The sequence below is a fragment of the Centrocercus urophasianus genome, unplaced genomic scaffold, assembly GCF_019232065.1.
Source record: "Centrocercus urophasianus isolate 14NV4802_14NV808 unplaced genomic scaffold, USGS_Curo_1.0 seq_24, whole genome shotgun sequence".
Classification (NCBI taxonomy): Eukaryota; Metazoa; Chordata; class Aves; order Galliformes; family Phasianidae; genus Centrocercus; species Centrocercus urophasianus.
This window is the reverse complement of record NW_024884800.1, coordinates 9,798,663-9,870,751: the sequence shown is the minus strand read 5'-3', so window position 1 is coordinate 9,870,751 and position 72,089 is coordinate 9,798,663.

Sequence of the window (72,089 nt, the reverse complement as noted above, 5' to 3'; positions counted from 1 at the left end):
GAAACTAGGTTGTGATCCACCAGAATGAGCACTGTTAGAGCTAATGCGATTGTTTGCAACCATTCATCTTGCTTGGCAAACTGAGGAAAACTGTACTGGATTGGTAATGCTTGGTTCACATTTGGAAGGTTCTCCTTTTAACTGAGATGCCTTCGAAATGATGATTTCCTCTGCCACCCATTTTCAAAAGAAATAGAAGTATAAGGTTCTGTGTAATCTCGAACACCTGTGTAACTGCATCAAGCAGTCTGCTGTTTAACCATGAGTTGTTCGAGATGCCAAATTTAGATTAATTGTTATTACAGGAGTGTTGTTTATGATAATCTAAGGGTACAAATGGGGTGCAAATATAGGTATTAATTAACATGCAATGTTGATGAAAAAGATGCTGTATTTGGCACATTAGCCCTTCATCAGTTTGGATTGCTGTTTCTATTTCAGACTTACTAACAATTCATGTGCCTAAAACATACCTATATTTCTGTGTGTCAACTGGCCCAAGATTGAATCACAGTATCCTTTAGTATTTTCAAATCCCAGCATCAGGATTTGATGAATAGCCTCCATCTCTTGCCTTAGTATCTGAATGCCAGTGTGCAGCATGTGTAAATGTATCTGTATTTTACAGAAGTTTTCAAAAACAAGTTAAACTTAAGCTCCTACATTTGCACCCACTCTGGATAGAGATATAGTGCATCCCTTATATGAACTGAGTCTACATGCTTGTTTTCTTCTGCGCCCACTTCTGACATTAGTTTTGATGGCAAGAGTGAAGCTTACTAATGACAGCCAGTGATCGTACGTCACTATATGACTTTCTGTGGATGGAAAGATGTGTAATGAGACAGAACTGATAGGGTAATATTCTCTATGGTGCCACTTACCTATTGGATTAGTGTAAGCTAAACCATCTGTCAAAAAGCAATGTCCCCAATGTTTAGTTGATCTAGATTTCACTGGGATAAGTTCAACCCTATTTAAGTCCACTGATTTATATGATGTTTTCAACAAATATGAACACTGTAAGATCTGAGCCATAGTTACTTGCGTCTGTGATTTGAATCACAGGATGCTTAAGTCATATTATTTTTTTTCTTAATACATGGCTGTTAGAAAGTATGCATGTCTCTCACAAGTCCTCCTCACACAGAATATATGTGGGTGAACTATTTTGCGAACATAGATCGCCATTAAAAGTATGGATAGAAAAAGAGACTGTTGATCTGTAAGAAATTACCATGGAGATGTTTTCTCAGGGCATTCCATTTTTCATGGGAAGAATGCATTATTATGGTCACACTGCCAGGAGTCTGATTGTTACAGAGTTTTCATGTGGAACATGAAACCTCCAATATATCTGTAAAGTGCCTATAATTTGAGTTTACAAGGAATAATTGATGACTTCAGTTCTGGAGCAGAATGCTTACCTTCATAGCATGGCTGTAATGTAAAGCCTTTGTTGAATAAGGGATGCTGCGGCATTCGAAAATGTACCAACAGGGGCTGCCACACACCCCATGGAATGAACACATTATGAAAGCAATGAATGAAATGCCTCACAGAAAATATCATGTGGTGGAAACCCAAGGGACCTAAATATAGTGTTCTACCAGATGGACTGCAGGAGAAACACCATCTGACTAGAACAATGTAGGCTTTTCTGTGTCATTGTTGCTGTGCATGGACTTGTCTATGGTGGGATTTTTTTACATGTTTCTCACTAACTTGTTTAGGTGAAGCCTTCCTTATGCCTTGCTTTTTCTCCTGTTTGTTTCATCAAAGCTCATGTTTGAAAAGCTCAGGAAGAACTTCACTGAATATAATAGAGTAGTTGCAACAGAGAGGAAAACAAAAATTAACCACTGAAGCTAGCTACGTTTGTTGTGTTTTGTTCTTTCTTTATCATTTATGTATCTGTCAGATAAAATTGAATTTCTCAGATACAAGCACTGGCAACCTTCAGGCTTTACTCTCTCTTCCAAATCTCACTGGACAAACAGGTTGGCTATAGTTTTCTTCAAGGCAGTCCGAAAACTTACTCTGCCCACAAACAGATTGTCTGTACTATCCACAGTACCTTTTGAGGTGCTTCATTTTAGGGGCATTACAGCAAATAAGTTTTAATTGAAGAGTTTTCAACGTGCTCATATTGAATTCATTCATCACTACACAAAATAAGTGTAGAAAATTACCCACCTATTCTTATAATTTAATTCTACTCTTCCTAAGTTACTGGACTAAATGAGTTGGATTTAATCTAATCTTCCAAGTTTCCAGAACTTCAACTCAAAACATGAGAGTGTTTATCATGCATAATTGTTTCTCCTTTCTAGTGCTCTTCATTACATATATTTGCATTCTGCTTTTTAAGTGATCTGAATTCTCTTTTAAATTACAAAAGTCATTTCAACAAGGCAAGAAAATACCGTTATGAAATTGTGATCTCTGTTTATAGAAATTTAAATTCTTCATAAAAATTTATCAGTGAAATTGATGGAAGCCCTTGATGTACGAAAGATTATACCCCCAAATCACTGCAGCTTTTGAAACCTTTTCTGTTGGAGGGACTGGAAGTTGGTTACCTTTGCCTGGATATCCTTGGGCATTGAGACCTCTCAATGTATTGTCTGGTTCAGCAATCATCCATCCACCTCTGAACCTTCAGTTACGTGCATTTGGCTTCAGTCAGATCAGTTGCCTAAAGTGTTTGCTCCCCATGAAACATGAGACTGCTTATGCACAGACTCAGACAGTCCCTCTAGGTACTTTCTCATACAAACCTCGTAAGGATCCTACAGGCATTGTGGTTACAAGAAATAATTTCTGTGGTAATTCTGATCATACTTCCCATTTGTTTCACAAAAACTGTTCATAATTGGAAGAAAAAAAAAAAAATAAGAAAGGGAAGAACTATTATCTGAGTTTGGACCAAAGTTTTGTTTAGATATGTCCTAACTAGTCACTTGCATACACATAATCCCTGGAGCAAGACGAAACTGTGAACTTTATTTAACCCAGTACTGTTCAGCCTTCTAATTGTGATTTATTTATTGTAACTCATGAGATTATTGATCCAAATTAGAAATGCTCTTGTTGATTTTCAATGCCTCTTGACCCAAGCAGTCACCTGAGGTGAAAGGCTCCTTATCTAATTAAAATTACATATTGAAAACAATGAATTGAGCTAAGGACCTTTTACCAGGTCACAGAATTAAATTATTAGATTAGGTGAGTAATTTTCTACACTCAAAAATTAATGAATTGAATTTTCTTGCGTACTACTATAAACCTAACCCTGAAAAATTCAAGTGAGAAGACTTTTCAACAAGTTGCTTTTGAATGCATCATCCACCATTTTTAGATCAACATTACACTGATCACAATTCATTTCTGTTCTCTGCCATATATCCCAAAGTCTCCAGTTACAATTACTTACCAATAGGCTGGACTCCTGCAATAAATAGTTTTTCCTTTTCTTTTTTTTTTTTTTTTTCCAGTTATGAACAGTTTTTGTGTACTAAGCATCCATAGGATTTCCACTGAAAGAGACACTTCAAGTAACCTGATGGAATTTAATTTACTTTTTCATTTTCAGGATGTTGTTATATGGCAAAGCTGTGGCATGATCTGGCTTGCAAGGACTTCCATTTTTCATAATAAATGAAGGCTGATGGCTTTATGGGAGGGGTTTTTTCTTTATCAAAGAGAATGAATACAGCAGTTTACTTAAGTGACAAACAACTGGAAGGGATTTCTCAGAGTAAAACTTCCAAGACATCTGGAACTTAGCAGATGATAATTATGTCTGTGATGCTATTTATAAGCTCCTGTTACTTGGTGAATAGAATGACCGTTTTTTTTCTCCACCACCCTCATTGCTTCCCTCAATATGATACAAGCGTAATTAATGGCAGCTTCCTACAAGGCTGCAGCCCAGCCATGGAGGGACAGCTTGGTGCTTGGCCATGGAAATGTCTCAGTAACAAGATCAGTGCCACATATTGTGACATTTTCCTGCGAGAGGTGATGGCAGGCAGAGAGATTGAGTGTAGTGTTTGCCTCACTATCCCAGACTGGCTAGGTTTAAAGCACAGGTCCAGTTTCTATCTTTCTCCCTCACAGGAGGAGGTAATAATCCCAACACAAAAGCAGTAAGCATCAAATGGGAGAAAGTCTAAAAGCCATATTGGCATTTGGCTTGTGGGAACCTTTTTTGGGAGCTTTTTTTTTTTTTTTTTTTTTTTACCCTGAAGCAAGGCTGAAGCTGCATTAGGAAAATGATCAATTTTTTATTTTTATATGCTGCTATGGGAGATGTGGACACCAGGGGGTGCAACGACCACTGTCTGGAGAGCTGAGGACTCCAAGGGTGCAATCCTCCATACGTGGGTTAAAGAGAGGAGATATTATCCTGGGGGATGTATTGTAACAAAACACTCTCTGTAATGACTGTGTTGCCAACAATACACTTAGAAAGCTTAATTTTTTATTATACAACTTCAAGTGTACTCCTCTGCATATATGGCAATGTGGGACTGAAAAGCCAGGGGAGGCACTGAGACATAGGAGCTGATTCCCACACCCAAGTCTGCTGCAGCCTTGCAGTTGTTCATGGCAGAACAGAGCTTTGTGGTGGAACTGCTGAAAAGATGTGTGTTGATAAAATAAAATGATTTTTAAAAGGTTCTCAAGTATACATTCATATTAAATTTAAAAGGATTATTATTCTTATTTATATTCTCCCCTCTTGTGCTAATTTTGCTGAAGTAAAAATCCCTTCACGTTATTGTCAGGATGCAGCTTTTCATGCAAAATTAATTCTGATGATAACACTAGCATTTAGCTGATCTCAGAAGGCTGTTCCATTATGTTTGTGAAGTCAGTTCCTTATTGCTTGTCTATAGAAATTCATATACAGTGTGTTGAAAAGCCTGCAGATAAATAGCTACGTGTACAGTATTGCATCTCTTACTATAGAAATTGCTGTCATCAGTTAGATATAATAGATTTGGGATTTCTTAGTTAGCAACGGAGTTTCTGCAGAATAAATGAAAGAAAAATATTGATAGGTAAACTTGGCTCAGTGAAATGAGAGAAGCAGTAAAGCTTTCATAATAAAGCACAGCAGTTCAATTAAAAAGCTAATAGTAAGGGATGTATCTGTTTGTGGGAAAAAAAAAAACAACCAATACAAAACAAACTGAACACAATTTCAACAGTAAATGCTGACAGATAAATTAAGTAATAAATGGTTTGAAAGGACTCGTGTTACTTATCTTGATCTAAAGGAGAAAGTATGTAATTGTAATTGACCACAGTTTAACCCATTTGTAGTTCACTGTTCAGTGAACGTTTTTAAGATAAGTAATTTGTGTTGCAAAAGTGAAATGAGATGAATGCAATACAGCTTGCCTCAGTGATATCTGAAGCATAAAATGTCTGTCTTCACCCTTTAACCTCTTAAAAATAGAGCTAATGTAAGTGAACATGGTGCCATTCATTAGCATGTCAATGATGATTCTCTAACACAGTACCATTAAATTACTGTGGTGATAATTGAGACATTAAAAAAACACAGATGCTAGGTCTGTTTCTAGGCTCTTATAACCCTTTAGCTATTAAATTTCAATGAGATAACATAACACAGCTATAGCAAAAATTAACAACTGGGAATATTTTTCTGTAAAATTACCTTTCTCTAACCAAATTAATACTTTTACAGGTCCAGTTTTTCAGTTCAGACTCTGCTTGGCTGATATGATTTCAGCATTTCTGGACAAGGGAGTGGTGGGGCTAAAAAGGAGCTGACCTGGATTCTCGTAATGGGGAGGGATGGGACATGGGTGTGTTGTCAGATTCTATAGATTCAGTGTATTCTATGCCTAAAAATCGTTCAAACTGGGAGAATGTGCCAAGGTTTCAGTGAAACATAAGGTTCAACTAGCAGCAAACAAGAGCAGTGAGGTAGAGATAGAAGCAGGGGAGAGCGAATAGAGATTTTCAGTTCACGTCACCACAGAGCAGAAGCAAAGGAGAGGTGTTGTGGAACACTGCCCTCTAGTCCTGCTCTCAGGCAGCAATGATAATCTGGACATCCTGGTAGTATGCTGAAGTCTGTCAAACCAGAGCTGTTTGAGGAGGGCCTTGCTTAGGAAAAGCTGCTCCCTCATTTTCCCAAGTATCAAACATAAGCCTGATCAACTGTGAGTAGGAGGCAGGACTGGTGAGCAAATTGCTGCAGCAAAAGCAGATGTGAATTCCACTGACCATAAGGAAATGGAATGCTTTGAGTAATTTCATAAACTCATTATACATTTTAAGAATAGTTTTGCTTTCCCACTACTGGCCTTCTACACTGCGATGGAATCAAAAAATTTAGCAACAACAAGAACGGGACTGCTAAGTGAAATACATGAAACACCTTGTCTTCTCAGCTAGACCAGTGTCTCCCCTCTGCATTGTAATGAGCTGGTTTGATGCATTGGCACAGAGCCACTGCAAGCTGTGGTGCAGGCACAATAGAGTGAGATGCACTGGCTCCTAGCTAAACCACCTGCTGTCATTGCTGCTAGCCCCGGGCACCTCTCTTGGTTTCCACATTCTTCCCTAAATGATGCTGGGAATCTGCATGCTGAATATGCTGTTTAGGAAACTAAAACCGTGCTATACAGTCTGCAGTGCAGCATGGTATTTTATTCTTAACAGAGCTGCTGATATAAATCTCATGCAATTCTGAAACCTTACAATATATACTTCAGTTTCTAGGCAAACTTACCCATGTCCGAATGGCAAATAAATGTACAGAGACTTTTATTTCTTGTTCAGTGGTGGTTGATTGTGGACCCTCACTCTGCTTACTACTGTTTAAACCCAATGGAGATACATTCTTTTGATTCCCTTGCAACTTGCAGAATTTTGGGACTGGAAAATTCCAGAAGCTTTCTGTGGAAATTGAGAGAGCAGGACTGAAGGGAAAGGCAACAGGGTTTCTTCCCCACTCCTCTTTCTTCCTAGCTAATCTGTTAAATGCTGCAATTTGCTTGTTGGTAGCTGCTGATAACACTGCACGTGAAGGCTTGTCCCAGTACATACATTTAGAAAACTGGAATTTCACTACCTTCACTGGACTGTTTGTTTTATCATGCAATTCATAGTGAATAAACTTGGTATTTCGTGGGTCACTAAGAAGTGGCAGTGGATTATGAGATGTTTGGGCAGTCTGTTGTAATGCCTTCTGGTGGATTCAACCTCAGAGACTGTTCATAGCAGGTTTAAAAAGAGTCGTCTGATAGCTGGGGGCTCCCCTTACAGCCAGATGAAATTTCAGGGGTCAGAGCTGCCATTTCCACAGGCTAATAATTTTTTAGTTGTTAGAAATAAATTGCATTGTAGAATATCTTCTTACAAAATATGGGTTATACAGATGCAAATCATCTTATTCTATTGGTTTGCTATGAGGTACACTTACACCGAGTAGTTGGCTTTATCTGTATAGTAGTGATGGCATATGGCTTTTAAAACCTTCATGCTGCTGTACGTTAAATCAGAGAAATCATTAGCATCTCAAAAAGCATCATAGCATGGATTGAATTGTCTGTAATAGCTTCAATATGGAAACACCTGGCTCAACAGGTGCCTGAAGTCACAGCAGGCCATCTGTTAGTGGTCCAGTTGGATGCTTGCTAAATGTATCTAGCAAGCAAGCAAGGGCACTGGGGATTAAAGCTGGAGAGGGGAAATCCAGCAACCTGCACTCAAAATTCCAGGTACAGAAGCGCAGGAGGAATATGTATTGTAAGTCAGGCTTTTCATTCTGTTTTAGTCTGCTGGGAAGATTGGAGGCACTGTGAAATTTTTAAATAAAAGCCAGGTATAAACTTGGAGACAATCACCAGCTGTTCGTTTCTCTTCTGCAGCATGCAGAGGAACAAAAGCACATTAAAGACCAATGAAAGGACTGAAAAAGCATAGAGCAGCATCTGTGTGGCATGATTTCCACTTCCATGGGGACTCTGTCTTCACAGACAAATTTCACTACAGAGACAGGAGACGACTGGGTAATGTTATTGCCCAGTATTGCAGATCTGTCTGGTATATAAATCTCTGTATACATCTGTACTAAGTCACATGCTGCTATGATGGTATATGGCTATATCCAGTAGGGTAACCTTGTGCTGCTGTAGAGCTGTGCTGCAGCTCTGTGAGGAATGAGCCTTCTCTCAGTCAACATTGGCTGTAAAGCATCTAATGAGTAAGGGCTGCTGCTTGTAGTGTTAGAATTTAACTCTGTTGTCTTTGTCACATTCTTATGGATTAGCAACAAGGCCCCTGGCATGTAATAGCATGCCAATTAAACTTACTGTGCTGGCAGGAGAGGAGAACAGCCAGAATAGAGTACCAAGAATCTCAAGGTCCTGAATGGCCCTTAGTATTGATATAAGCAGATCTGGCAGACACATCCATTCTGTTTGTTTCTGGTTCTGTGGTTTTTTGTTGTTGTTTGGTTTTTGGTTGGCTGGTTTTGTCTCTTTTTTTTTTTTTAAGTCCAGAAGACCGCAGGCATTGTCTGTATGCCTCATCTAGGCTCATCCAGCACTCTGGTTCAAACCTTATCAAGGGGAAGAGATGATGCCTTCCCCAAACATACTTCCCAGTAGGAAATATTATGGTGTATAAACACAGCTTGTGTGTGACTGATTCACACAGCTCAAACCCTGCAGCAGTAAGACAAAATAGGGTACTATTAGTGAGTAAAAAGTAGACATGCAGCCAAGCCGCTGAATGTAGAAAAGAAAGAGACCTGTTATAGGGACCCAGCTGCAGGAAGCTGTTGTCTCCAAAGGTGGTATTGAAAGCTGCTTGATCTAAAAGCAGTCCTGAAGAGGTTCTGCCCAGTGAGGATGTATGCAGAGGGCCTAGTTGTTTTCTGTTTGAGCTGTCAGGTCAGAGCTTTTCCTATATCAGAAGTTTGCTTTGTTTATGTTCTAATGAGATTCAGAGTTCTTTTCTTTTGAGCTCCTGCGTAACACGGCACCAGCATCAGTTCAGGTCCTGTATGTCATTTAGTGAATAGTCTCCCCTTTTCTAGCATGTTCAGCCCCAGAGGGAATTAATTTGGAAAAAGGAAAGCCATTTTAAATGTTGATTTCATATATATATTTTCTTATAAAAAGAATGAACAAGGAAAGGCCAAATTGTAAGATGTTTTACCCATTAATTATCTGATATATATATATAAAATGCCCTGTTTCCCCCAGGGTTTGCAGGGGGTCTTAATCCTACCTACATTTTCTAGGTGTGAACATGTAGAAAAAACATGCCTGTATTTCCCATGTGTGCGCTGTTCTGGTTAGCACAGTGAAAAAGAAACAAATATATGATTGTAGTTCATTTCACCAAGGATTACTATCTGTTGTTTGAAATAATGAAAAATACAGTGTCATATATGAACCCTCCAAGTGCTTTTTTGAGGGATGAATCACCTCATCACCAGCATGGTGTGCACTGTGTGACCTGCTCGGGCCTTCCTGACAAATACAAGACTAGCCTGAATAGGTGGAACTGAGAGCCATTTTTCTCAGTATGTATTATATAATGATGGTTATCTTGAAGTTTAGATGTAACATTAAGAATGTAATGGGTGAAAGATGAACATGTTTGCTGAGACCTACCTTATAATTAGAGGAGAAATTAAATTGGCTTTTTCTGCCTATGTACTTATTGGTGCGTCTGTCCAAGTAGCATGCAAGCTTCAGGAATGTATATCTGCTTTTATTGAAAGCTTTCAGACCACATCCTCTGCCATGACATGTATCCATAGGAAAATATGTCCCAGTAGCACCCCTTCCTGTGAAGCACCAGAAGGACTGAACAGCAGCTGTCTGCAGATAGAGCTCATCTTCGCAGTGCAGAAGGTGTCAAACACGAGTACAGAGATTCTGGACTTGGCAGCCCCCCAGCACCTTCATTAAGTATCTCCAAAAATAAGATGTGTTCAGAGATGTCATTCATTTAAATATTTTCCCAAACATTTCTAACCTCCAAACATGTTTATTAAATGTATAAATACATAGTTGTGTTATTGCCTTGAAAAGCTTTCCATTCTGTGAGTATTTATCATACCTTAACAGGAGCTGACTGGGATATTCATTTTTCTTCTGTTTCCCAAGAATTTTCAGAAGTTAGTCTTGTGTCAGTTTTAAATGCTAATCTTGTGACCAGGAGATTGTGCATGCTGTTATATTGCCTAGGTATGGGATTTAGCAGGCATATATCTACATTATTTTTAATGAATATTAAAAAAAAAGTCAAGGCATTAAAGCTTTAGCCTTCATAACCTTTCTTACCTGCCCTCAATGGAACCAGCAGATCTGTTTAAAGAAAATCTATGTTGTCTGTTAGTATTTTATACAAGTGTATGCTGGCTTTCAGAATCAAAATATCTAAGTATTTCTTATAGATTTATGTTAGTTTTCTTGTTTTTTTTTTTTTTTCTTTTCTTTTTTTCCACTGCATATAATTAACATAAAGTGTTATCTAATGTGAGGGAGTTTTAAATGAACGTGGAACTTGTACATCCAGTTTTGACCAAGAGTTTGCAAGAAATATTTCCGTGCAAAATAGAGTTGATGTATGCATGCCAAATCCATGGAATCCAGTTTTTATTTGGATGCACTTGGGGCTCCAAATGTGTTGCAGGCATAAAAGGAGTTTATTCATTGTCTAAGAAAGCACAGAATTTGGTGTTAAGTTGAAAGTGTCCATCTACTTACGATCTGTGTGATCTATCTTACCCTACAGTGTTAACCTCTATACTCAAAGCTGTCACCTTGCTTTGAGAAGCTGTAAATGTTCAGTGGCCTGCAAACAAATGGGACACAAGTCTCTCAACTCATACAAATGCAGAAGAGAACAGTTTCATGGAATATGTTTCCTGGTCTGGTACAGCCCAACTATGTGTTTACTCAAGTTTCATTCTTTAATATGATTATGGAGAACTTTCATCGTACTGTGATGAACATGTCATCTTTTTTGAAAACACTGCTACTTCGGTTGCTGTTTGTCAGAGATTTGTTACTGGAGAGCATGACAAACATTGGTAAGATGTCAGGCATGTGTATAGCCCTACTGTCAATTTGTGTGCTTGAAAATCATAAGGAAGCAAAACTGTCATTCACGTGTCTTACTCCATTTGTCTTGCCTCTGGGGGGTCTGAGATAAAAAAAGCACAACTCTCCACCTAAGGCTGTAGCTTGTTTTTATTGAGAAAGTATGGATTTTTCCTTCTCAATGTTTATATTTTGAAGACAAAATACAATCTTTTAGAGTATGTTTAAGACTGATTAGTATTTAAGCCTGTGTTTTGTACTGTCCTGTACTTCTTATTGTCATTTATGTTCTCCAGAACCTATTCATGTGGTGATTATTCCAGTCTAAGAGCAATTTCAGAAGTTCCTTAATGAAGCATTACTGTGGGAGGCAGGAAAAGGTGTCTCTGATACTTCTTTAATTAGCATTTTCTGTACTACCACATCCCTATTACTTAAGACTGCTGTAATGTAGGGAATATATTTACTGACATTTTCATTACAACGTTGCTTATATTTTCAGAAGACTATCCCAATTTACTAGCCAGATGAAACTGTATTCCACATTGTTGGACAGACTGTCACTGGACACTTGGCTTAGACAGTGACAGTGACATCTTCATTTCATTCCCTATGAGTGCCAAGGTCATTGATTTGGAAACTGAGCTTATTGCAATGAATACCTAAGTGGGAAAGAAGTTGTATATTCAAGTTTTTCCCCTTCAACTTCAGTAACTGACGTAAGAATGAATCCAGATCCAAACCATCTTTCTGTGTATGGAGAGGGTGAAATCTAGCTGCTGGCTGATATGGTTTTGCAGTGACTAAAGATTTACTTATTACATAGTGGAGACAAGAAGTCAGATGCAGCCAGAGGCAGAAAGGAGCATGAGTAGCAGGTTAATCTGTTGTGCTGAGAACACTGCTGCTGGCTTTACAAGGGTCAAGATAGCAGCAGTGAGGATGTTCTGCCCCCCTAGGTTGCTTGAATGACAGGAGTCATGAGTTTCAGAGTGTAGGAACTTGAGTGGCAGCTGGAGATACGGGATTTGAATTTTGGCTGAGAGGAAGACAATGTTTTTATGATAAAAACAAAACACAAAAAAAAACCCCACAGCAAAATAGTTTGGTATCAGATAAAACAAGCGTTTACATAAAACAGCATTATGAAGGAAAGGGATGTTTGAATATTTGGGATCCAGTGATGTTTGATGAATATTCATACTGGGGCAGCCTGTAGGTGTTTGCTTGTTCAAATGAACAGAAAAAATGATAGTGAAATAAGCTGAACAAAAAAAAAAAAAAAAAAAAAAAGAACTTTGTCACAAAAGAGCATGGAAGTTCCTCGTGGAAAAGTCCTGAGTCATTTTTTCTTTTTTGGCTTGAGTTTAAATATTCATTGAAGTCGAAAAGGGGCAGACTGGAAGGAAAACAAAGGATTAGTATTTACAGGAATCTCAAAGTCCTTGAATTTGCATGGGTATTGTTAATAGGACAGCTTCTTTCTACCTCTGTGTTGATAATACTGAAGGTGTCCATCATAAGTCCACAGGGCTATACATCCTGTGTGGTTTTCTCCTGGAGAATGTTTTTCAAATGAGAGTGCAGGAGGAAGAGAATGGTAAGTGTATTATCTTTCCCTGTAGACTATTAAAAACTGTTGTGCTATGTGCAAAGAAAAATGCACTGAATTGTATTCCAGCTGGGAGAAACAGTGGCATAAATATGTGCTGTAATTAATAGCTGTTCTTTTAGTATCTGCTGGGCCTCAGAACCACCACTTTTGGCTCTGAATGAACAGCTGGTTTAGTGTCAACTTTGGCATTGATTTTATAGGTATTTGGGGGCTTCTTAATCAATGTTAGTGGATTAAAGTATCCTAAGAGACAAATGTTATCTGAAGATTGCTAGAATATTTTGCTGCCTTTCAATGACAGTCAAGATCTCCCCACATGGGAAGTGGTTTTCTGCTCCATCTGTTCTGAAAGATGTTGAAATTAGAAAGTAACTTTAAGGTTTGTTTGTTTCCACGGGTTTCAGTTGTAGGTTTTGTTATGTGGGCATTGTCTGTTTGTTTTGTTTTGTTTGCTGTGGTCCCTGTAGCATTCCTACCATATATGGAAACCTGTATGATTATCAGTAAAAAAAAAAAAAACAACACACAAACCAACCAACAGCACAGGCATTGGTTTCTATGAAGTAGTAGGAGATTTATGCATATCCATGTGTGTGCACTCACCTTGAGGGTTTAGTATTAAATTTTCTTTCCGTTCTTGTCTCTAGTGTATTCGAGTGTATACCAGGGACACAGTAATTATAGAGAATAGAACAAAGAACATATGCCAACAACGAGGAGAACTTCAGTAGGCTTTTGTAGTTGGTCTGCTCCAACATAAAGCATAATTCCTATCTGTAGAACAAAGTCAAGGACAGACAATATTTCATTATAGAGTACTACTAATGGCAACAATGATAATTAAATAATATTCTTTATTACAGAATTTCAGCAAGTCTGTCTGTACACTGGGTACCGTTTCATAAAAACAAGCATGTTCTTAAATATGTATTTCTTACTCCAACCCCAACATTTTTGGTGAGGAATTTCAGCACAGTAACACTGTATCTCTCATGCCAAAAGACGGTTATTTGGTATTGTATATTAATTAGGGGTATATTCAAATAACTGCAAGTTACTGGCTGCAAATTAAAATATAATTTGATAAATACATGTTGTGGTTATAATAATCCAATCCTGTCAGGACAACATAATTTTTCCCTTTCCCCTCTGCTAATTAAAATCAAATGAAGGTCTTGTGTCTAAACATGCTTCAGCTCCATGGTATACTCTATGCAACAAAAGTGTTGTCATAATCTTTTCACTTGCAATTGTTAAGCATGAAATTTGTAGAACATGAGTATTTATTAACCCTGTTGGCAAAAGGAGACTGTATTTAAGAGTCTTCAGATGTAAGGAATAGTAATTGCAACTCTGAGTGGGTGATAGCAGTGTTCTTATCAACGTCTTTATAGATTTAATACTTAAAAAAGGTGAAATTTTCAGTACACCTAAACTACTGGATAATCCACTACTGCCCTCTCAACAGGCAGTCCGGCTTGAGGCCACACTATCCTTCACCAAAGCCTATTGAAATCAGGAGGAGACTTACTTCAGTGGATTTTGGATTAGGCCCAAGTAGTCTGAAACAAAAATGTACTGTATGCCTTAGGAGCAATCAAACCAGTATCCAATCTCCTTACTTTAACTGTTTCTGCATTGACAAACACACTGACTAGGCTGTAGTCACCTGAATTTTTTTTGATTCTGTGTCATACATGTTAGCACTTTACCATTTCTTCCTCACCGTAGAGAAACTGAACAACAGAACAAATAAAACTGTGAATACCAACATGCATTGTGATTGCACAATTCATTCCACACATGCATTTTTGCCTTAATGCAAAAACAGTTGGTTTCAGGGCTGGAATGCTCACTTTGCATAACTTGACGCTATTACAGTTCAACACTAATAGAGTGTTACGTATAAAATATGAAGCATAGTTAAAAAAAAAAAAAAAAAAAAAAAGCAAACAAAACCAAAAAAACCTCACTTTGTTAAGAATTGCTATAAATCAGTGAATAAGTAGCCTGTGTGAAACTTAGGGTCAATTTTCTTTAGGAAAGCAATTATTCCACCTTCCATTTCTTCATAGTTTCCCATCAAGTCTATGAAGAGCAAGAAAACAGCTAATTTAATAATTTACACTCCTCATTGCTCACATCTTCTAAAGATTGCTGAGGTCAAGAAAGCCATGAGTGTCTTTTAGGGCAAAACCCACATTTCTTGTTTTGCTTTGTGTGTTGGGCTTCCTTCTCCTCCAAGTGTCTTTTTTTTCTGGTTTTGTTCATTTTATTTTTTTCCCTGAGGAAAAATAAGGAAAATCTGGACAGCTCCTGAGAGAGGAAAATATTTTTTTGTGAAATATTTTGAAAGAATACTGAAAGAATCCTCAGCGTAAAAATTATATTAACTCTACACTTCAATTCTTCCAGATGCATTCTGAAATTAATTAGGATTTCAAATGAAGTGATTTTATTTCAAGTTAATGCCATTATACTGTTCCAATGCCTATATTTTATGTATATTTATATTCCCTGGAGCTACATTTCAAGTGGATATGTAGGAATGTCATGTTCATTTTCCAGTTTTTGCCTCCAGAAAACATGTTTTTCTTCTACATCAGCATTAAGTTGCTATTTTTCTTTTCATATGGGGTGGGGTAGGGCTCAGAGGTAGTATGCAAATACCTTTGTGCAGAAAAGTCAATAATATTGAAGTTTTGTATTTCTGCTCTTTTATTTTTTCTTACCTTAGAAATGTCTACAGGCAAATGTAGACATTTAATGTGTGGAGCCTCTCTATCTCAGATATCAGGCGTATTTGTCATTATTCTAAAATTAAGGGAAAAAAAGATCAATAGAAGTGAGATTAATAACATAAGTACTTTATTTAATGTCAAGGTTACCCACTTGAACTGATGACAGAATTAGAGTCTCGAACGTTCAAACTGAAAAATTAGAATTTGTTTGTGTTTTCTTCAGTAACCTCTTTTGTCTGAACACAAATCTTTTCTATCTGTATATGCCCCTCAACCTGTGTGCCAAGTATCTTATTGCCTCTAGAATGAATTACTGACTGAGCTAGGCATCAGCAAAAAATACTCTTTTGTGTCAGCATTTTACTGCAAGATTTTTCTAGGTCCAAATATGCTTCTTTGTTATACGGTGGTGAGTTACGGTTGTCAAAATAAGTCTCGTGTTGATGACCACAATGAGGTTAATGAGAAGTGATAAAATAAAAGAAGGTAAAAATAATGCTTCCCAACCACAGTAGAAGACCTCAGGTTTTTGTGGTTTCATCCATTCTCTCCTAAAACTGGCTAGATTTGGACACCAAGATTTTGACAAATATTATCCTCCTAATTGTTATCTGTCTAGTTGAAGCTGTCTATCTAAGAGGTCTTTTATGGAGGTAAATGGGGACAGAAAGGGGCAAGGATAGCCATAATCAAGGTGGCTTAATGGGATACATAAATGAAGGTAAATTTCGACTTGATGGGGAGCAATGTATTGCAGCTCTGATGGTCAAACTCTGATTTTGGTTATGTTTGTAGAGTTACTACTTATTGAAGATTACCATCCTTGGAATGGAAACTGTAGGATGAGTTCTGTTTCTGTTTTCAGATGCTACAGTACACAGTTCATTACGTTGTGTAAGAAACCTTCAGCCCTAGTTCAATTAAATATTTTTATAATACACCATTGACAAACGTGGCAGGGTTTCCAGGGTTAGACATCTGGGATAGCGTCACACTCAGACTTTGTGTAATCTTACTGCACAGTTATCTGCAAAGTCCTTGTACTTTGTGTAACACCCTTGAAAATACTGAGACTAATACCAGATTAAATTACTGCTCAGTAAGAAATTATGTGAGAGAACTGGGACACTTTGAGAATCCATCCATAATAAAAAAAAATCTTATTGAAAAGAAGAATAATTCAACTGAGACCAATAATGAGCATTTTCTCTTCCTCACTAACTGACATACAATAAAAAATTAGCATTCTTCATTCAGCTAGGGATTAGTTCTTACTGCAGCTATGTCTCATCACTGTTGCTTGTGTACTGGATGTGTGCTGAATGAGCCTCAGCTCCAGCATAGCAAAGCAAGAAACTTTAAAGGCAGGTTTTTTTTAAGGACAAAGAAATTAGTACTTAAACCGTTATGGGCCCAGTTTTATTTTTGCCCTAAGTCTGTCTAGGAAGAAGGAGGGGAGGGGGAGGAAAGCAGTATATCTTAGTTTGAAGTGGGACATGATAACCTTACTCATTTAAATTTCAGTGCTTTGTACCAATTTATTCCTGATATCTTTCAGTGCAATGAGATAAGTGGAAAGGAAAATGGCAGAGGCCTTACATCAGCTGAGAACTGCATGCAGAGAGGATCTTGTCTTGTAAAACAGAAGAACAGACTCTGTTTCGTAATCTGACTTTACACATTTTGTGCATTACTTATAGCCTGTGATCCTTGGAAATATTCCCATAGTTTTTAATGGAGTGTAGACTGACCAGGTCTCAGATATAAAGGAGCTGCTTGAAGTCTGCTTTTCAAAGCTCCCAATCCTGTGTCCGCATTTGTGTACACAGTAAAGAGAAGAGAGAGAAAGACCAACAGTCACTGGAGGCAGCTTGAGAAGCCAGTGCCTGGCTACTTTCATGCCAGCATTTGCTTTCTAAAGTGCTAGCACTACAGGAGAAATTACGGAAAGGGACATGGAATAGGGAGAGGCATTGATTTTTTTGACAAGCATTTCCATGTGTCCATCTTTATAATTCAGCCTGATGTCTCAATCTGAGCATATTTTATTGCTGATGTTCGAGAGTAAGCTGTCACCCAAAGTGCCTGCTAGAAATTTCATAATTAACATGCTAATCAAGATTCGCCTCAAGGTATTGTTTAGACTCATTAGTAATACAAAGAAGTAGCTAACAGACATGTGTGGCAGGACTTGAGGAAATACATGTTTCCAGAGAATACTGTCTACTTGTACCAAAAGCATCAAGGACATGAAAATAACAAATTAATTAAAGTGGTTTATAGTGAGTTACAAGGCCATGTCAGGTAACCAGTCTTATTGAGATAGTACAGGGTTGTGAGGAGAGAAAAGAGTAAGGTGCTCCCTTCAGAGAGTGCCTTAGACAGGGGACAAGTTTAAGAAACCTTATCTTGTGACAGAGGAAAAAAATGTGGAATAGTGGAGTTTTGCAAGTGACTGATGTTCAAATCCATCAGAGATAGCAGGATCCCAGGAAGTTCCAGTTGTGCAATTATCTGCCAGAACTCAAAGCCGTATCATTCCAGGCTGATATCCTCATCGGTCTCCCTGCAGCATAATTTCATCATGTCCCTTCAGGTGCAACTGTGCTTTAGGCCTTTTCCTACCAGGTGTAAGGTTGGAGTTTACATATAGCGCTGACAAGATAGCATGAAGAAAAGAGAATTTCCGCTGGAGAAGGTCATGAGACAGCAAACTGAACTACAGTTTTGTAGCATTCAGGAACTTCTTTTGTATCATAAGATAGTCCCTTAACAACAACGTTCTGAAGTGAGCCAGCAGGACTTGGCTGGCTGCAAGTACACAGATGGGAACAAGCAGACAGCCAGAAGCACTAGCACTTCCTTCCGTGGAGTTACAAAATGTTTGTAATGTCTTCCACATGTTAGCATAAGAGGCACCTTAGAAACATGAATGATAAATGATAGCAGCACAAGCAACTACTTCCATTATAGGAAAATGCATTTGTGGGCAAAAAATTTGGCACAAATATCTATTAGCAGCAGACTAGTAGAAAGCTTGAAAATAAGATGGGGTGGCATAATAAGGTTAATGATCTCAACATGCACCTAAATATATTCATCTGGGTGGAATTTATATTGCTAATTTACTCAGTAAAGAAAGCCTTCAGTTGTCTACTGTGGACTCAAGCTGAGTGCAGCTTTCTGTTTTGTTATGAGAAAAACCATCAAGGATTAATCTTGAGTTTAGCATGGATTTGAGTAATGAAAGAAAAAGACTGAAGGCTATTAGCACTCTCTTAAGGAAAGCAGTCAACTTTCATTTAAACTGTAAGGCTAGTTACTATTGGTCATGTTGCAATCAAGTAATCTGGCAACATTGTAAAATAGTGAAGTGACAGAATGGATTACAAGGGTTTATTATAAATCAATCTGTAATTCAGAAGTGTGCTGGAGTAAAAACTTTCTGAAAATATGGAAAAAATCTTTTAAAGTGAAGCTGTTTGACTTGCACTAATGAAGTAAGAAAACCTAAGATGGTAGCCATCCATCGTGAATGCATAGTTTTCTGACATTTTGAAGTATGTTTAATTATCAATAAGATTTATGAACTTAATGGATGTGCATGCATTCTTATTGTCATCATCCATACTAGTATAAATAGCACATCATAGTCTAGCAGGTGAAAATCTGTGTTTTTTAGCTGGCCTGCATCATTTTCTTCACCATGCAGTCTTTTTCTCATATCAACAGGAGATGACAGGCTAGAGCAATCAGTTCTCACAAGGGGACTATGCAGAGCCTTGAAAGCACAATGCTTTGTTCTTGGCCTATACTTAATTGCTCTTCAATATAGCAGCAGGGTTTTTTATTTTGCTGGTTCGCCTAACAAATATTAAAAATTGTTGCAGACTCAAAATGCCTGCATAATTGTGTTGCTGCTAAAGGTTTTTGGCAAATTATAACTATTTGTTTGGGAAGAGATGGTGCTGGTGTGAACTCATCTTATTAGCTTGTGTTTGAATAACAGTGGGTCACCAAGGTGAGATACGTTGTGTCTTATCAGATCACTTCTGAGGGAAATAAACAGTAATAGTTGTAAATTGCATGTGTGTAGATGGGAGTAATAGGAGTTAGGCAGAAATTGAAGATACTATGTTTGTATCCTGTGGTCTGTCTTCATTTCTTTAAATAGGAACAAGATGATAGATAATTTACATAAATAAATACTTTTACCTTGCTATGTCAAATTATATAACTGGAGTGAGATTACATTTAAACCTAAAAACTGAAAAAATGAGTCTATACTTCTCATAGAATCGAAGAATTATTTCAGTTGGAAAGCACTCCTAAAGTTCATCTAGTCCAACTTGCCTACAATAAACAGTGGTACCTACAGCTCGACCAGGTGCTCAGAGCCTGGTCCAGCCTGACCTTGAGTGTCTCCAAGGATAAGGCACTCACTGACTCTCTGGGCAGCCTGTGCAGTGCCTCCCCACTCTGACTGTAAAAAACTTTTTCCTTATATCCAATCTAAACCTGCATATCCAATAAATCTTTAACAATAAAACATGGGGAACTAGAATATGGATGGATATATAGATTTACAATTTATTTTCCTTGCCTTGCTCTGCAAAGTAAGATATAACATTGATGCTTTCTCCTGTGAGCTTATTGCCCATAAGATTCTAGGAGTGACACCAGATTTGGCAGTGTAGCCTATGAGAATACTGTGCTAGAAAGTAAAAGCAATTATTATAGGTAGTCATCTACAAAAAAACAGAAGAGCTTACTGAATGTATCAGGAATGCTAATGACGTGTCTTGTGCATCTGTTTACAAGAAAGTCTAGGCTGTACCTGTCTTTTCTCATTATCCTGGAATACTAGGGAATGGTAGGTAAGAGCTTTGTTTGTCCATAATGGCAAGATGGTTTCAGATCTCTGAGAGAATAGAATAGATAGTTCAGATGGAAGAAACCTTCAAAGATCATCTAGTCCAACTGCCTGACATCTTCAGGAATAACCAAAAGTTACAGCACATTAATGAGAGCATTGTCCAAATGCCTCCTGATAGGCATGGGGCATCAACCACCACTCTAAGAAGATTATTCCAGTGTTTCACTCCCCACACAATAAAGAAATTTTTAGTAATGTCCAGTCTGAGCCATTCCCTCGTGTTCTGGCCTTGGGAGCAGTGGTTTGTCATACCCAGCTCTGATGGGACTCAATCAGATTTCAAGGTCTATGACATGGCTCCAGAGCTACTGAAAGTATCTCTGGTTTTTGCTACCTCCAGTTACATCAAGGGAAACCTTGGCTGCCCTTGAGAGCCTTAACAGTTGTTGCCACCAAGGGTCTTGGAACCTTTCAGGAGCAATAACTCTCCAGCACATCCATGGTAAAGTGAGGACACAGTTCCAGAGATAGTGCTACACAGGCACGTACAGTGTGAGTAACTTCTGAAATATATAATGTAATTTTCTTGATCCTCATTGTACTAAAAAGAACAGCAGTAGTAATTCATACATAACCTGACTGTGCTTTAGGTGCCTGGAGATTAAGTGTTGAGCAACATCGCTTCCACTGTCCTCATGCAATTTCTTTTTTCTGAAACAGACTGAGTTTGTGCTGTCAGTTTACTTATTCTAAATAAAGGGAAAAACAAATCCAAAGAACTTTTTAATTTGTTCAGAGAACCTGCACAATACTTGGCCGAATCTACACTGAAATTAAAGACAAAACGCAACAATTACAAGTGGGAGCAGAATGTGTTTCAGGCTTCAGCAAGGGAAGAGGGTCTATGGAATCAATAAGACTTTTTATCTATGACAAAGTATTTCTAAGTAGCATATTGTAATATTTCTTCTTTGTTCCTTTTAATTTCTAGGCAAATTTAGAACCTATATTTTAAATCCATAGGACTGCTATATAAAACAGCTTTACCATAGAACCAGAGCTGAAAATTTTCATAACATTTGAAGGGAATGAAGAGGTTTGTGCTAACAGCTTTTGAACTGATGGAATCTCAGCCTTGTTTTTTAGTGTAGCTTTTTGATACTCCGTTTACACTTGTTCATGTTTATTCAGCATTTTTTTTTTCATTAAGTAATTTCCCCCCAACTTTCACCTTGAAAATAAAATGAGATAGTTCTGACAGTTTTCCATCCCTGACGTCTCCTGCTTGAGGATTCATTCAATTATATGACAAATGGTACTTCTGAAAAAGTATTTTTGGGTTCACTTTTAAGTCCTATGTCTCTTCCCTCTCTTTTCCTTCTTTATTTCAAATGCTGTTTGGGTTGTTAAGCTGTTTCTTAAATGTATGAGTGAGAACAGTCATCTTCCCAGTTACATGTTACAGTCTGTGATGGCCATTTCCTACAAGATACAGAAAAGTGTAAATATTATTGAAATAATCCAACAATCAACTCTCAGCATTGCTAAGTAAAGACTTACCACAAAATAGGACAAAATTTTATCAATTACTGGTTTAGCGTTCTGTTGCAGCTGTCCAGATGACATTTATGAATGTGACTGAAATCAGATCTAGTAGATAACAGCTCTGTAGTTGCATAAATTAATGAAAGCACTTTGATGTGATAGAAACAGTATCACAGAATATGGACATTTCTTTTGATTGAAAGAATGAATGAACAGTTTGGAACTGTATTTACCTTTAACGAATATAACTACAGAAAAATGGTGTGTCATAAGTAGATGGTTTAAGTGAACTCACAGAATACAATCTTCATAAACTTACTATACTACGTTCATCACTGGGTGCTTACTACATGTTAGGCTGTAAACGTCATTGTACATGACAAAGTTCAAGCTACTTCTGAATGAATTCAAAACCACTTTCAGAATCATCTGAATATTTGGAACTTTTATTTCTACTTGTGATTTTTGGGGATATTTTTACAAATTCAAAATAGTTTGGTTAAATATATACTTTCGCTTTTCGTCATGCTTTGTCTGTATGATCTTCTTCAATCTTAGGTAGCATCACTATAGAATGCAATATTTTAACTCATCCCCTGACTGGAAAATTGTAATTGTTTCAATTTTAGTAGATGATATCTGAGTATAGTTTAATGTTAATTTAATTGATTTTGTAAAATATTTTTACTAAGATTTTCAAAATCTTCCAGTCAGGACTCAATAATTTTCATTTCTTTTCAGTGTTCACCTAGTTCCATTATTTTACAAAATAGTTATTGCAAAATAGCTATTCTTTCCAGCAGAGGCAATCTGTGAATAGTTTTGTTGTCCCTTTTTAAACAAACAAGAACAAATAAACATCTTACAACTATTCAATATTTAAAAGAAGATCTCTTGCTACTCACCATCATAAATGCAAAGAAACTAGGCTCCGTAGTATCAAGGAAACTTGGTCTTTGTACTAAGCAGGGAAATAAAAATATGAACGATTTGTAAGGATAGTCCATACTTCTATTTTCTGGTGTGTCTAAAAGAACACCAATCTTCCCTAAATTACAGCCAAACAGGTTTGTCCGACACGTCTGGGTGAAATTATTGTTGTTTGGTAAAGTCTTTTATATCAGGTGACACTGTCAGCTATGTGTTAGCTGGGGTTTTTGTTGTTGTTGAGTTTTCATTTTATAAAAGAAGTTAGCATCAGAATGCTCAATGACTGGACATGTATATGCATTTATTTTTATGCTCCTGATGACTAGGACTGCTAAAACATTATAATCTTGAAAATCCTAACAGAGGAGAATGTATTTCTGCTTTTTGCTCTACTGCTGGTTTTAGGCTTACCTGTTGACTCAGCTCAGATAATGCGCTATTTTAAATCTCTATTCTAACATCACTTGTTTTAGCAGTGTTGACAGATCACTAGCAATGTTTTTGTTTTCCCTACTTGCCAAAAGGCTGCTCAATTGACTGTATTGCATTTACATGCTTGGTTACAACAGCACGTTAACTGCAAAAGGCTGCATAATATGCTAAGTGTTATTAAACTGTATCAGCTAAAACACCAGCACATGATAAACACAAACCTTACCCTCCATTGTTCACAGAGTACATCAGTGTTGTATTATTAGAGCTGTGAAATTTTATGCTCAGATGCTGCAGGTTCTTCTTTATCTCCCAGCCATGACTTGAAGCATATTATACAGTCCGCACTTAAGTGGGAAGTGCAGAACCGCGTGAAAGGTAAGGAGAATAAAAACATCATCAATCACTTTTCTTTATTTTACTGTCGTTGTTGACAGGAAAGATTCACTGGACTTTATAAGATTTTAAAAATTAATTGTATTTTAACAATTTGGATCATTTGCAGTCTCGGGTCTTTTAGATTTTGCAATTTTAAAAAGTGCCAAGTAAGGGTACTGCATCTGCAGTTAATGTGATTAATTATTAAACTGTCTTGGAATCTCTTTGAGTTTTGTTACAGCTATAACAGTTGGCAGACCTGTTCTGCTGTAACTCATTTCAGAAAAATAATCTACTAGTGTCCTCAGTTATTTTCAAAGTCGTTTTGATACAAAGGAATCCAATATCAATTAAACCTTAATATGTCAAATAAAACCCCCCAAAACAACCCCTCCCCTCCACCCCCCCCAAAAAAAAGAGACCTCTTAACAGAGTATTTGTTGCCTTAAACTTTGAGTTGGTAAGTAAATGTTGAATGAAAGAAACTGCATGGCCTTAAAGCATGGTTTGCAGCTTAATTGCTTAGTGGCAGACTTCCCTTGGGAAATCTATTGTGTTTTATGATGGCTATCAAGATATTTGTGTTGCACAGATCTCCTACCTTTCCCTATGGGGTCACGCCTGATAGAATTGTTTTTGTTGTTGTTTTCTGTTCATCTTGAAAGTAGTCTGTTGAAGCTGCTACATTGTTAATGGAAACATGCTGTGTAGTGCCCAAGATACTCTCCTTTGAAAAAAGGAATTAAATTTTAAAAGCTTAATTAAGATAATGCTGAAGATCCAGTTTACCTACAAACAAATGGTATCACAGTTAAGGGAGTGCTGCTAGGCCACAGGGATTCAGGATCTTCAGGCTGATCTCGTCCTTGTTGTTGTTGTTGTTGTTTTGTTTTTTTGTTTTTTGGTGGTTTTTGTTTTTGTTTTTTTGTAAGCAATCCTGTAGTTTGCTGCTCATCACTGCTGAGATAGCAGATAATTTGTGATATCACTGATAGAGAGGCTTACTCATTACCATCAAGTTAGTTTGTGCTATGAAAAGTGTCTGTTACCTTCCCACTTACATCATGAGCAATTGTGTCTTATTGCACAGCAGCACATTCCATGAGTGCTTGCTTATTAGTGAAATGCAGTGCAGTCTGTGATTAAAGTATTTAACTTTCAGAGTGCCCCAATGACCTGCTATGAGTTAAGAAAATGCTGAGTGAGCTTCATTTGTGGAAATTTTGATTTGTATCCACAGTTCCAGTAAGGAGTTCCTTTTGGATCTGATCTGGTGTGCTTATATGATATGAATGGTTTATGAAGTGAATGATGCTTACTGTTATATCAGTAGAAGTTTCATTGTGAGCCACTAAGCAGAAATTTAGGCCATAAGTGTTCTAGGCTAAAACACCAATAAAGGTATACGATGACAGCACTACTACATTTTTATCTGTTAAATACAGAATTAGCATTGTTTACAGCCACGTGAAAGATCTCCTGTACTCTGAAGGACCTAAGAACCCACATTTCTTCTAGTATTAAAAAAATTTAGGGAGTATACTAACTGGTTCTCGTTGAAGTGACATCCAGATACAAACTTAAAAAAAAAAAAATGCTTTGTGTATTTTGGATTGTAACAAAAATGCTGTTTAGCCTATTGTAACAGGATGTCTGAGTCCTTGTCACTAGTGTTAGAAGGTAGGACAGAAGAAATTCTGGACATTTGTCATTATTCACCAAGATCCAGGTATAAGAGTAGATGCACATACTTAAGGATGCAGAGTTTATGGAAATGAATATTAAGATATGTGCACTGCCATCCTGAAACAATAACACATCAATGCCCTTCACCAGGATGAAGATGGAAGTGTGATTTTCTAGAATAGGAAGAAACACAAATGGTTTTTGTAAGAGGGAGTACAGGAGGGAGAGAACAGTAAGCACTGTGTTTTTCGTCTCTTCATTCTATACTGAGTTTAAGAACAGAATTGTTCAGGGCTCTGTTCTCTACTTACCAAGGCTCGTGGTCTTAGTGTCTGTCTCCCATGATTTCATCTCTATTACAACATACTCTTTAAGAGGAGTTGGTTATGAAACAGCTCTCTAAAACAGTAGTAGCAGCTGGGTATAGTTGAGTGTGATGCTGCAAGCAAGGAAGAACACTGAAAATGTGAAAGATACAAGATACATCTTATATGACACTTCTGAGGTCTGTCAAAATGCTTCTCTCTGCGGAAGCAGATGAGAACTGGGAAACTGAGTGAGAAACCCTTCTGTGAGACTCCTGAGCACATTATTACAAATCTCACCTGTGCTTGTGTCAGATAGATAGTGAGGGTTCTTCAGGGAATATGTCAGAGTGACATTCAGTGACAACACCTGGAAACATACCACATTATTAATGGTAGGCAATTCTCACCAGCTGCTGCTTTACCTGCCTGCTGTCAGCCAAGCAATGCTGGAATCCTCTCTGACAGTGGTCACAAATAGGAATCTTAATCTTCTTATATTGAAAAATGTTCCATGTCAATATGTCTCACCCAGATAAACACTATCAAACAGAATTAACTTTAACTTGAGGGAATGCTGCAGTCTCTTGCTGTAGAAAATCAATGCAGACTCTCAGGTTTTTTCTCAGAGAGGCCTCATGTTCACTAAGCTCAACTCTGTTCCGATGGACATATTCTTTTCTGTAGGGCAGGCCAAGGCTCCAGACTCTATTAAGACCCAAGTCTCTAGTGAAATTAGGTTTTCACCCCAAAACAGCATTCTCCTTTGCTTTCTTTTTCATGCAAGCCAAATTTAAAGTCACAATTCATTTATCCATCTCTCAATCACTCTTCTGGGGTCAAAGCAATCTCTCAGTTGTAAATGCCTGGCCTCCGCAGATTATAGCAGATGAGCTTCCTGATTAAAACATTTCAGAATTTGTCCCTTTAGGAACATGTAGAACAACAAGAAAAACCCAAAGCAAGATCTCAGGGGAAAAAAAAAAACAGAAAACTGTCAGATATGTTGTGAGTCACAGTTCATGAGTGTCTAATGATGACACTGATAGCATGCAAGAGATATACCAACAAAACAACATCAATAATTTGCATTTACCAGCAGTGAATCAAGCAGGAAGCTTTATTTCACACTCACTCTCTCTCACATACACATCCCTCCAGGTTCACTATAGCAACTTGGCTTTAAAATGTCATTCATTTCCAACACAGTCTATAATTTGAGGGTGTCTACAATCAGGGACTCTATTTTAGACTCTTAGATCCTGGTCTTTTCCTTCATATGGACTCCTTGCAGTAGCTGCTTTGCAAATCTGCAACTTATTCCTGGCCAGCTGAACAAGGCAGCTGGGCACAGTAAGTTTCTCATGGATACTTCATCAACAATTCTTTCCTTTTTCCAGCTTTGGCCTGGAGATGCTTTACGTTACAATCTTCCTTCTTTGTACTTTAGCACAGGAATCATAAGCATAAAGAAGAGAGGCTGATGGTTTTTGCCTATGCTTTGCAAGGGGTGGGTCTTGATGGCTGTCTCCTCATAACCTCCATAGGGAAATCTCTTGCAGTAATCATTCTTTTACGGTTTTTGCACTTGTGCTTCTGCAATACTATTGGCAGGTTTTGGTGGATAGGGAAGAATTTCTCATGCAAGTTAGACTGAGAGGCTCTGCAGACTCTTTCACTTTAGGTTAATTAACTGGGGGGTATGGGCAGGGTTAAAGCAGAATGTGCCTGACTGTGATTTATTTCTAGCTTTTGACTGGTGTGCAATGAAGCTGAGGATCAGCAAGTAAGCATAAGTTCTTTGTCCCTTTTACTATCCTGGAGGAAAAGGAAAAACAAGCAAAAAATAAAAACCCAGAAAATGAATATTCACATAACATTTTCTACATATTCTGCAGGCAGTCTTCAGAGATTCCTTTTTTTTTTTTTCTGTTTTATCAGTCGTATGTAAAGGGCAGTTAGAATAATGGCTGACACCAGATCAGATTCTTTATGCCAAAATACTCTTGCAGGTCTTGTGGGTGGATTTTTACATTTTTGATATTTTCAACTGAGGATTCTTTTAAAGCAGAGAAATCCCACATAACCAGAAACAGAAGAGACTGTTTTATATATCTCTTCCTCTGGAACTCCTGGTACAAGTAATGCCAGAGGAGATGATGGCAGCTGATAAAATTTAGAGTACTCTAATGCACTTCCAGCTTGGCCTGGAGCTGAAGGCAAGGATACAGTGACTTTTCATTCTGCTTTTTGACAGGCTGATCAAGCTGTGTAAATAGTAACATTGTGGAGACCATTTCTTTTTCAGTGTACTTCAAAACATTCAAAATTTCAGTTAAAAAACAACATCATGTTATTTGGAGGTCTATGTACATTCTGGAAGAAATAATGAAAAAAAAAGTGAAAAGCTGTAGTACCACTTTGTTTTCTTGCAAACATTTTTTTTTTTTTATTTTCTGAACTCTTTCTGCAGAGATTAATAAACCAATCATATAAATAAACTAATGATTCATAAACCAATGACATTATTCATATGTCAGGTATTAAACATTAAATAGTAGAGCATAAAAACTGAATGTAAACTTTCCATTAATTTCTAAATGGATACTGTAGGAGTCTGTGTATGATCAGTCATGGAGAAACAGGAACCTCCTTCAAAGAATTTGATGGTAAGGTGCAGTGGGAGTTATGCTTGAAGCTAAATGAATTGCTGATCAGATGTAAGGAGAAACTTTTTTGCCACAAATACAGTGAACAGGTTGCCCAGAGTGATTGTGCAGTCTCCATCGTTGGAGTTTATCAACACAAGACTGCATGCAGCTCTGCATAATGTGATCTAACCTCATAGCTCACCCTGATTTACCAGGAGATTGGAGCAAAGACCTATTAAGGATCCATACAATCTCTTTTATCCATGATTATATCCTGTAATCCAACATACTGATGAAATTAGAGGGAGGGACCAACAGAGAGAGAGTGTCAAAGGTAAACAACATACTAACAAACAGTTCACCTAGGAGTGAACTAGATAGATAGACAGAAAAGATGAATAGAGCCTAGCACTGTTTTGAAATGTCAACCACTCTTATAGGAATTCTTGATATGAGTATCACTGAAATATGGGTAGAGAAACTAAGATTTAGGAGTCTGACTGAGCTTAGGCAGAACACAAACCTGTAACATTAAGCAGTTTTTCCTACTTTTTGCTGAGCTGTAGGAAACCTAGATTTAAATTACGCTTGACTTATTTTGATTTTGATCCTGCCTTGTGTTTAAGCAGTTTAAGATGAATGTTGAGAGAAGCAGGATGGAAACACAGCACAATTGATGGTTGATGACATAGACATAGATACAAGTATAGACATGATCATAGATGATTCTGACAAAACTTAGCTATTTAGTGACTCTTTTTCATCTACACTGTCTGTAGGCAGCTCTGAGAGCTGATGGCAAAAGCTGGAAATGTGGAAATGAATTTTCTCAAATTAGAAGGACGTAGGAACATATTTGATCTGGGGGATTAATCAGTTATACAATCACATCTTTCTCTGTGTTTTGTACAAACGTTTATACAAATGTTATACAAGATGATATTGCCCACATATGTTTGTAGCTGGTTAATGGAGAAAACACAGTGTTACTGACACTGATGAGTGTCAGCTGCAGTATTAGGAAATGGGTTCATTTTCCTCAGTTTTTATCTCTTCCTAAGTTTAAAATCAGAAACTTGCTGAAAGTTCAAGCAGTGCCCACTTGGTCTCTGAACTTGACTGTCTCTGTCACCCTATAGTTCTCCAAGTATCCCTCTAAAGCATCACTAGAGGGGGAATTTAAGATACAGGTGATGACAGCAATGTTGATGTGCTTTTAGTTCCTGCTGTCATGTGAAAGAAAATTACCTTGATTTTTCTTTTTAACTGGCAATTCCACTTGCCAAAGATGGGATGAGTGAGAGGAGAAATGACATGTTATTTTCAATTTATGTTGTTTGTTTTCTTGAAATCTGGTAGCTGAGACCCTGTGAGCCAAGAGCTTGTACCGCTTATGTAGTGTCTTTCCACAGCTTGCTTCTTTTTAATAAAAGGTAATTGTAAGGCAAACATTAACAATGCACCAAATTTTAATGATCTGAACTAAAGAAGAAATGTTACCGTAGAGCTTTAATGAACCCGGTCTCAACAGAAAACTCTGAAGAAAGATATCTAGTTCAGCCTAGATGAAAAAAAAATGTAGCAATAATACAAGACTATTATTATTATAGCTCTAATAAATAATATAGTAAGCTTTAGCTGAATAGCTTTAGAAGTCTTGGCAGGGCTGTCTGACTGACACTACTCCAGAAAAGGACCATCTAAGTCCTATGGAGCAAATAGTTCAAAGCCCTGCCAGGACTGTGACAAGTATATTCATACAGGATCTTCTACTTCTCATACTCAATTTTTAGAACCCTATTGGAATTAATGACAGTGTTCAGAGACTATAGATTTCCATGCAAAGAGAATTCAGGGGTTTTAATAAAAGTAGGTAAGGCACCATGGAAACCTACTTAGCCAGTAGGATGTGAAAAGGAAATGAAACAAGGGTAGGATCATTCAAGGGACTCTAGGAATACCTTGTGAATTCTTTTTCTTGGAGCCATGCCATTCCTGTCACAACAAAAAGTTAGCAATTCTGAGAACCTGATAGGACTTTAGGAGATCATCCCTTCTGCCTAAAAGCTTAGTTCTGAGAAATGCTAAACTGGAGCAGCTCCATCTGGTACCCAAAATATTCAGAAAAAGAAAGTATGAAGGTTTAATATTTTCACCCATTGTTGTTCAATCGAAATCATAGAGGTTTACAGCAAGTAGGCATTTATCTGCTGGATCTTTTTGCAATGTTGTCTATGCAAACTAGCTGCATTTAGAGGATTCAAATTCTCTTGCAGAAGTTCTTGAAGAAAACTTTGCTTTAAAATGGGGAGAGACAGAATGCCATCACGAACAATTGCTCCTTGTCAAATGTTAAGATAAAATTACACTTTCTCTGCTTTTGTGGCAATTAAGAAAAGATATTCTACTGTTATACTCAAGTATTGCCTTAAAACTCAGCTAGCTACAGTCCAGCATTATTTATGTAGAAGTGGACTGCCAGTGCGGAGGGATTTAGAAGACCTTAATGCTAAGAATTAAAATGACAGTTGATGACCTGCAAGTGAAAAGAACGTGGCATTATCCCCCAAGATATAAGCTACATTTGTGCATTGCTTTATTATTTATTATGAATCTGTCATGTGCATCTGAGAAATTGCACATCAGGATCTATAACTGTTCTACGGAATATTTTGTAACCTGTGGCTGCTAAACAGATAACCTTGGGTTTTTTACTGACTCAGCTTTATTTGCGCAGCCAGTCTTACCCTCTTACCCACCAATTCTTATCTGGAAATAAGGAGATGTTCATCACTTTAAATTATCTCTTTTGAAAGACATTGTACTCTCTGGTTCACCTAATCAAAACATGGCATTCTCCTTCTCCCCTTTCCTTCCCTTCCCTCTCCCTATTTATTTGTTTGTTTGTTAGTTTGTTTGTTTGTTTGTTTGTTTGTTTTTCCCCACTTCCTCATTTTGGTATTCCTTGTCAAACACCAAATTGAAACCTAAGTGATGGCTGACCTGGGAATTCTGTTTCCTTTGCACACTCTGCCAAACCTTGGCATGCAGCCCAGAAAGAGCTTAAAGCAAACTTATTTCTACTGAAGTCTAATAGGTAAGGGAATTCCCCTGAGGTAGTATAGAAGTAATTTTCTCATCAGCTGTCAATGATCCGAATCCACATGACACAGATAATTTATGCATCTCAAAAAGGTAGCTTAATTTAACAGCATTTCAAACAAGGTCCATGACCTTGAACAGGAATTTTTCCCTGGTTTTGTGGACTTCTGCTATATTTCACTGATCTCCCATTTATCTTATATTGCCTATTAAAAGTAGTTACTATGGCAGGAGATAGAAATGAAGTATTCCATGAATTCTTGCAATAATTATGTAGTTAGGGGCCAGTTTGACCTGTGTAGAACATCTCTGCCATTCTCTGCAGTTTGCTGAGGGGAAGTCATCCTGCAGAAGTCTGTCATCACCTAATAGAAAAAACATCATTTTTCTAGTTCTTCACCTTTGTCTGCCAAATGACAAATCCAGGCCTTAGAGACTGCTGAGCAAAGAGCTTTTACAGAAAACGATGCGTCATATGTTTGTAAGTGACATCCCTGGGATAATATGTAGAACTGTGTGATAAATGTGCACTGTCCTTTATCTCTAGTCAGGGTTATCTGCAATACTCCGTCTAGTAACTGAACAAAGGAAAAGGGAAGGGAAAAACAGAAACATCCAGATTGCCTGAACCTGAATCGTTCTTTATTCGTTGTTTTGGTTGTTGTTTTTGTATTGTTCTTGGAAGAGAGAAAAATATGTTATTAAAATGCTTTTTTTTTAAATTTATTTAAGATGATGTATAGTATGTAAGTGAAGCTCATGTATTTTAAACATGATTCAAAAACAATGAAAGTATGAATATGATTTGATAATTGGGATTGCAGTAATAATGCTGAGCTTCTGTGAAGATTACAAGAGAAGAGTAATGGGCAAACACTAAGCAAAAAGCACTTGTTTGGAACTGGAAGGCTCCCGGATTCTTACTGAGTGAATTTTAATTCAAGATCAGAGGACTAGATGGGTGGACGGAATGTCCCACATTTCAATTAAGTAGTTTCCTATTTTCAGTGAAGGTCTGGTTGGATAAAGAGCATTTATATAGAGTACTGAGAGAGCAGCACAGTGCTTTTTATTCACTTTCTATTTCCTCAATATATTTCATGTCATATTCTTTTCCTACTGTTTTTGACTCATTCTATGTAAAGGTTTCTTGCTTTGTAAAAGACAGAAATAATAGATTTAAGAAAAAACAACAACTGTAAAATGTTATTTTCTACAAAAGAAAATGTACACAGAACACAGTGATTGCAATGATGTAAAGATTTTTATTGAAATTTAGTTCTTCCCTGAGTAAGACATCCATCCCAAAATCATAAAAGCCTTCCTACCTCACTGCAGAGCTATGTATCTTGCTTCTGTAGGGCAGTAAATGTTGACTTCCATACGTTTACATTCTGGCGAATACACATTAGTAAACATAGTTGTATATAGTTAGTTGTAACTATGTAACTATATAAACATAGTTGTAACAGTAAACATGTTGTCTTGATTTTGTCCCAATTTTTGTATTTCAAGATTCACAGATACATACTTTTGATTAAATGACTAAATAAACCATATTTTCTTTTATTTACTTAAAGCCTAACAAAATGCTGCACATTGAAATATTTTTCTTGAGTCAGTGTTATCAAAATAGATAATATTTAAAAGTTAAAGGACTTTTTAATGTTCATATGCCCACTCAGTCCAATGAAAAATCAAGTTCTGCAAATACAGACAACTCACTCTCTTGCAGTTGCTCACAGCCAAGCTTGGCAAGTGCTGGGATCTGTAATTCTGCTGATCAGAGCCAGGGAGCCAGAAGAGAGAACCAGTATGAATCTTTGACACTGGGCTATGGTTGAAACTGAACATCACCTTTCATGGAAAAATCCTTCTCTTGCCAAGTGAATTTTAGTACTGCTATTATACAAATAACAATATTGAGAGCTTTTACTTACTGCCAGAGGTAGCAATTTGATCTGTTCCCTCAAATCTAATTTTTACATCCCAGATCCAAATCTGAGTCTTAAATTTGCCTTGATGTAGCTGAACACTAACATCAGGAAGACAGGCAATATGGACACTAAACAGTATAGGACATTTCTAATACTGAGTTCTATTGTTTGGATTGAATTGAAGGGCTAGAACAAAGAAGTCATCCCACAACTTTCTTCAAAGTGATTATATGACAGAATAATTCACTTACATGTTTTATGGCAATTTATTTATAAAATATTTGCATGCTAAATTCAATTGTTCTCCTTTAAACTCAGTTTCTATTAAGCTTTTAACTAAGTTTCAGGAATGATATATTGTATAAGCTACGCTTCCGTAAGTTCCAGTATTCTGCTTCATGAATAAAACTGTCAGAGTAAAGCAACCAATAACTCTTTGACTTGACATTATGTTCAGTATAACAAATAAATCTTTAGAATCTCAGCAGACCTGGCAACTTCATTAACAGTTATGCCTGCAGTAGAGAATGAAAGAAAATCAATTCATAGAGTCTGATATTTTAGGGTTTACAGAAGAGAAGGGTTAGTGGATTGCTGATGAATCTCCCATGTTTTAGGTTAATCTTCTGCCTAGAAAGGGGAAGAAAAATACTTAGAACATGAAAGAATACTTAGCCATGAAAGGAACAGAGTGTGGAGCAAGGCAGAGGGATGTAAAGCATATGGAAATGGAATTTAAAGAGCAGTAACTCTGGACTATCTGTGAATCTCAAATCTCTCTTATCAAGAAACATCTATTACCTATAAAGTTTCTAGAGTGCAGCTATGGCACTTAGGAATCCGTTGCTGCAGAAGACAGTAACAACTTTCTGATTAAGATCTATTAAGAGCTTGTGAATATACTGTTTCTCCCTTGGATCTCATTGCAGTCAGTGATTCTTGAATACTTGGTGTTTAGTGATGGTTCAGTCCTTTAAATGTAGGCAATGAGAAAATCTCCCTAGCTTCAGAGCAGTAAGGATTACTTCTTTAATAAGAGAGGAAGCATGCTGAAATAGTTGAGATCTGGTGTTTTGTTGGTATCATTTTTGTTCATAATACAGACATACCAAACTGGCTCCTGAGTATTGTCACCAACTCTTTAAGCTCAGTAAATCATATGGATGTTTTGTGTTCCATTTTCATCATTTTGCCAAAATTAAGTCCTTAACCTTTGGATTTGAGAACATTTAAGCTTCTGATTTGTGTATAATAGAAATTCCAGATCATTTTTATTGTAGATGGACCATTTTTAAAAATTAATCATTATAAATGCTGTCTTTATAGTAAAGAATGGTGCTTTTGTTTGCTACATTCTTAAACTATAAGTTGATACAATTGTGCTAACAGCTAATTATCTAGTGTTTGAGATTTATCCTGTTTTAGAAAACTTATAGTATGAGAAAAACAGAAGGGTAAAGATTAGTGGTCAAGCTGCAGTGAAGCTTGTAATGAATTGACTTAGGCTTTATCAAACATGTCATGCTTTCAAGATATCCTGTTTCGTACTCTTAAACATCTGCAAAAGGGGTCAGGCTTTGCCTTGTCAACTTCAGTAGCAGTATTGTAGAGGAAAACATAAAGTGAAGGTAAACTAATATTTTTAGTCTTTTTTTTTTCTTTATTTTCCCCTTAGCCTTCCAGCAGAATAAGAATGCTCGGGTCCTTTGATTTGTAAGAAATAAATAAATCTGGTATTTGCTGTTGTTTCTTTCCAAAGCAGAAAATAAAAATAACATAATTTAAATTTTTCCCTAGCTACACAAACTGCAGTCTAGAACAGAACTATAATAGCAAGTAACTAAAATAGATTAGATCTCTCATTGAAATGACAATGCTATTGATTTCAGATTTATTTGATGCATAGTTTTTGTGATTTGACTAGAAATATTCACCTGTTTCTTCATGTGCTTGAGAAGGATTATGATTTATCAGAAAATTCTTTTGTGAAAGATGGATTTTCCTCCTCCTTGTGGACTTCTTCTTGATGTCAGAAGCTCATGGAACTTGACATGAGCCTGTCTGACCTTGATAAAAACTGTATCATGATTAAATCTTGTTTGTCCTTTACTATCTAGTAATCAGCGAATTATTGAAGCAATCACTTGTCAACAAATAGAATGTTCACGAAGCAGACTATTCTCTCTCCCTCCTTTTACTCTTCTAACTCGATATGTCTTCTCTAAACTAAATCTTTTGGAAAAATCTTGGAGGTTTGATATAGTTGTCCTGTTCTGCATGTGTTCAGTTTTTAATACGGATCATATTAATACTGATCCTAGATTTTCATAGTTGTCTGTATGCTCCTGGAAGTTCACCAATAGATCACCAGTTCAGAGACTCAGTATATAAAAATAATCTTTGATGAAATATATATGATTTCCAAGGAACTTTGAGCATAGCAGCTGCCTTCTGTTTGTGTGGACTTGAAAAAAATTCCTTTGTCTATCTGGTACACACAGAGGTATTTTTCCAACTGAGGGAATGAAATGATTCTGTTATGGAATTCACAAATGGCTTCATCGCCTTTTGATTTATGAAACCCATTTTTATTATTATTTCTACTTCATGAAACATCCTAAAGACTGAATTTTGATTTGTAACATAGTGTTAAGAGTGACATGTGATTCCTTCTGGGATATGATCTGACGAAAACATTAGTTAAAAGTCCTTACAAAGCATCATTAACAAAATAGCTGGAAAATTAATAGCTTACAACCTGCCTGAGGCAATATCATATGGAATGGTAATGCGTCGCCAACACTGCTTATGCTTAAATTCCAGATCATTGCTGTTGTCTTGAGAGGATTATAATGTATACCTTGAAATTTGAAAATCTCATGCCTGGAGTTTATTTTCTTGAGAATGAAAATATGAAATGTTTCTAGTCATTAAAAAGGAAATAAACACCAGCAAGGGAGTATCATATTTAGTTTTAGTATTTTTCTCATTAAATGTATGATCATTCAAAAAATAATGGAAAAATGTTTTCTATTTTGTAGCTTCTGGGTAGAACATACTCTTTTTCATGAAAATGCACTTCCACTAATTTTCAGTTCAGGGAATTTACTCCTTGCTGGTGTTGACCACTCCAGGCCGCCAACTTGTTAACTATCCACTTGAGCAATATGATGTTGAGCTCCATTCTGTAACATACTTCAGCTATCTGAGCCCATTGAGGCACAGATTAATGGCTGCTGAATAATAGTGACTTATTAGTAAGAAGTACTGATAATGATTATTATTTGAGTAATTGCAGCTTTTTAGTATAAGTAACAGATAAATATTAATTCTGGTAAATGTGAGTCTGTGAGCAAACTTGAAGTCAGATATTTTCTTGGTATGTATGTCTTGGGGTTGGGCCCTCTAGCATCTTTGAATGATACAAGGTCTGCACTGATCCTTTTCTTTTATATCATGTGTCCTGTATATAGTGACTAGTACTCCTGAAACTTGCATTATGTTCTCTAAAATTGCTGTTCAATCATATTTTGGTTAAAATCAACCCACAGACTTCTAAGTTTTTGGTGCAAATCTGAAAGACCGGGGAAGAAAAATCCTCCATATTTGTATCTCCCGAACTACCTGGAAAAAGCCTTCTGACTGTAATTTCATAGTATACCCTGAAGATCTTCAGATATAAATAACTCTTCAACATGAAGTGGCTTGTGATAAATCCTCAAAAGCATTCCAGATACCTGCTCCTATTCTTATTTATGATCTCATTTTCCTTAATGGAAAATAAAATTAATGAGAAGTCTGCTCATCTAGGCTAAAGGTTCAGCACTGCAGATGGCCATATGGAAAAAAAAAAAAAAAAAAAGAAAGCAGTACTGTGTACTTGCATACTGGAATTAAAATACTCAGATGATGCAGCAGAAACAAGAGTAGCAAACATTTTGGCCCACAGTAGCTGCGGGCTTACAGGCTCTGTGGTGATTTAGCACCCATACAGCTCTGATTTTCAGTGCTGAGAGAGAATGACACAGTCAGGTCACTAGTGATCCCACTATCTTGTTGTTTCCACTGCCCACGTGGCTCCACTCCAGCAGACACACTCCCTGTGGTTTGCTTTGGATATGTAGCCTGAGAAGCATGTAATAAAAGATTTTTCCAACCTCAGGTGAATGATAGAACTTCCGCTTTGTGTCACAGGAATTAGTATGTCCTTCCTTATTCTTCACCACGAAATCCTACACGGCAGTAGAAATATTAACATTGACACCATTAACTGTAGGGCAGTGCTGGACAGTTTCAAGTTTGCCAGAAGTGAAAGAGATGCAACAAGATGCAGCAAAGCAAGTTGTAGGCACAAGCTACGTGGCCAGCCACCCAGGACAAGCTGCCAGGAGCTATGCAGCAGTAATGCCACACTTGCTGTGTCTTCACTCTGGGAGCTTCTGTTTTGAATTTTTTGTCTTACTGAGAGGATTTGAGCCAGGTCTGATGTTCAAGGTAAATGAAGAGTTACGCTCTGCTGTTCAGACAGATCCACTCTCTCCCTGTTTTAACTGCTGCAATCCTTCTGGTTTAACACACCCTTCCCTTGTACACATGGCACTTAGGAAATGATTGTTTCCTTCCCTATCCATAAACCATACTGAAATTTCTTCAGTTTGTTGCCACATAAATGGGAACAAGTTGTGTGTATGCCAGGAAATAACAAATACCGATCTATTGTGACTTGCTTTTTATATGGCTATTTTCATCTGAAGATGCTAAATCACCTTGCAACTTTCAGTTAACTGAGCACACTTTTTACTGCATCTCTGAAGTTAAAAAGTGGTAAAATGAGAAGAAATTTCAAATTCTTATTTTCGTTACTTTTTTATTTTTTAGTGTTTACATTGGAATTGCAGAGTTTTATGAACTCTCCTAGACTTTCAGAACTGTATGTTATCTGATACAGAAGGTCACTGCAAGGCAGGATTGCCTCTAAGCCCCTGTGCAACCTGTGATCTGCAACTTCGCAATGCGACCACCGAGCTGGACTGTTCCAGCATATGCTGGAACAAGAGCATGTTATTGTGCATAAGAATTTTGCATGAAACTGCAGTATGATTCTTTTTCTGTATTTTAGAGAGCTCAATGGGGTTTCATGTTTTACATAAAGGTACACTTAACAATTCACACTTCCTGGAAGTGGTGAATAGTTCTTCCCCTTCTGTGGTGGAAAGGGAGAAGTAATGGAAATTACTTATTTACCTGTTGCTGCCTTTTAGTTAAAATAGAGCAAAAGAGTATTCTAAATATGAAAAATGCCTATGATGCTTTGTTAATGTCCTCATATATTCCAGGCACTTAATTACCAGGTACAAAAGCTAACAAGATATGCTAGTAATAATTGAAGCTCATGTTCATTAAAATCTGCACAGGCACAAGGATCCACTATGTAGCAAATCAAACAGAACTTCAGCTTTAAGAATATTTTTTGAATTATTGTTCCACGTGTTTTCTGGGGTTTGTTAGATAAAGACAGAGTACTCAGTACTGCTAAGAGCTCAGTGCTGTTCTGAGGAATTTCTCCATAAAGAGTGTCAAACAGTTGCATGTCATGAACTTGCTGAAAAATCGTCATCATGATGTTGTGGATGCCTTCCTTATGGGTAGGTTTATCTCAGTGAAATGTCTCTGTACTGTCATTTTGATGACTTTCTCATTACCATCATTCACTTGTTCAATATAAAAAAATTTCTGCTGTCTGAGTGATAGGGTTATCTAAATTGTTCTCCTCCTTGGTTTAGCAATGCAATTCATAATGCTATGAGTAAAACAATTTGTTTCCAATTTCTCCATAAATTAAGACTCTATGTTTGTTTCTACAGGATTTATTTGAAACAGTAGAAATAACTTTTAACGGGAATGGGATACCTATTTGTCCTTCTGTGTCTTTGAAAATCTTTCCCTTGTGCAATGTAACTTTGTAATGCTCCTAAAAGAACAGGAATAAGATTTTCAACAGCATGGGGTGCCTTTCAATTCCATTCATTTTCATTTTTATTTCTTCTTAAATTTGATGTTTTAAAAAAGCATATTTTGGTCATAATGGTTTTTAGAGCTTTATTGACTGATGGTGCCACAGTGTTAGGGCTTTCCCTCTCTCTTCCAGCTTTCTTCTGCTGTAATATATTTTGGCTTCAGGCAGTGAACGTACCTGGAAATTTAACAATGGAAATAGTGCCATTCATGAGTGCAAAGTCATTACCATACGAATGTCTTTGCATCATCTTGAAATGATTTTCATACTTATCACCAGTATAGACAGACATAAATATTCAACAATGACTCAGCTGTTTAAAAAACAGCATTTAATTTCCTTATTTGTGCTTGATTATCTGTTAATTGTTAGATATGTCAAATATTAATTGTAAATTTTTAAGTTATTTTTGGTCTGTTGCAGAAAGGAACCATGCTTTCTGTCATAATCTTATATTTGCAGAGTTTGCTTTAATAATAAGTCATTCTGCAAAGGCAGTTCACAGGGAAATGAAAAAAAATAATTATTTTGAGGTCAAAGACAACATAAAATGCACATCAGCATTAACACAGAAGATATATTTGAGTTTGCTGTATAGTAGCTCAAACATCTGCAGTGTTCACTTATTCTGTAAGATAGCAAAAGGGATGATTTATCAAAATCCACCACAAGATCAATTTATAACAGCAAAATAGATGACTTTATTTGCCTGCCTTCAGAGCTATTGAGTAACCTACATGAGATGGTGTAACTGTAAAATATACAGCTTCGTAGAAGGCTTTTTCTGAAAAAATATTAGTGTTGCTAGTTTCTTTACCCAGATCTTGATAGAAGTGTCAGTTCAAGAAAGTATATCAATTTTAATAGGAAATTATTAATCCTTTGGGGTCTAGATGGAAGTTTGAAGGTAATTCCAGCTTTATTCTTGATGTATTTTCAAAATTTCAGTTATAAGAGCTCAGATTTCCAAAGGTATTTTAAGTGATATGGGACTAAGGCATACGAAGTGTTGATTCTCCATCTTCCAATCTAGAAGTCTGGAAATAAATGGCTCAGAGAAAGTCTCCCTGAGCTTCTGCAGCATTTTGTGGCCTCTTAGGTGTGGCCCCGTTGGTCTCTGCAAGAGAGCAGCAAGATGGTTTTCTACTGCTCTCTTCTAACACATTTTATGTTCCCCTAAGAATGGAAAAATAGAGATCTCATAGAACACGTAAATAAATAATAAGAAAAGAAAAAATAGAAAGATACTTCATTCTCAACAAACTATAAAGAATTATGCTGTAATCTGTATCACAGGGAGATAAAACAAGACAGGAATTATGCATTTTGATTTTACTGATCAGTTTTTAAAGAAATTTACTATTTCTAGCAGGTTTAAAGGTGTGGATACAAAACTGCTCTGCCAAAATATTTTCTGTAAGATCGACAGCTCACACACAACCGAATGGAATACACGCCAGGAGTAACATACAGCTGGATTTACAGATATTTGAGAAGGTGAGTGGAGGTCATGGAACTAACTGAGGGCCAGCTTTGTAAATCCTAATAAATGTTTAGCTGTTGTATTAGTGCTCAGACTTTAACATCACAGGAGAAAAGGTACTCAAGGAGCCTTAGAAAGTCTGGGTGAAACTAGAAATGGTATCACTGTGTTTGGTGAGTTGTGAAGAAAAACTGGCTTCAAGTTCTGATGCGGTATAAACACTCCTTGCCTGCTCTGTACTGCATCATCTAGACAAGTCCCGTAGTTATGATATTGCCAACAGATTATTAACATATTTTTTTTTGCCTTTTTTTTTTCCCCCCATTACCAAAATCAGTACATGAAACAGTCACTGGAATGGAAGGGAAAAGAGACAAGCATAAAATAAGAATCTGGGTATTTTTAGTGACAATGTTTCTTGACCAGTTTGGAAGTCTAGTAGAGTGTCTGAGATACCTGTTGCCAATTATAGCTCAGTTAAAAATGAGGAAAATAGGTAGAGAAGCACACTTTCATTAGATCTGTATCCTGGGAATGGATTTTTCAATTGATGCTTATGAAAGTCTATCCCCTCCATGCCCAAAAGGCAGGAAGTTATTCTAATTCTTTGATTTACTGATCATGCAGGGAATGATTAAGCCTCTGTATTTTCTGATAGGTGTCAATTAAAAAGGAATGTCAAATACCCAGCAAGCACACTGTTGAGTGTTTTTGTAGGTATGTGATTGCTTCTGTCTTTTATCTGAAGAAAAGTTTTAGATATCAAGGAGAAACAGTGCTGCACTTAGTGCATATTTATAACTTTTCATATGAGTCTCCAAACACCTGACAGATAAATGCTAAACAATATTAACAGTATTAGTGTGAATCCCCTGAAGTTTGTTGTGTTCAACCCTTATGAAATACTGTGCTTACTGAGCATTAATGCTCATACAGTGTACTATTTTTGGATAATATCTAAATGTCATGTGAATACCTGAATTTGGACTTGAAGAAAGGCAGACATGTTCTAACACTCACATTTGTTTTTGACTATTTGTTATTTACTGTTATTTAGTTCACCTCTACCACTATATATGATAAAGTATCAAGCAGAAACACCTTCTTGCCAGTGTTGCCCAAATAAAAGGAGTTACCTCTATTACCAACCTATTCCACCCTCCAGCCCCCTAGTCATTTTATCAATTTCCTAATACAATAGATTGAGATTGCTCTGAATTAAGAATCCCAAACTGTTGTAAATTGAATTTATATGTCTATACATTTTCAGATAGATCTATAAACTGAACTGATTTCTCTATCTTTGCACAGCAAATCAGGGATAAAACCAGAAATAGAATCTAAGACTTCTGATTCTGTCTTTTTACAACTAAGTAGTAGGTTTCAGTGTCTATAAATGCTTATTGTACAATCTGTAAAAGAAAAAGAAATTATTTTAACAGATATTAAGGTAGAAGTATTTCGGGATTGTTATGATATTGTAGTCTATTTTAGTACAGATAAGTCATTTAGAAAATAAAGCTTTCAAAAAGCATTGGTATACAAGTAAATACTTCACATGTTTTGACTTACTATTTTCTCTTGGAGCTTTTTGAATCTCTTGAAAGTCTAATATACAATTTTTGGTCAGAGATGCCAGCTCTGAACTGCCTGGAACATCTTTCGTAGTCTAATTTAATTGCAGAGAAAATAGAAAACTCAGAAACTGAACAAGATTCCTCTGATATTTAAAAAAGCAAAGGTTTTAGTATTTTTATTTGTGAGTAGAGTACTAAATAAAATGTGATATTTCCTGATTATCCTGCTCTTGGAAGAGGTTCACACCTAATCAGTGTTTAACTAATTCCAGGTAATAAAATTGGAGGCCCTCAAAGTCAAATGTTAATGTCTGAATCTGCTGAAAAAAAAACAAAAACCAAACAATTAAATCCTCGGCAGCTGGGGCAAAATCTCAAGTTACATGGGTAGTAAAAATGTCCCTCCATACAGCTTCCCATGCGAAGCCTGGATCACTTGAAGAATATTCTTATCACTGCCTTCCTTTAGCTGTTAGTTATGGTTGTGATGAGAATAAAGGTTACAGAGACTCTCAAACTCCATTTTCCAGTGAGGAAAACATCCCACTAGACAGCTTTGAATCAGCTACAAGGAATAAATCAAAATAATTACTGAAGGAGGGAAAAAGCCATGCAATTTTCAATCACTGAATTGCTATGAATCCTTTTCAAAATAAAGTCTAATTGACTGAAGCATTATTTGTCTTCAAGTCTTGTTATTGTTCCATGGTCAGGGAAGCTTATCATAAGTAACAAAGCTGAGTATCGGTATGAAATGAACCTGGCTTATATTAAATCCCCATCGAGTCTGTTTGCAGTAGATACCACCACCACCTTAACAGCCAAGTAAAAAGCCCAAGTTTTACAAAGCAGAAACAAAATTTACAAAGCTTGTTCAGTTTTCATTTACAGGCTTTTGTTTTTGTATGGACAAGTGATTCTTCCTGTTTAAATGATAAGTGACATGGGATTTTCCAGAACTCTTGTTTTAGCTTCACATCATCAAAATCAACTAGACTGGAATAGCAAGATGAGCAAGGCTGAGCCTGTTAGAAAAATCCATTATCCAGGGTGAAGGAAAGGGCTGCTTGTTTGCTTATATGACTTCTTTGGAATGTGCTCAAGATGAGATCCTATGGTTCCTGTTTTCTTCAGGTTAAAACAAACAAACAAACAAACAAACAAACAAAAAACCCTAAACAATTATAAATTTCAAAAACCAGGTCAGTGCTTTTAGATTAGTTTTGGTGTGCCCAGTTGAATGAACTTAGGATTTCTGAGTCCATAAAATGATTTTAAGAAGTGTTTATGATAAAATATGGTGATTTGAAAAATAATAGAAAAAATGGGGTTAGGTAAAAAATATTGAAGGAGAAGGGGAAGCACTTGCTTCCTAGTTTACTTTGGATAAACTGTGGCTGAAGTATTGGAGAGGCTACAGGCAACATCAAGACATATCGGCTGTACAGATGTTGTTTTTCAATAGTCCACCTCCTGCACTTCCCCTGCCAGCCTCTTTCGTAGAAGATGTTGTACTCTGACATTTTTAATGCTGCTTTGATTTAATGCTTTGTCCTCTTTTTAGCTACAGTTGCCAATTTTGGCAAGCTGTTTGATGCTTTTGTTGTGTGAAATGAACAGGCCTTGGACATAAAGCTGGTGGCATCAAATTCTTTTAGATGATAACTTGTGTCAAAATCTAACTGCACTAAGCACAAATGCTGTATGAGCACTATGCTATTGCAGCAGTATGTAGTGCCCAGTTGTTTTTGCTGCTGATGGGAGATGATTTTTGTTGCTGTTTATAAATTTGATGGTGAGAACAAAAGTTATCTGTTGTATCCTTGTGTCTTGCTGCTAGTGTTGTTTCTCCCAGTAAGCCTAAAAAATGTCTATAGTCAAAAGAACACAGTTGTTTCTCTACCTTTCAATGTCTGCACAGATAGCTATGTTCACCTCTTCTGCTCCATGAGAATCATTTGGACACAATGGAAAACTGAGGTTTGAGAAAGGTGGGACAGTCTCATTCCTCATGATGTACATACAAAATGAAATTCAAGATGAGATGGTGACATGACATGGCATACAGCCTGAAGAGAGTGGAAAACCATAGAAATACCTTGAATAATTAGGATGGGATTATTAGTACATTTGAAAAAAAAAAAAAAACCCACAAAGCAACAACAAAAAAAAAACAACCCAACAACCTCTAAATCTGATTTTTATCTTTAGTTTTATTTTACCATCCATTTCAGAAAAAATTTCGTCTCATTTCAGGTCAAGTACTCCGTTGCATTCATGTTGATGTGTGTAAATCAACAGAACTGTGCTCAGTTTTCCCAGGAGACTGACGATGAGCGCACACCATTGAGAAAGGGGCAGTGCTGAACAGAAAGTGGAGGGAGATGGTCCTATGTGTTCATCAGTAAGGTAAGAATTAGGGGTAACCTCAATGGTTGTTCCTTCGTCTACACTGTGCCTGAGAATCCTAGAAATACAAAACTCTTTGTGTTTAACCCCATTCCAAAATCTGCTGCAAGTTTTTTAGACCATTGTTCTGCCCATGTCATCTCACCCCAATTAAGGTTTGCAAAGGTGTAGCCCTCTCAGAGATGAGGGGAAAAGCCCAAAGGGATTTCACAAGCAAATCTTCCTTACCAGAAGCTCTACTAAAAGTCCAGCTTGTTAACTGTGCTTTTGAAGGAGCTTCTAGAGATGATAACATTCCTGGAGACAGATGATTGTGGAAGGTGAGACCATTCCATTAGCTCTGCTCCGTGCAGCTGATTGGCAGCTATCCTTTCTTGCCACTGACCCATTCTTCTGCCTTGCCTCTAAGACTCAATACAGAGCAGTATAAATTCAGTCATGAAAAGAAAGTTGCTGGGATTTGTTGTTATTTAAAACAGAAGTGTTTTGTAGTGACAGGCAATTAAAGAGACGGTGCTTTCTGAACATGACGTATCTCCTAGTAATGTCACTGCACATAATGGAAGCACCACACTGTGCAATGTGTGATGGCTTGTGATATGTCATGAGGCAATTTAGTTAGAAATTAACTTGTGTCTAATCTGATCAGTAGGCAGTTTCAGGTGATTCTGTCAATGCAAAGTGTTGGTGGAGGAATTAGTTCTTGTGGATGGGTAAGGGAAGTGACTATTTTATATTTTTTTTAAGCTAGAGAGAACAACTTTGTTGTCTTTCTCTTGGAGCTGCCTTTGGGTGAGACTTCTATAATTGCTAAACTTTTCTTTCAAGGAAAGAAAAGTGTAACAGAAATAGACATCTGAACAGCTGGATACAGTTGCATACACCCAGTTAATATATGTAGTGACATTATGGCCATACCTTAAATAACATAAATCAGTATGCCTGTACTGGTTTTAGTGCATTTTCATTGCTCTGAATTTTTAAATTCCAGGTTTTTCTCTCTATAAATTTCATAATCATTTCACATGACCATAATGTTTTAGTCTTCAAATTTATTCCTTAGACAATGTTGACCAGGAGAAAACACTCAGTGATTTCATTTCTACTGATGATTTGGAAAATGTGTAACATATCAATAGAGATGTTTCTGTGCGTTCATTAGGAACTTGCCCCAGGCTACACAACATATCTGTTTTCTTAGTATTTTTTCAAGCTAAAATTTGTTGTTTAAAATGGACCTAGAAATGTTTTTCAGTTTACAAGGTGGAAGCAAAAATTTTTATTTACTCTCTAGATACAGAGATTATAAAAACAATATTTTGTTGAACCATTAAAATAGGTCAGCTGTTTACAGTTCTAAAGGGAAGAGCTGATGCGTTGGAATGTAAAGCACCATGTTCTTTGTAACGTGGACATTGCAACCGTTCATGTTGACTGGTATACAGAGATCTATATAGTTAAATGGTTACATGGACTTTGAAAGCAATTAAGGATTTTTGGTTCAACTGACAAATGAGTAGAGGACAAAATGATCTAAATGAAGAAATATTTAGGAAACAGAAAATGATAATAGATTTTTTTTTAGTGCTGAAACTTGAAGTTTTAATATGCAAAATAAAAATGCAAACATAAATTAACTTCCCTTTTTAAGTTCATATTCGTGTTAATTTGGCAGCATTTACCTGTCAGTATTTAACGTAAAACTATGGTGGTCTTTATCCTTCAGATCAAGCACATGTTTTGTGGTACTTCTGATGAAATCATTTACATCAGCGTCTAAAGCTCTGAAACTAATATTTGCATTGAATATTATCTTGCTTCTCAAGTGTCCTTATTTAATTCAGTGGGACTTTTACTGGAGCAGGATATTCCTACAGCTGAAGGGTAATTGCAGAATTACCAGTTCCTTCGTCTAAAACTACGATCTAATTATGTGGGTTTTTTTAATTGAACAGTCTTGTCTGCAGAGTTTGGGTCTTGATTTTTAACACACAGAAGGGGAGTTGGACTCAAGCACAGCACTGAGGACATTTCTTTTAGTAACATAATTTTATTTTTCAAAGCCTAGGCAGAATTTTCTTCTTGGGAAAGATATTAATGTACATTGGAAAACTTCCCTCCTTTTGCATCTATACATTTCTACTAGTGCCAGTGTATGGCTCTACCAGAATGTTAATCTGTGTCAATTAGTGTTAATTCCAGCAGTGAAAAAATGACCATTTTCCATGTTTTACTAAGGAGTCGAGATGGACCACCTGCTTCTGTTTAACAATGAAGGTTATTAGTGGCGGATGGCTTTTAATACCTACTGTGGCCATTTAAGTGTGTCAAATAACTGTCAGCTGCAGGAGACAGCGCTGTTGCAAAAAGAATGGCTCTGTGTTGGAAAACTGAATGCAGAAGGGTCGATGACCGTCAGAACCACTGAGGTTTTGTTGAGATCTCAAACCCTACTGAATTCACAAACCTTGCTGCTCCTTTATAAAGCCTAGCACATTTTCATTGTGCCCACTGGAAATGAATGTTCTCTCCATTACTGTAAGACCATATAAAATATAAACAGATACTCATAAACGGAGAAGCTATGAACTTTTCTCTATGCCAGTATGTTTTCGAGTTTCCTACACAATCCCAAATTGTAAAAGCAGCCTTGTCTGTATTTCCTGCTAGTAACCACTTAAGATTTTCTCCTCAAAAAACAGCAAACAAAAGCAAAACCAACAACAAGAAAAAAAAACAACCAAAAAAGAAAAGCACTAAATATGCTTCTTCTTTATGTTAGTGCCATGTATTTTATAGAACTCTGTATATATATTGAATCATAGAATCATTACAGTTGGAAAAGACCACTGAGATCATCTAGTCCAACCATCAACCCTCCACCATCATGTCCACTGAACCATACCCCTCATTAATACGTTATTAATTGGAAAAAAAAAAAAAGGCAAATAGACAGAGATTCTAGAGATACAAATAGAATGGGAAGTTTGAGAAATGGGAATTAATTTATGAAGGAAATAACTATTTCATTGAATGTATATAAATGAAAGCCTACTAGTTTTTTCCAGAGCTTCTTTACACAATTAGCTCGTCCAGGAATCTTGTGTAGTTGAGATTTTTCTTTTGTCCCTTGCCAGTTCTTTACATCTGGCTTATGTAGGTTTTGAGCATCTTAGCACTACCGTTATGTTATGATCCTTATACACTTGATTCAGCACAAGCCAGATTTCTGAAACAAGGCACTAGGGTGCATGCATGAGATTAACAACTATGTTGTTATAAGGTCAGCAAACCATTCTTTCCATCCTGCCTGAGCACACTTTACAGCAGGTGATAAACTCCTATCTCGCTCTCCTGAAACAGTCAGTGAAAGGAAAAGTCTCTTTAGCTCTTCCTCTGGTACACTTGTGATTATTTTTCTCCTATACTTATTTACAAAGGTCCATATTTAAAGAATTATATTAAAATCTCTCTGTTGGTTTGGTTTTAAAATACAACATAGTGCAGTTTCACCTGTCTTTTGTAGGCACCCCAAAGATGCTATGTGAACTCCGAACCAACTAGAAGCCACATTCATAGGGTTAATGAGGCATTCAACCCAGCCTAATAAGCTCATCTGGGAAGCAAGGACGTAAACTCATGTTCAGAGTTGTGGTAGTGCAGACCTATTGCTTCTGGTCAGCTGAGAGAAGACGCACAGTACATCTGCTCAGTGTACATAGAGAATGTGTTCAGAATTACTTGAGAAGATAATGTACTTTGGGGGTAAACTTCTAGACACAGTGGAATCACTGAATCACAGAATCAGAGAATATCCTGAGTTAGAAGGGAACCATAAGGAACACTGAGTCCAGCTCCTGGCTACACACAAGACCACACAAACAGACTGTGTGTCTGAGTGTGTTGTCCTTGGTAGTATGGATTCACTTTCTTTTTTACTCCAAATAGTTTAAATATGCAAAACATGTTCATCTGTCTATTAACACAGCAGTGAAATCTGTGAAGCTTGTCACAGAGGAAGGACTGTTTGTCTCACCATTCTTTTCATTTTGCAAACGAGACTGCATGCCAGGCCAAGGCCATGTGATATAATTAATTCTTGGGCATGACATCTCTCCATCAGTCATAGATGTGAGTAGAGTGAGTAGACAGCCATATTCTATTTAGTTTCTCCACCTTGAAGGGAGAATATCAGTATCATTTGAGTTACTTTTGATACAAGTTTGGGTGAGAATAGGCAAAAATGAGAAAACAAAGTTTTTCCATGTAAGTGAGTTCTTGTGCCATGATTCTACTTTCAACATTTATTTCTTTTCTTCCTTTTTTTCTTTTTTCTTTTTTAATCCAGACAGTTTTAAAAACAAAAACAAAAAAGACAACAAACAGAAAATACACAGTGGCACCGGAATCAAATTTGTTACCTTAACCATTGTATTTTTAGCAGTCCTGTGAAGTAGTAACTACAATCTTTACTGTGACTGACAGCACTAATAAATCTCTCTGATGAGTAGGTTCAACTGCAGAATTGTGTAAATTGTTTTTAGAACAGAAAGGCAGGGCAGCCACTATTAAAAACTATTTGAAAGGCCTTTTTTTTTTTTTTCATGAGATTACACAGTGAAACTTGAAAACACTTTGGGATATCCAAATGTGAAGAAATTGTTTAAAAGGAAGTACTACTTAAAGGAAAAAAAATCAAATAGTAATCAATGACCATTGTTCTAGAAGAGTTTTGTTGAAGAGGATAACACCAGGATAAAGCCTTCTCTTATGGGCATCCCAGACAAATTAGGAAATAAATAGCTGTTCACTGTTGAACATCGAATACCTGTGAGAGCTCAGTGTGGCCCCTTTACTGACTCACAAGAGCTCAGACAATTATTAAACTTTTATCATCTCACTCAACTTGCAGCTGAATTGTATAAGGCATGCTGTTGCTCACTGGTAATCGCAGGACCCTCTGTCAGTCATTTCTCTTTGATGATTTGCCTGCTTTCTTCTGCTCACAGCTCTCAGCACTCATGCTGTTTAGAGTTTTAATTTGCATGGTGCTGATTGGTATTCTTCATCCATAGTTTGTTTCTGTTCGGGTTTGTCCACATTTTAAAGTTTTTCTAGGGAGATTTTTCTTTTTTTTTTTTCTTAACTTCATTCCCAAGATGTGTTTCACTTAAATTTTACATCTGTTTCTGTTTCTTGCTTTGTTACAATGTGAAGCTGAATTTTTCCTTCCTGTAGGAGTAGTACTACTGAGTTCCATTTGACTGGTGAGAAAAGAAAATCATTTTCAAATGGTGTGCATTTTTTTTAAAGAAATGCTTTTTCAATTTAAAGGCCGTATAAATTGGTACACTGTAGTTGTAAAAGCCATGAATCTGGCTTTGCTAGTCAGCGAAATTCTTGTTCCTTAAGATGTATTTTGGCTTTCAAAACCACTGCAAATCCATCTACATTTTATCATTTCATTATGGCTAGACTAAGTAGTGATTTCTCCCTGCTACTTGTCAAAGTGTGTACAGTCTAGGTTGTATTTAATCATGCGTCTTCCTAAGGTGACCTCTTTTCTGCAACAGTGTTGGCTCTGTCCTTCATTTTGTTGAGCTCCGTTCATTTCATATTCTATCCTTTTCACTTCTGTACTCTTTAGGGAATACTCTCATCTCATCACACAAGGGGCTTCACTGCTAATGAAAATCCCTAAGCATCACAATTAAAATTTACTCTGCTGTGCTCAGTGTATGAAAAAGAACAATGTGTGTTGCAGTTAATAATCTAGATCTCATTAAAACCAGCCTGACTTATTTCTTTCCGTGTCAAGTCAAAGTCATTTATACACACACAGTGAAGTTATATGAAAAGGGTTAAACAGAATGAGCCACGTTCTGGCCTTAGTCTCACAGGAACCACAGACATCTGCTCCACTATAGTTCATAGCAGTAAAGATACTGCTCCAAAAGAAGCTGCTCCAGTGTTTCTTTCTTCAGATAGTCATAACATCCTTGCATCCTTGTGTCACTGTTACAGAAAAGGAAGACTTAGTCCATCATTGTTTACCTCAATTTTCTTAATGGGCTGTTTGATAGGGCTGTGTAACCACTTTCCATGCTGAGATTTCTGCCATAAAAAATCTTGAAATATTTTAGACTAAAAGCTTTTTTATTTTTTTTCCCCTCCAGAAAATCTATTGTGTCTATTCCTTGAATTGCTCTGACTGTAAAATGGAATGACTTTCTAAAACAAATTTCATTAGCAAGAGTAAATAAATGGTGACTGTATGAGAGATAAATGATACAGAGGCATTATCTGTATCCAGCTGGGTAAATCTGAATCCTCTGTGATGGAAGTTTCTGTGATGTAAGTATTTCATGTGCCTGTGCATAACACTTTTTCATTCTTCCAATCTTTAAAAGTTCACTGAATTAATGGTAGTTTAGTAATGATAGAGGTCCAACTCACCTCAATTTATATCTAAACAACCTGCTATACTGTTCACAAAAGCTGCAGAGAAGCCGCAGTCCTGCCTATGAATTATTTAAGTGGTGCACCTATTCAAGACCTTTCTGATGCTGGAAAGGAAGTCAGAACATGCCTTTGAGCCAATACTCCCCCATATCCTTCCTGTCCCAGATGATCTGAGCTTCTTCCCACTCCCAGAATCTCAGTCAAGAATCTACCCCATTGACATTTCCTGAGGCAACCCACCAGGCATTGCTGTAGCAGTGATGACTGTGACGTTCAATTTAGTTTTTATTCTTCCCTTAGGAATGCATCCATGAGTCAAATCTCCATCTCTGCCAAACTTGAATTCATGGCATCAGAGCTGATGCTTTGTCCATTTGGCTTCAAGCCTCTACATGGGCAGCAGTCAAATACCGTTAGCATTTATAAACTATGTTTCTCCATCTTCTCTATTAAAGCTACGTGGAAAATTACCCAAATTCCATATACTTAAAAGGAAGATCCTTACTTGATCTCAATGCATGTGGGTATTCTGTATTTATATATATTTTTAACTTAAGTAAAAAATACAAATTTTATAACAAGCATTAGGGAATTAAGTTAATCAAGTTGAGTCTTAAATAATATGAACAGGAAAGGTAAACTATAATGAAAATGTGACATGTCTCAAGAGTCTTTATTCAGTGCGGCATTAACTCATTTTATCTCTTCATCACAACTTTACATTTAAATTATATTTTCTCTTAAAAACGTCTAAAGATATATTTTATTTGTGAGACATACACAAAACCTGTCATCAGTTTCTCAGCATTTGATAACTTTTGAGAATGATTCAGTCAATAAATATCATTCCCTTAGGAGGACTTTTGACGGTCTTTGAATCAAACCCCAGACTAGAACTCTGACACTCAAAATATGCAAGACAACAAAGCTCAGTGTTAGCAGAATTACCAGGAAGACAGCACTGAACACACAGAGTACTCATTACAGTTTTTCTTAATAAATATTAAAAGTCCTCTTGGTAGATACATTCACTGAAGAAACTTCACTTGGTGACTGTGCCAAGAAAACATTTCTCAAACCTTAACATAGTTTGAAATCTGAAGGTAAAGCTCTATTTCCTGCCGGTCATATGAGAATTACACTGGGTGTTGATACTGGAATATTTTATATTAAGACAGTTTATTTGCTAATTCATTAATAAAATTTGACGTTAAAAATCTTTTCATTTAAGATTGCTCATCAGGATTACTATTTCTTTTATCTTGCTTGTATTTTAAAAATGTGCTAAAACATACACTGCAGTGTTGAAAATCTTTAAAACTACAGAATGACTAATGCTTGAAATTGCCGAGAGAGTTTACTATTCTTAATGTTAAGGGATTTTGTAATATTGTTGACACTTTCCTACTTCTAGATTCCTGCTAGGAGTATCTGAAACTTGTATAGTAGCACTGCATTATCTCCAGTGTTTTTCCACAAAAGATCCATTGTGTGACTAAAAGAAGACATTCTTGGCATATAATACATATGGATGGCACTACCTTGCAAGGCAGAGAAGTTCTTCCAGGACAGGTGCAAAAGATGAAATCTCAATTTGTGAAATAAGTGGTGTGCTGCAACTAACTCAGATATGGAGAAATCAGGCAAATAAATGGAGATTGAATAGGGCACTTTGCATACACTTAGGAAGGGAAAGCATCCGGCATGTACAAGTCAAAACAAGCAATTTGTTTGTTAAATAATGACCAAAGGCAGGGAGCCTGCTGTGTGGATGCAAGAGAATGCAGTGTCTGTACCTGAATGATTCACAAAAGGATACTCTGAAAGATTTGTCTTGGTTTTAAGCATACATCTTTAGTTTGTCTCCCAGAATGTACATCTTATTTTAAAAGTTGATAATCATTTTATGGTTAAAAGGCCTCAGAGCCATTAACAGCATGTTCCTAGTGTAGTAGGTTTGTCATAGAAAACAGAAAACAATTCAGATTCAAATTAAAAGTGGGATGTTTATGATATTTTTTTTTTTTCCCAGACAAATGAGAGACAGGCATTTTTTACATCCACGTGCAAAAGGCACAACTGCATCTTCTCTGGTCAGCTTTTTTCATTGTGCTCTGGAGTGAAAAGGATCTAAGATGTGTAGAGTTTAGCTAGGATCTTTTAGATGCACACTTGTAGTTTACAATCAACTTGGGCCTCAGGGGAGGAATTAAAGCAAAGGAAAAACTTAACGAAGATAAACCATGAAAGCTTTTAAAGTAATTTTATTTTTCAAATTTCACTGTGAGGATAACTGACTAAATGTACCATGTTGCTCAATTACTAATTTCCTATTCCTGTGCAGTGTAAGATCCTCTAGATAAAACACATCACATCATTACTGAAAAGCCCGAACAACTATTTCATTAAAAGATACTGCATCATGAAGGGCAGGAAACAGCCTCCTGAAAGTGCTTTGCAATGCACACAAAGCACTTTTCTTTATATCAATTCAATTTGAAACTCTAGCATTGTAAACTCACCAAACTACATTTCCCTTATCAATATAATTTATGAAGTAGAATTCCAGTTGTTTGCTTAGTTTCCATTTTCTACCCTATTCTCAGTGAAATAATCATGTTCATCACTCTCTAGATGCAGGAAAGAAAAAGAAAAAACGCTGTTCTTCTACAGCAGCTTAATAAGTGTATATAATTTAGATTTCCTACACATTAATGCCTCTTATTTATTCCAAACACTTCCTATTTACATGCAAACGAGTTCATAATGAAGTTTTCACACTTTTGAGTAACTAAGTGCACTGGAAAGATGCGGAGCTGTTGGAGCAGGTCCAGAAGATGATCAGAGGGCTGGAGCCTATGAAAACAGGCTGAGGGAGCTGAGGGTGTTCAGTCTGAAGAAGAAGAGGCTTTTGGGATAGCTTATTGTGGCCTTCCAGAACTTGAAAAGAGCTTACAGGCAGGAAGGGGATCAACATTTTATTTGTCTGGTAGTGATAGGACAAGGGAGAATGACTTCAAAGTAAAAGAGGGGAGATATAGGTTAGATGTTAGGGGAAAATTCTTTATTCAGGGGTGGTGAGGTTGTGGTACTGCTGCCAGTGGGTGAGCTGTGGGTGCCCCATCCCTGGAGGTGCTCAAGGCCAGATGGGATAGGGGCCCTGGGCAGCCTGAGCTGGTGGGAGGCAGCCAGCCCATGGCAGGGGTTGGGGCTGGCTGGGCTTTAATGACCCTACCGACCTCAGCCAATTGATTCTGTGAATATCTTAAAATGTTATAGGAATCAGCATGCAGTAAAATGTAATAAAATGTAAAAAGATTTCATCACTAGTTATACATTTCACATGACATTGTACCTCCAAAGACTGTGAAACGTGTCATCCTATGGTCTCCAATCCAGATAAATTGGCCAGTGTGATACTGGCCTAGCAGGAGCCTCATAGCTATCTAGCTGCAGCTTGGAATCTCTCTCCAGAGATCAAATCAAGTGGCAGAGAACATCTTAATGTTAGAGAGAGGCAGCTATAACTTCTTATTTTAGGACTTACATTTCACAATTGTGAATCCACAGATAACTACATGATTTAGAACTTTCAGTTCCCTGTAACAGCAGACACAGGTGGGATCCAGCTCCATAAGAACATAAGGATGGAACTAAGCTCAAACTCTGGGAGGTGTAACCATCACCAGCTGCATTTTTGTAGAGCATTGTTCTGAAGTTGCGCTGGTAAGACAACCAGCACAGAACTGAAGAGTCACAGGTTGCAATAACCTAAAGTTTGTGCTAACCTTTGCTCACAGAAAACTTCATTGCAATGATTGAAAGTCTTTTATCATTGGGAAACTGGATACCTTTTTTGGTCACAGACATAATTAAATATCTGTAAGAATACAGACCTAAAAGATGCATAGCTGTGGAGAAGAATATCATTAATAAAGCAGATTTCATAATTGTAACACAGATTGCCATCTTCCTTCTCTAGAAGGAAGATGAGAAGAGGATATTACAAAATAGCCTGAGCTCCTACAGTAAAATTACTACTGTAGATAAAGTGACATGAGCTTAGATTTTTGCTTTACTATTTCTGTGAAAGCACAGTATCTAACCACTAAGGCAAAGGCAATCCTAGTTTGAAACAGAATAATGTAATTGATTGATAACAGTGGGAGGCTGATATACAAATCCTGTATAATTTCCACAATTGAGTTCTCGGTCTAAGGAATGATGAATAGTAACAGTAATGTAATGACAATAGTTAATGAAGTGGCAGAAGCATCTTTTAAAGAAGAAGTTGTTGAAGCGATTTGCGTGGGGTGGTGGGATAATTTCTGACCCCAGAAAGCTGGCTTAGTGTCAGGTAGAGGAGATTTGCCATGTTGGCCCTGGAGTGGTGAATGGGCAATGGAGCTTTTTGCATTATTTTTAGAACTGTTAGCAGAGTAAGTAAATGTGAACAGTTGTGTTTGTCTCTGCATTCTTCCCATCTATTGTTTTTAGAAAGAATGTCTCAGAGGACTTTCAATAAAGAATTGTATGAATTCCTTCCCACTGCCATGCAGTGTGTTGCTATGCCAGTGAAGACTTGCTTCTTCATTACTGTGTGACTTAAGGTAATCGCTGTGAAAAATGAGTGAAATATTGAGCACACCGTTTTATACAAGACAGGCAAATCTCTTTTAACCTTCAACAGAAATTAAAATGCACAAACAGCTATTGCATACCCTCTCCTGTATTCAGGTCCTACTTGCTTCATGCCCTCAGCTGAAGAGACTTTCGCTTTTCTATATTGGTTAAATGCTACTAAGTCAATTTTGTAGTTGGGCTTTTGTTGTTATACATGGGATACATCATATTTTCAAAAATGGTTTGTTTACCAGAAAAAAATTAAGAGGCTGAAGAGGAGAAAGATAAGGAATTCAAAATAGTCTGTATTCATAATTTATACTAATTGGAAGTGTATGGATATTAGATGTATGAAATCTATAGCTGCTGAGAAAGTGAAATTTCTGTTGCAGGAGAACTTTCAATAATTTGATGTTGCCTTTATCTTAGAGTAAAAAGATAATCAAAATAAAGTTAGAATTCTCAAAAACAAATAAACAAAAAACTGATGTGAAAATAATTGACATAAATTAAATGGAATATTGTATGGAATATTTATAAATACATAAACAGCTGTTATTTTTTTGCTTCTCTTGAAAGAATTCTGAGATTTAATATGAAAAATTATTTACTATCTAAGTTGTGGTGGCTTCCTCATATAGTTTGTACAAAATTACTTTTAATAACTTGAAATAACATAAAGATTTCCACTTTCTAAATAGAGGCTCAGCAGTGTATCTGCTCTTTCAGTGTGCATGACTTGTTTTCTGTTCCTAGTCCTAGAAAATAGGTCCAAGATTTTCCCAGTGGATTTAGATCTGATCAATGAGCAGGAAGCCTATCTAAAGCATTATGCTGGCAGTCCAGCTTTGACTGCAATCACATTGTACGAAATTTTATTGCAATAAGCTACTTAAAGTCAGTTTTACACTTTGATAGCTTAGAGATTCAATGGACAGTTGTTTCAAACATATTTTAATCTTGTATGACCATTATCTAAGATGACTGATAGGATGATTATTCTGTGCCATGTGGATAGTAAAAAAGTTTTATATTTTCTGTAAGATGTACATAAACAACGCAAAAGGGAAAGGTTCAGGAGAAAAAGGTTATGAGCATACATGATGAGATCAGGATAAAGTAATACATTACACAAGATATATATTACATTGCAAATGGGAACAAAAGATCAGTGACTAACTGAAAAATTTAATGTTGACATTTCATACATACAAAGATGATGTGCCACAAGCAATTGCTAATTATTTCTAAAATGTACTGGGTTTTGTTTTTAAAGAGAGGAATAATGAGACACATGGAGACACAAAGACCCACAAAGACCCCTCAGTAGCCCCAAGGTTTCGTTTACAGGCACCTTCAACTTGTTTGCACAATATAAGCTCTGAAGACAAGTGAAATAATAGAGAACAGTTACAAGAATAACGTGTAGAAGCACAAATGCGAAAACTTGTGTACTTTTCTACTGAGACAAACTCATTTACAGTCTGGCATGCACCATGATTGATTTTCAGATGTTATAAGCAATCACTCTCCTTGAGCAGAGGCAAAGATCCACATTCTTCTTCTAGAGACCGGGTTAGATGCTCACTTCTGAAAAATATTTAAACATATATGTCAAATTGTATCTGTCCAAGAGTGTATGCAAAAAATATCTAAAACTGACTGATTAAAATAGAATCATGGAATTGCTCAGGTTGGAAAAAACCTTAAAGATCATGAAATCCAACCACAACCTAACCATACTAATCTAACAACCCTCAGCTAAATCATGTCCCTGAGCACCACATCCAAACTTCTTTTAAACACACTCAGGGATGGTGACTCAACCACCTCCTTGGGGAGCCTATTCCAGTGCTTAACAACCTTTCTGTAAAGAAGTTTTTCTTGATATCCAACCTAAACCTTCCGTGGAGCTACTTGAAGCCATTTTCCCTCGTTCTGTCACCTGTCACCAGTGAGAAGAGACCAATCTCACTCTTGCTGTAATCACCTTTCAAGTATATGAAGAGAGCAATATTGTCTCCCCTCAGCCTCTACTTCCCCAGACTTAACAGCCCCAGTTCCTTCAGTCTATTGTGTTCCTGATTAGGTATGGTTGTTGTGTTTTAACTTCAGGCATTAAATTTTGCTTTTGTCAATTAAATTAATTCAATTGTCTTAGATAATTTTAACTTAAACTACTGGATTTAGCAATTATGATGATGAAAAAAATTAAGAAAGCGATAAACCAGTAATATACATTTGCCTTTTACAGAAATAAATGTTTCCACTATTGTTCAACTTTTCTGCAAGTTGCCTGCAGCTGCGCCATTTGTTTCCTGATTTCCAAAGAACGATCATGAATGCATACTCACCATCTGAGAAGTCATGGGGAGTTACGCTTACAGAATGTTTTGTCGGTTTGTTTCTTTGTTGTTGTTGTTTTGTTTTGTTTTCTTTTTTTAGAATAACTCAATGCTCCTTGAAAAATTTGGGTCAGTTTTCCTGAAGTTAGTCATGTTCTCCAAATTAGAAGTTTATTTCCTGTTGCCAAAGCTAACAGTAATACATTACTATTGAAATGCTAAAAGGTGCTTTCAGCCCTTTCTGTGTAGCTGTCTTTGCCCTGCATGTTCCACAGCTAAGTTCAGAATCTCTGTGTATATGTAGATTTAATCAGTGTTTCAAGTGTAGTCAGCTTCTATGCCATTGCTTTCTCCCTCACTGGGAAGCCAACCTCTGAGGTTCTGAACATCTGCTGCCATGTAGCAGAATGGCAGCACTGGTGTCAGAGGGTTACAGTGGTGCTGGAAATAGGGACAACTATATTCCAGTTCAGCATATGGCAACATGTGTTCTCATCAGTCATTCAGCTGCTAATATGTGCCTGCAACTGAATCTTAATAAGGAGGAGAGTGATGAACTGAAAAACCTGTCCTTGGATACATATAGTTCTCTAGAATTGTCAATATAAGGTCAAAAAAAAGATCAGTGGAAAAGAATTCTCCCCAAAGTCACATTGCATAGTTAGTACTGTTTTCTGTGAATAATTAGAAATCTTTTCAAGTTTCTGTCAGTTTTTACAAACCATTCCTACCGATTCTACCATCACAAGGGAAATGTTCAAGTTACTGTCAGTAATGAGGTTTGTGTCCAGAAAATATTGACTAGAAATAATCTCAATTGAATGAACTGTGTATTAGGAAAAAAAACTCCTAGATTTTGCTTAATAATGGGTTTTTTTATTTTTTTATTTTTTGCTTAATAATGGAGCAGTATGCTTTCTATGGTAGCTAGTTAAATCTGTACAAAAGCTGATGAAATGATTCACTACATTGATAATTGTTCCACACTATGAGAAATAAGATGATGGAGAAAACAGAAAACTGTCTTCAATAGCTTCTGGTTAGATGTTGCAACTGAACAATCAACATGAGATGGTAATAAAATCAATTTGATTTAACATTATATGACAACAATAAATGCTCTTCATATTGCTTTATTCTTCCCTTTCAAGGCCAAAGAGTATTTACTGTTTACATTATAAATCTGTTGTTGTTGTGGAAAGGTTTGCCATAGTTTATTCACTGCAGATGAAAGCCATATTTGATAACATGAATTCTTTTACATCCAGGATACAGAGTTGAATAAACATCACAAGACCTGATACAAGATCTGTCATAACTGTGATAAAATTTAGTCCCAGAATAATCCAATGAATAGCAACCTTTCCATCATTGCTAATTGTCTCTGGACTGGATTCTAAATTGCTCACAAATGTATGTATTAAGTTCTATGCAAACTTTTTTTTGAAAAAGCCATACCTGTACAGGTGATTTTTGACAGTTTTGAATGTAATTGCATCATTGTGTGAAAGGTAAGTCCAGTTAGAATTAAAGAAAATATTTAGCTTATTACCAGATTTTTTATCAACTACTGCTTGACAAAGGAATACACAAAGGTACTTAGCTTTCTTTTTGATGATAGAGACTATTTCCACATTAAATCAATTCCTGTTGCTTTGTACTTACCCTATGACACTGAAGTCCAGTGCTCAAACTCTAATGTTTAATATGCTTAATACTTAAATTTACCTTGTCTGTTTAAATGACACCTTTAACTGTCCTACTCAAGAATGGATTTTACAGTAGAAATGATGGACAGCAGAATAGCTGGGATCTCTCACCTTTAGGCTATTCCTGAGACTTTCAATATCAAAATTTGATATTAATATCACCTTTCTTTTATGAAATTTCACTTCTGAAACAAGCATTCTATCAGGAATTGTTTCTGATTGGAATTCTGGTATCAGGGAAGATGATTTCCTAAAGAAAAGTCTGTGAGTACTGAGCAAATTCAAAGCTGACAGTCTGAAATGGTCTTACGGCAGCAAATATACAGAAATCATCACAGAAAGGAGATACCATGGAGAAGGAAGTCCACACAAATATTTTTTGGTGGCAGCTCTAGTTAAGAACCTTTTCTGGCTCCGTCATGTCTGCAGTGGTGCCAGTGTAAAGTGTAACACATGGGAGATGCTGAATCACCAGGAAGCTGACCTTTGGTTTTTGTTCCACTCATCCTACAGACTCTTCTGTCTAAGATAAATGGGTGGTGTGATAAAGGTTAAGAATTGGTATTGAAGAAGGTAAAGGATACGGAAGAGAAAGTGTGCACATTGTAAGAAATGCCCTTGGTGTAAATGAGCAGGATGAATTTCTTTTTCTAATTTTTTATTACATTGCTATTCATTTTCCATTTGAAGACATTGTTAAGCAAATCAGATGATCACATGCTAGTTCCTCAGTTTGCAACTCCTAGCTGGTGCAAATATGCTAACAGTAAATTTGGCTGCATGAGTCCAGAGAGCCTTTGTCTGATTTTCACACTGTTGTGTTCTGTGGGCAAAGGGCAAGTTAAAGGATGCAGTAGAGGATAATTTCTTCTGATTGAAGTGAAAGGATGGTTTTGTGGGTATGTGGAGGGCTTTCAGATGCAACATCAGCTTACAACAGCTTTCAGTGCTCAAGGAGTCATGAGTGCAATTTTCAAGGACAGGATGGCAGTTTGTTTTAAAATTAGGGGTGAAATGGAGAAATGGCTACTTCAGTCTTGATGTTGGTCTCAAGATATGTCTTGTATTCGTAAATCAGTACTCCATAACATACTGTGTGCATTTCCAAGCCTACAAAGAAGATACAGGAGTGCATTCGTCCTGCAAAGCACTGAGCTCTGTGCAACTCCCATTAACAGTGAGTTAAAAACATAGTCCAAAGCATGAATCCAGGATAAATACCAGATGCAGAGAATAAAAGATATGCTTTGTTCTTCCCTTCATCTGGACACCTGCAGTTTCATGACTACTTCCCAGTTATTTGTGTTGACTTTATATCATACTCAGCTTCTTTTCTTGCCTTTCCACTGATGCTCCCTCTGGGACAGATTGTTTGTGGCTGTGCTGAAAGAGCAAGGTAAGTATTTTCTTTCTTTTTTTTTTCTTCTTTCTTTTCTTACAGTTTGTGCAGCTTTGGGACATGGGTGCAATTTCTGTTTTTTCCTTTCTCTGTTTTATGTGCATGTTCCTTGAAATATACAGTACATTAGAGGAATTGGAACTATGTTAGATGATGTCTTGAGCTCGTATCTAACATTATATCAGGTACAAGTAGACAGGGAAGGCAAAACAGAGACTCTTACCCATTTTCCTGGTTCTCACATTCATTACTTAGTCAATTACAATTAGAGAATGTAGCTCTTATGGGGAAGTGATCAGACCCAGTACTAGAGTCCCTGCTTCTGTCAGTCAACTCATTATATTCCTGCTTGGGAGAAATTGTCAAATTCTTTTTCTACTGTTATTTATTTCAAAGAATAACATTCTTCCCTGGGCTGAGCCCTTGTATGACAAGTTTCAGTGTCATGTGAGTTCTTTATACTTGAGCTATAAATCAAGCTGGGGAGAAAAGGATTTTCATAATAGAAATGCTCTCACGCAGCATTAACTGTATCAGCATGAACTGTGGCACTACAATAAAAGTTGTTTTAATTTGACTAAAAATGGATAGATTTCTGCAAATCAATTGCAATCTAATAATGGTCTTATTTTAAAACTTACTGATAAGATGGAGTGACATTCTTCTCAACTGTGCCTCCTGGGAATGAGATTTCAAAAGAACATAATGCTGACTTTCCTAAATCTTTGATCAGTGATACTAAGGGAATTTAGAAACACCTATTTCCCAATGTTTCTACTTTTCTATTAGCTGTTGCCAAATTATTAGTTAAAGAAAATTCTGTTCCTTAAAGCTTGAGTCTGAGAGGGACTGAGCTTCTCCTTGTAGAGATGTACACTCTTCACTCTTACTGTATGGTAAGGTAATGGGTACTTATCCGTCGCAGAACTTGGCCCATCAGGAAAGAAAAAAGTGCAAGTAGATTGTTTTACTTTATGGCTTATATCCACCTCTTTTATTAAAAAAAATCCATATGATCTAGAGGAATATGTTGTATTTTTAATTCATCTCTCTGCCTTCATTCTTTGCATACAGCTGCTGCATTTCATCTGAGAGAAAGTGTGGTGAAAAGTAGGGCTCATCTCACTTCGATGCTCTCAGAGAGAGATACTTACCAACAAAAATCTGTTAATTCCAGAAGTCTGTTGATGTCATCAGGAGATAACCACTTAAGATGAGTGATTCATCCCAGTCTTAAAAACTTTATTTAGTGTAAACTCCAAAATCAGCCCATCTCTGCACACTGCCACTAAGTAGCTGTGTTTTGATTAGATGCATTTTTTTTTTTCATGGCTAAAATTAGATAAGAATAAGAATCACAGTCCATCTTTGCAGAAATACTTGTACTCAGATTATTAAACAAGCAAGCACATCAACCCAACACAGAAAATATCTCTTCAGTTTGAGGAATTCTTCCATTATTTTAGGGTTTTGGTTGGTTTTTTTTTTTTTTTTTGTGTGTGTGTGTGTGTGTGTGTGTCAGTGCTGTTGCTGGTAGTGAAGAATCCAAAATTTCTTTTTCAAGCATAGAAATGCTGAGTCTGTTCTCCTAGACATACATGTAGTCACTCTGACAGCTTTTCAGCATTCTGAAATTACTGATCCTCAAAATTTTGTTAATGTCTGCTTGACTAAAACTTTGTGCCAGGAAAAACAACAACAAAAAACACTGTATTTGCTTTTTATTATTTTGAAACAAATAAAAAATCAAATTCAAAAGATTGATGTGCATAAAAACATCAGCAATATCAGGAATTAATGATAGCATTAGAAAGCATTTTGATTTCTCTTTCAAGATGTTAACCAATCTCTGACTGGCAGAGTTCAGGCAAAGACTGATATATCAGTTGTCTGATTATTTTCCTTCTGCTCTTACAGATTTGTTCTGTCTTTTGAGGGATCAAGTACTGACAACTGTCAGATGCAAAATATTGGACTATATGCAAGATTTTTTATTCCAGAATGACAGATTCTATGATCCTGGAAGTTTTTCTGCATTTACAGTTCTCACATAATTTTTATATTTTCTTCTTCTTCTTTTTTTTTTTTTAAAGTTTCAGTCACACTGTCAAGAAGTAGAGATAACTCTATATGATTTAAGTGACCAAATATGTCAGAAATCATGAAAAATGAGTACTCCTATGTAAACAATCAAAGACAAAGACAAGAAAAGAGCAGGATGAAAATTATACACCCAGAGTATCTGGCAAACACTTATTGATAGCAAATGCATTTATGGAACTCTAGGAATGGTTTGGGAAAGATAATTCAACAAAATGGTGATAGATTTTGCAGCAGATAGGATCAGCAGCAAATAATTTGAATACCTTGAAAATATAATGTAAGATATTTTCAGATTAATCACTTGATTGAAGTTCTATGTTTTAAATCAGTAATCACTAAATTCATAGGATAACCTAACTGTGGATTTATTACCTGCACAATGAAGCAGGTGTTCAGTTATGATCTGAGCGAGTATTCTGTTATTTTTGATTCTATACTAATCAGATCCTGATGAATAAAATGGTATACAAAATGCAACTGAATGTAAATCCAGTTAGAACTTACTTGACTAAAGATTGGTTTGTATTTGGCTTTACAATAACTTTGTTTGCTTACATGCTGTTTATAACCTCCTTTGATAACAGAATAAAAGACTAACCATCTATGAAAACAATATCTTACTTAGAACTTCACATATATAGTTGTGGCCGTGAAGGAGAAACACCCATTCACCCATTCACACTGCTACATGCTCCTTCATACAATGAGAAGCACATTAAAATATTCTGCCTTTTATTTCTCTTACTTAGTCATCATTGAAGCAGAGTGGTGTTAGGCTGGATAGATACTGGTAGCTGCCTTGGGTATGTGTACCAAGAGGTTTATCCTGTCTTTCCTTTATAGTGAAGAAGAAGCCATTTGAATATTTTTCCTCAATTAATATCCAAGAGTTTAGGGGTTAAATGAGTTGTGGAAGATACTGACTACATTATTGTCCATTGGTTGTTGTCCAGCTGATAAGAGCAGGAGTTTAAGTCCAGGATTCCCATCTTTCAGGGAATGTCTGGACATAGCATTATGGGATTTGAAGGGATGGAGTTATGTCAGCCTTCCCTGTAAAAGCTGCTGTGCTGCTTTTGATTCATCGCATAAATATTCTTTGGATGAGAATGAGTAAGAGTAATTCTTTGGGCTGCTGACTTGGTAGACTAAAATTCTAAGTCCTAAAGCAAAGAATATACTATTTCATGTTGAATTACCAATTTCAACAGGAAAAAAATGTTAAGAACTATCCATCCCAAGAAACTTACTAGTACAAGATTAAGGGCATTACCTTGATAGCTGAGGAAAGGGAAAGGATACACTGCCCTGGCCCAAACCAGCACTACTGGTCCAGTCAACTTAGAAAACACATGCCACTCCATGTTTGAACCTGAGTTAAGCATGAAACAAGTCAGAGGTTGCACTAGAGGGGAAAGTAAGTTTTTTGTGAGACCCACTGGTGCTTTCAAGTAAGGTAGAATGAGAGCTTTTCAACACCATTAGGGTTTTAAAACTTACAGGTTTTCTCAAATGCTGAAATGTAGACCCTTTGAGATTTTACACACTAAGCCAAAGGTACCAAGAGATTTATTGCGCAAAGAAGTAGCTGAACAGAAAAAATACATATTCAATGTTTCAGGTTTTAGGTGCCCAAAGGATGGCTAGATGCAGCATCTCTGGAGGTATTTTACATGCTTCCTAGCTACTGAGGAAGTACTGTACAGAATGCTGTCAGCTTCCTTGCTTTGTGAACACTGCTAACTATTGCAGAATACCAAGTTGTTTAAGAAGATAGTTATGTAGACAGAATTGAGAGTTCTTTCTTCATAATTAGCTGATTTGTTGTTTATACATAATAGCTGTTCATTTCAAATACTTTCCATTGAGAAAGCTGCATAACTCATGGATGGTGCATTGATTTTTAATTTTCACCTGTAAATGTTATATGATGCTTGTCAATTACTCCTTTGAACTAAAGCTTTAGGAATTAGATCAACCACATTAGTTAAAATAGGACAGAGTAATTTCAAGTATTATGTTCTGTGCAATTGAAAAGGATACGATAATCCAGAATAGCTTTTTTCGCAGTGATAGAATCATACAGGCTTTGTTTCCTTGAAAAACTACATAATAAGCTTCCATTCCCATCTTTATGGACATGACCACTACACTGAAGAGTAAGAGGAAACCAGCACTTGCAACTGTTAGAGGTAGCAGAATGTTTCATGACAAGGCCTGGCCTTGACACATGCCTTTGTCTTTGCATTCTGTCTCCCAACTATCACTACATTTGAGAGTATGTGCAGCTTGATCACTTTTAGGGCCTACTTTCATATTCACAACAAGAATTTAAAGAAATATTACTGAGCATATGTGAAAGCTCATGAGAGCAAAAAGAATTTTGTTTTAGATGTGAATAGTATTAAAGTTCAGCACATTATGAGGCTTTGCTGAATAAAGATGAATTTAACTGTTGCTTAAATATTTTCCTGAGTCAGTGCTTTGGTTTGGTCCATTACAATATAAGGCCATCTGTGAGTTTTAGATATAAATCTGAAGTCTGGGAGTCTTTGGAACAGAAGAAATGTGTGTTGTGGTTTTTAAGATTCAATGTGAAAACTTTAGAGTAATGTTGTTAACATTGTGTACAAAATAACTGCAGTAGCTATATATTTTGTCTAGTCCAGATGGATAAAATCTCCAAGGGACATTTGTGTTTATGGCCTCTAGCTTATTATTTTAACACCTAACTTTTATGAGGCAAACTCTCATTATTTTTAGCAGTCTTTTATCGTTTCTTAAATGCAGTGAAAGGCAAAAGAGAATGGCAAATCTGTTATATTTAAAGCTACTGAACTAAATTGCCACAATTGCCAGATTATGTTTCTTAAATAAAATAAAAATAAGGTTATCTGTCCGTTGACCAACACTTTTTTTCCCTCTCAGAATAAAGCCCAGACATTTTACCAAGGATTTGTAGTATTGAATCCATAACGTTGGATGATAACAATTTATCAGGTTGTGTTGAAATCAGTGTAATTTGGCTCAGTGTTACATAGTGTATGATAAGTAATCTGTACTTTAGATTTGTTAGAAGATCTGAAAAACAGGAAGAAGAACCATAGAAATAGGAATTATGTGACCTCTATCACAGATAAATTCAGCTTTATCTAAAGACTATTTGACAGACATTTGTCTAATGTGTTTTTAAAACACCCTGGTGATGTAGAATCCCAATTCTTTGGACATGACATTTTAGCGTTTCACTGACTTACTGTTCAGCATGTTCTGTGTTAAATCTCCATGTGGTAACTCAAATCCATTTCTCATTGTCCTGGAAAATACATGAGTACTTTCCTCTCCCTGCCAGCCTTTTGTTTTATGATCTGTAAGTCATTTCTCCCCTTGGTCTTTTCTCAGCTAAATAAAGCCAATACTTTCTAGCTTTCATCACAGGTTTTGCTGCAAATGTCTCAGTGTTTGCTGCTCTTTTCTGGACTTTCCTCAACTGATCTAGGTACAATACTGTGGCTAAATCTGACTTAGTACTCCAGCTGAGTGACCAGTATTAAAGTCTGGAAGTGTCTATAGGCACTCCTTTATTCAAGTCCCAGTACTTCAAGGTTTTGGTTCATTAATTCCCCAATTATCATCAGTAGACTCATTTCTGTTACCATCCTCTGTTTTGTAGTTGTGTGTCACTTCACATTTAATGCCACTGAATTACTTACTATTTTGCTGATTTCTCAACATCACTTCAGATTTTGTTACTGTCTTCTAAATTGGCTGCCATCCCTCCCCGCTTGTTACCATATTCAAACTAAAAGTGATTTCTATTCTGTCATCTAAATAATCAATAGTGCATCTAATGGCTAGAGTATAGGACATAGATTTGGGATGGCAGAGGTTTGCTAATGGTAAACTTGAACAAGTTTTTCTTGGCATCCAGTTTCCTTCCATGGTGATTTGCTCACCCTACTTTTACCTTTATTGTTTATTTATTGAGTAGCAGTGCTCACTCCAGCTGATTGGACTTCAAAGATTGCTATTTCTAATTAACGCCATTCCTATTAATATTGAAAGAGTGGTACTAAACAAGATTGGCAGGGTTTCTCGTGTCTTTTAATATTAGAAAGATATATGAATCATTTGTGAACCAGTTCTGTTGTGTCTTGACCTCAGCTCCACTTTCAGGATCCCCCCCTTACATGTGCTACTCAGACATCATTTTATTTCTTCTCAATTCTTTTAAAATGTATTTCTAATTCTTCCTTGTCTTTTCTTGCACACCTTGATACTAGAATCATAAGCATGGATATAACTCTACAATATTTCTTGGATAACTGGATGAAATTTTTTGTGTAATGAGTAATTTACATAATTTCACTAAAATGTAGTTTAAAACAAATTTGTAGTGCTTTGTGCTGAAAAATATGAAGGAGGGTTAGTATGTGGAACTTCACTTTCAGCTTGACAGTTATTTAAATGTATAATTTTGAGAAGATTTGCACCTTTTCTGTCTATATGGAATTGCTCATGTTTTCTTTTAAAACTATTCCTGCGAGCATAAAATAAAAATATAAAACAACTAAGTTTAGTCAGATTTGGTAAAGGGAAAGAAAATACCCCAATTTTTTAAAATTTGACATTTTATTAGCCTTATGTAGCAAAAAACTGAAGAGAAGGACTGCACATTTTTACGTTCTTGTGGAAATTATTCAAACCAGGACTTTTATAACCTTCTAAATCATACAGAGTTTCATAATACCGATGAAGAACACTGAAAATATTTATGTTTCGGGAAAGCTGAACATCAGTAACATTCCAAACAAAGTTTTATTAAAGTTGAGATGAGCCATTTAATCATTTTCTCACAGATGTTCAGTCATTGAGTACTGAGCGCTACTGAACATTTATCAGCAATTTTTTAAAATTATTTTTTTTAGCAAAACAGCATTAAATGTGAAAGCAAGGTCAGTGTAAGCCTAGGAAATTCTTCCAAGGGATTTCTTTTAGAGTGGCAAAAAAGGTTTCTGGTGAATTTATCATTCCAAACAAATTACGTAGCATTACATCATTTGTAGTCCAATACAATTAGACCTTAAGTAATGTGTAATTGATGCTATTTGAAGAGTGAACAGACCCCACCTGTGACACTGCAGATGAGACTATGATGATTTCAGATAGAAAAAAAGATCAGAGACACAGATGACACCACAGACCATGCTGACACTACACCTTTCTGCAGTGTGCTAGGGGTATAACCCTGGGCTTTTGTAACTTTGAGAGGTGACTAATATGTGACACTAGGTTTCTGTTAATAATTGGAAGGCACAAAGGCATTCATAAAGCAGAGAACCGCATACGCTATGTAGATACCAGAAAAAAAGTCAGAGCCAACAGGTCAGCTTTTCATTCCTTGATGTCAGCACTGTGCTCACTCTTTCCTGAGGAAAGTACTGTGCAAAGATGCTACTGTTTATTTGATAGCAGTTCTGAGCCATTTAATGCTTGTTCTCTGGACGGGCAGATTTTGTCATAAACGTTCAAAAACCCAAAATAAATGTCATATTTTTATGTTTACATTCTTGTGAAAACGTTTTCTCTGTGTACAGAGAAAGACACGACTCTTAGACATTGGCATGAAATGTCCTTTGACCGTGACATATCCAGATTGGATTCTCTTCACAACTGCATCATAAAAGAAATCAGATCTTGAGGTTTTTTTTTTTATGTGAATATGCTGATAAACTTCTGCTGATCACTTTCAGCTTAATTCAGTGGTGTGCTGCACTGTTCAAGTGTCTTGTAAGAAAATCTAAGAAGGAAAATGGAAAATGATAGACAGTATATTCAGATTCATGTTCAGATATTACAGAATGAAGTGCAACCGAACAACAACGTGAGTGTATTGAAGAACATCTGTGATCATATTTGCTTAGACAGGAATCAATCAGGGGTATATGACGCACTGTGAATTTGTAAGGCTGTTAAGGAAGAGGTTAAACATTCAAGGATTTTAGTTTTAGGAAGAGATAAAGGAAATAAATGCAGTGGAAATTTAATTAAATGATCAGGATGATGCATTTAAAAAAATGGTTTTGGCAAAATGCAGAGGAATGGGAAATGAACCGACTTATGTAAGCACAAAATTGATGAACCTGATCTGAGATTATATTAAGAAAGGGTCCATTGGAGGCATGCTTAGTTCTTTTGGGAATGGAAAAGACAACTAGAAAATATTTGAAGACATAGAGTAGGGAGCCCTGGTGATCATTTGGTGATTACTGAGACATCTTAAGAATGAGCTTTGTGTAAGGTATAAAAGATCAGTCATCGTTAGTAGTTTTTTAACTGTAAGATCGGGCAGTATTAGAAGAGATTAAATGATTCAGAGAAGTTTAATATGAGAGTTTGGTATCTTTTCAGTGAATGTTTAATGAATCCATTGTATGAAATAATTAATATCATCACAAACATGTTTCTTTAATCTATTTGATAAAAGCACAGAGGAAGATACAATTTGGGACTTGAAGCTTGCAAAATTGAAACAAAGATAAGTAAATAAAGAGAAAGTATGTAAATTGACATAATTAATTACTGGATTTTTTTTGGCATTTGTATCATTAGCTAAATTCTCTATTACATAATGTCTTCCAGCATCTCCCCCTACCATTCAAGAAGCAGGCTTCAGTTAATAGATCAATCTGAGATTCCAAGTCTGGTTTAAATGACAGGGAAGATGAAGATGTCCTCATGTTGATTCCTGGTTCTCTTGTTCAAGAAGGCTATGACCCATCATTATATTCTGAAAGGCTTTACTAAAGTCTAGGTAAACTACATCCACAGCCTTTGCTTCATCCACTAGGTGGATCACCTGGTCATAGAAGGAGATCAGGTTGCTCAAGTATGTTCAGATTTCCAGATTCTAGAAATTCTGAGCACAAAGCAATCTTCCCAAACAAAATAGCTACCTTTATTTTTTAAGGTAAGCTTTTCTACAGTGGCGTCTAGAAATATCACCCATTTTCACTTCATTCTATGTTGATATAAATGAGACCCACTAACCAAAGGAGTTCTAAGGATATTACTAGCACAGTAAGAGGGCTGAGTTCACTGAATGCTTCAGGTCAGTTTAAGGTTACCTGCACTGCTGCAGCATCACTATAGTGTTGAGGTTCTGTCTCTGCAGTATCTTAGCACCATTGCTCAAGTGGAACAGGCTACAGAAATGGAATTTGTGTTTACTTTTTTTCTTTCAGTGTTCTTCAATGTTCCTTTCTTCTTCCTGACAATTACTTGCCCTAGTGTTTAATGCAATACTCAGTCTTACTTAGTTGTGCCCGGCTGAAATGTTCAGAACTCCTTAATTTCCCAGACTTACATATTAAAGTATTTTATGCATCTTTGCTAAACTAATGGACTGCAAATATGCCCTCTCATACAGAGGCTTCTGCCAACAAGATGTTCTCAAAGTAGAGCACTAAACGTTAGTAAATTGTTTTACTTTTAGGCTAAGGACTTTGTTAAAAACATTTAAATAATTATAACAAATCTTCTAATCTTTTAACTGATGTTGAATTCAAGCTCTATACTTGTCCTTAGGAGCTCTCTAAAAACAATTATTTTCTTCAACTGTTCCTATTAAGAAGACAAAAGGGAGACACTAATCTAATCACTTATCTTTTTGTTGTCTGTACAATAATAGTATTCTAGATGGCATCATTTAGTGTCAAAAACAATCTATATGCACTTGACCTTAAATTATACCTATTAAAAAGAAATGATATGAAGCATCCTTGATTGAATACTATGTCATTCTCTTGCCTTTGCAATACTCATTAAAAAGCAGGCTCATGCATTCCTAAGACGCATTTCTAGTGTTCAGGATATTTTGAAACACTATGTTCTGTTGGACCAAAATTCTCCATTGATGAATCTGTCCCATTCTCCAGGAATTTTAAAATCATATTCAACTTGAAAGTTAAATTTATTTTTCATTTATCTTTTATTTCCAAGTTGACTACAGTGTTAAACCAACATTCAAGGAAAAAAAAAATCTTGATAGAGGCCCAGTACAAACATTCTTACACACAAATCTCTTTTAAGTCCTGATTCAGAGTTTAGATACTAAGGCTTATCTGTAGGTCAAGTCCTAAGAGCACACAATTTCAATTGAAAAAAACGGTTTCAAAAACGCAGCAGAGCATCACTGTTAAGTAGTTGCATGACAAGTATGTTACAGCAGTCTGAGAGATATCAGATTACTTTCACCTACTGTTTTATTCTTGTGGAAGGCAGTGAAGATAAGCCCATCCCATCCCCTTTTTTTTAGTGGGGAATGATACAGGTGACAAGACACAGATATACCTCCACTAATACTTGTTTCAAGAGGCTTTAAGCTCTCTTCACAAGGGCAAAGTGGGTTCATGTGTACACTAATATGTGCTGTGAATGTCTGTGGTTTGGGAGGGTAAAATATGAAAATTCTTGGGAGTAAATGGCTAGAAACAATAGCATCTTGGGGTTTTTTTCCCCTTATTTTTAGTAGAAACACAACTGCAAACATGGTTGGTTATCTTCATTCTGTCTTATAGCCACAGTGACTTTGACGCCCATCACCACTTTTGACTTCAGAAATGTACAAAAAGTCTTTTAAGACAACCACCAGGAAA